Here is a 71,663-nt window from a genome sequence, read left to right on the forward strand (position 1 = left end):
TTTATGATGGATGGATGCACTTTTATTATTGATAGATGCACTTTTATTATTTTTTTTAATATAACTCCGATTGTATTCGTCTGAAAGATGAATGTCATATACACATAGAATGACTTGAGATTGTAAATCATGGGCTAATTTTCATTTTTTAGTGAACTATCCCTTTTAAAAATGCTGAAACTAGGCCTTCAGAACATACAGGTGTGGATAAAAACCGAGGGACAGAAATATGTTTTTATCTTTCCCTTTCTATATATATATATATAAATAAACTACCAGACCATCTCTTTCTCCTGCAACTTCCAGCCTATAGCCCTGTTAATGGAGTCCGTAGCAGCGAAAGACCTGTCCTGTCTCCTGGCCGGATACTGCAAACTGCTAGTGGACCCAAACATCAATGTTTTTCGCTGGGGACCCAGACCTAAAATGCGACGCATTCCTGCAGAAGAAGGTAGGAGATTTGGGAAGGATTAGTCATTAAATGATATGACATGACCTTTTTTTTTTTGGTTGATAATTTTTATATAATTTTTGAGAGCCTGATTACAAAAATAAAAGTCTCACCATGTCCCAAGCACACAATCATTATAAGTTTATATCGCCTATACGACAGACTTGCACATGCTGCACTTTACCTTATTTTCCTTTTCAAAGTGATTCCAATCATATTTCAAGCAATTCAAAAGCATCATGGCGAACCTGAAGTGTCTCAGCTGAAGGAAATAATCATTATTTATTGGCTTTAATATATTGGCCAAATTTTCTAATCTGGCCGATAACGATAACATTAAAAATGAACATATATCGTCCGATACCCATATGGTAGCAGATATATCGTGCATCCCTAGCTTTTATGTGTGTATACCATAGTACTACCATGGTTATATGTTAGTACTACCATGAATCTTGACATACACATTGTAACACAGTGTAGCCAATAAGCTGTATGTCAATATTCACAAATTTTAAGTGTCTTTTTCCAAGATTCTTCCAATCAGTTGTATTTTTTAAATGCATTAAATTGGTTATAAAACAGATTCACTTCACAGATTCGATCATACTAAATACTATATAAATTGTTTAATATGTTGGTTTAGGGTATGTTTCTCGATGTGGGAGCGATTCAGAAGACAGTACAGAGGATGACTATGTCATGGAGGGACTGCTGGACACTGAAGATACTATATCCACCAATACAAATGATGGAACGGAGGAAGGAGAGGAAGCCGAGGGGAAAAGCGAAGCGGAAGCAGAAAGAGTCAGAGTGATTGTAACACATCCCTTTTTAGAGGATGAAGAAGACGAGGCGAGCAAGATAGAGTCTGTTGGAGATGAGGATTACGCCATGAGAATGGACGCCCTTTTGGAGACTGGATGGTACACGGACCCTCGGGTCAACAGCAGCTTTTCCAGTTTGTCCAGTAACTCGCTGAATGCACTAGAGGAGAGTATCAAGGCAGCCATTGGTGGGCTTGGCCATATGGATGCCTCTCTGGAAGAAAAGCCCAGTTCCGGTCTTGTTTCTGGGGCCTCGAGTCTAGATGTCCATCACCCTTACCTCTTAGAGGTGTCAGAGCGTTTGCATGAAAGGGGCAGTTCAAACAAACCCGGACGGCCTTCTGACCTGACCTACGATAATCACTCAGGTCTGTGCTTCTCTGAACTCTCCCAAATGTCAGACAGCTTACCAAGTCCGCCTGCGGCCAGCGACGATGCATTGAGCGAGGAGGACGATGACGATGACGGTCACATTTCCACCATGTCAGCAGAATTTGAGGCAGTGTTAGCCTCCTGTACCGCTAACAGCATAAATGCTAAGTTAGCAGGAGTGAACTTTCAGGCTCTTTTCACCAGGATTCACAACAATCCAGCATGTATACAAGAGGGAAACAGCTTCCCAAAGAACCAGGCAAATGAAGCTAAACCACAGGGAGCATCTTCAAAAATAATAGCACAATCTGTGCTGAAGAGAACTGTGCCCTCAGATGTCCCTGAAAAAACAAAGGACTCTAGAGACAGTTATTCATCTGAGGATGAATTTTATGATGCCCAAGATCGAATTACCCCTCCCATCACAGAGCAAGACCTTACAGGTCAGTGAACTTAGTGAAATCTTTGTTTTTATCAGAAAACATGTGCATTATGTAGAGGAATGTTCCAGGTTCAATACAAGTTAAGCTCCATCAACAACAGATGAACGTACTAGAGAAAGCCGTTTTGACTGGTCCCTCCCAAAAACGAGCTAAAATTACTGTTATGGTAAAGCACTTTAAATTAAACGTGGCTATACACTTGGAGGGTTTAAAAGCAGAAATGTAAAGCTTAGTATTTTTGCAAAGGCACTTCTCATTTAAAATATCTCATTATTTTATCTGTAAATTTGTCTAAATAATTATTTTTGCATTTATTTTACATAAAGTAATATTTCTTGTATATTGCATGTCAAAGTAGCAGGGTTTACTGCCTTCAGATGGTTTATGTCCATAATAAATATTAGATATTAATTTACACAGACAAGGTTAGTAAGATATTATTCCGAACATGTATAATGTTTAAATCTTATGGCTTTACTTTTAGAACGTTATGTTCATCTTGTAAGCACATTACTTAGATTTTTGCTGAGTAATCAGTCAAAATTATATTTTGAAGGTAATCAATATTGCAACAAATACTTAATATATATTGAATCTGGAATTCTCCTTTAAAATGTAAGATATCTAGGTTTGTATTGATGTTTTTTCTTCAAACGTACAAGTCACTCATACCTCTTATTCTTTTGCAGAGAAAAGCTCAGATTCTGAGAACATGCATCCTTCTCCTAGCATTTATGACATCAAGGTTATTGTGGACAAGACAAAAGCTCCTGAATCCAGAGATATCAAGGAGGAGGACAGTGCTGAAGCAGAGGACCTCAAAGAAAAACCTTTGCTTGCCAACCATTTCACCCCTCTGATCCCTGAGTCTAAAAACCCTGAATTAAAGGTCCATCAACCCTCAATGATTTCGTCCCCTAAACCTACACCTGTGGAGCCTAAACCTCTCTCTGCTAACCACTCCACGGGTCAGAAAGCTCAGCACTGCAATGGGGACATCCCTGGCCGAAATGCTCACCTTCTGGAGATGGAGCCAGAAACCATGGAGTTTAAACCAGTCACAGGGCCTGGACCACCAATGTCTTCCTCACTAATTACTGCTGTACGCCAATCTTCCCTTCCCCAGCAGAACTTAGTAGACCCGGAGACTCTTCAAAATGGACCCAGACCTCAAAATATAATATCAGACCATATCCCGGCCTGTCTAAAAAAGAATACTCCTCCAAATCTTGTGGATCTTGAAGGACTTGATAGTCAAGACATTAAGCCAAGTCAGAAAGAGCCAACAAATGCCAAAGGAACAACTGAATTTGGGATAATAACAGCAGACAAAAAGGGTCCTCTACAACAACGATCATCAGACTCCCTTGAAACTATAAAAACAGAAAATAAAGTCCTCCAGATGAACACAAAGCCCCCAATTCCTCCCAAGCCATCATTCATTGTTTTACAGCCACCCTCAAAGGCAGTTGATGCCCAGTTACAAAAACCTGAGGAAAAGGTAAAAGTTCCCCCTAATGGTCTTTCTCTACACCCCTGGTCTCAGAGAAATGGTACCAGTACCTCTCCACCCTCTACACTGAGTAAGGGTGTTTCTCTTAGTCATGAGAACCTCAGATCTGAACTAAAGGCTAAAAGCTCTACAGTCAAACCGACAAGTGCTTCAACCACTCCTACCCCATCTCCATCTCCCTTACCTTCTCCCTCAGTTCAGTCTGTAAATATTGTTCCTGAAGATCCAGCTCAAACCGGGACTAGTTTCCCCAGCAGAACAGGCTCATCCGGACGTCTGTCTGCCACAGCCTTGCGTGGAAAAATTCAAGATATGCCCTGGTACCTCACCCGTTCCCAAGAGATCTTGGGGACAGTGGCACTCAGCAACACTATTTCATCAACAGGTAATAAAGCAACCAATGGGACAGGTGTGAATCACGAATTAAAGGTGTCCCCCAAGGCCACTTCAGTGCCATCTTTGATTGACTGGAAAGAGAAAGATGCTGAAGTAGTCATTGTGAAGCTCAAAGACGGACCAAAGGAAGTGTCCACAACTCCTGTGAAGGACACCAATGGGAAACCTCAGATGTCGTCAAGCCATTCTAACCTGAGGCAGAAATTGTCCACTGAAGCCCCAGAGTTGCACCGGCATTTTGGGACCTGCAAATCCGAACAACCTCAGTCACACAAAGGCAACCCTTCAGAGATTCGACTTGACAACGCTTCCCCTCTGTCCTCCACAAGCCGTGACGCATGTGGCTGCCCTACAGTCTACGCCAACTGTTTCAGCGGAGATACAGAGGACAACTGCGGCTTTGACGATGATCTGACCATCTATGAATTCTCCCGTCGAAACCAGATCAGTAAACCGCCTCAACCCACCCCAGGTGCCTCCCCTGCAACCCTCTCTGGTCCCTCTCCAAATGTCCTATCCCTACTCAGAGATTCCCCTCGTCCCTTATCCACATCTTCAGAACTCAGTCCACTCCTGATCCCGCCCAGACCTCTGGAATCTCTGACTCTAGACCACTATGGACCAATAGATAATCCCCTCAGCTTTCTGCAAGGCCGCCATTATGTTACTGGTCAGAAAGGTGCAGGGCTTAAAGATGGCTATGCCTGTTTGCAGAGAGATATTAATGAACTTCTTTTAGTGTTGAAGAAAGGACCCTCTACTGTACACCCTCCAACCCACAAGGGGGAATGCAAAAATGGCAACGTGAATAGGCATTCGCTTTCAGAAACCGAGAGGTGCCTGGTCCAGACGGAGGCACGAAGGTTGGCATCGGGATGCCAGAGAGCCACACGGGTAGGATGGGCACCTGACGATGCTCTTCTGTCGCTCGGAAACAGCTTTGGAGCTCTAGTGCAACTTGCCTCAACCTGCATGCGAGTTCCCTGTTCGGACTGCGGAGGATGTCATGGGGATATTGATGCAGACGAGGCGCTTGGGAAGCTTGAGGAGATCGTGGACCTGTATAAGGAGTTTGTAGGTGCTGTAGAAACAGCAAGAGAGGGCGAGGGTGTCAGACTCTTGGCCAAGCAGTGTACGGTTCTCATCTCAACAGTCTTCTCTCTCACACAACTGTTTCGGACACGGACACCAGACATAGACAATGGAAATGTACCTCTGAACTTTTAAACTGTACCTTCCGGGACCCTCTTAAGCGATCGTAGAGTGCGAGCAGAGAATTGTACTTAAAGTAGCGATGCCTTTTTGGCATCTAAAAACTGATTGTGTGCTGGCACACAAGAATAATGGTAAGTGCCGTGAACACACACACACAGTTAGCGAACTAACAATTGAGAACTGTTACATGTTAACCTGTTTGTCTTGCCAATTCTCCCTATAAACATACTGGAATTATGCATTCGGACATAGCTATTTTCTAACAGTTCTTTAATTCCTGATGTATGTACAGTCTGTAGTATGTATTTATTTTTTACATACAGTATATGTGCACCGTGGTTTCTAACTTGCCATACCTGCATTTTGTTTGTTTTGGGTGTATGTGAATCCCTACCTCTTGCTCTAACTGAGATAAACAGTGTTATGAAGCTTCACTCGTTTTCACTTTTAGTTTAGTTTAATTTAATTTAGTTTAGTTTAGTTGTGCTGCTCTTTACAGATTGAAAGAACAAAGTGAACAGACACCCCAGACAGCAACATAGTGCCCAAATCTAAGTCGTGTGGAATCCATGTGTACCAGATGTTGGCCGGATCTGGGCCGTGTGGAATCCATGTGTTCCAGATGAGGGCCGTGTGGAATCCATGTGTACTAGATCCGGCCTACATCTGGCCGTGTGGAATCCATGTGTCTAATCTATGTGTATCAGATGTGGGCCGGATCTGGGCTGTGTGGAATCCATGTGTACCAGATATGGGCCGTGTGGAATCCATGTGGATCAGATGTTGGCCGGATCTGGGACATGTGGAATCCATGTGTACTAGATACGGCCTACATCTGGGCCATGTGGAATCCATGTGAATCGGATGTGGGCCGGATCTGGGCCGTGTGGAATCCATGTGTACTAGATCCACCCTACATCTGGGCCGTGTGGAATCCATGTGTGTCAGATGTGGGCCGGATCTGGGCCGTGTGGAATCCATGTTTATCAGATGTGGGCCGGATCTGGGCCGTGTGGAATCCATGTGTACTAGATCTGCCCTACATCTGGGCCGTGTGGAATCCATGTGTATCAGATGTGGGCTGGACTGGGCCGTGTGGAATCCATGTGTACCAGATGTGGGCCGTGTGGAATCCATGTGTATCAGATGTGGGCCGGATCTGGGCCATGTGGAATCCATGTGTACCAGATGTGGCCCGGATCTGGGCCGTGTGGAATCCATGTGTACCAGATGTGGGCCGGATCTGGGCCGACACTATGTTGCTGTCTGGGACTCCACTAATCCCAAACAGTAGATGCTGGGACAAAACACTAAACCCAAATTCTAATGCAGTAGCATCTTACCAGACTATCCAAAGGACTTTCATTTCATTCAGTCTACAATAGGTTTTCTTACTGTAGAATGATAGTTGATGGCAATAGAAGCGTGGCCGTTTGGAATTTTTGTAATTATGTCGGCGTGTCAGGTTTGGTTTTTGATGTTCGTTTTTATATTGGCTTATCAGCTGACTGTTAACCACAGAGATCGGTGTGGTCCAAAGACATAATAGCACAATTGGGTCGTGTTTACACAACAACGTTGTCAAGTCACCATTATTTATATAGCGCTTTTTACAATGCAGATTGTTTCAAAGCAGCTTTACAGAGATAACAAGTTGTCACCACGTTACTGTAGCACCCGTAAGCAATCCCACCGATAGCCAAACCACACAATTTCTCACTCTTCCCCCATTTTTGACTATGCAAGCTTCACGATTTGTATCCGAAATTTTCCACATATTATACTTTCTTACATTTTATACATATCAAAATAATTTTCAATTTGTTGTAAATCACTAATGTTTTCACTTTAGAGGACTTCCCTGGCAAACCTAGGCCTTATATTTAATCTTGGAGGATCGTTGTGAAGGTTTTTTCGATTGCATCATTATGTATATATTTATTTTGCCTTCTGTTTAATTTAAACAAAAAGGTTTAGGAAATGTTTTTCCTTACACTTTTGTAAGTGGTGAACAGCACCATATTTAGTATACATTAAATATTTTTTCTCATCAGTGTAAATCTTCTTTGAAGAAGGCCAGAAACACTCCATACAAATATGTGAATGCAATTGCTTTGAACTACACCAGCTCAATTTCATAGCGTAATGCATATCACAGTGCAAGTTGCTTTGCCTTTTTAGCATCATTGCAGGAGGTGCCCTAGCGAACACTAGCGTAAGCGGCCTACTATCAAGACTGAACAATCGTTTGAAGAGAATCTTGCTGAGCAAGTTATTACAGCCAGCAACCAGAACAACAACAAATTTGACATCTGAAGGAAACTCTATCACTCCCTGGGTTTGTTTATGCAACAGAACACGTTAAGTATGTTAGTTAGAAGCGCATACTTGCAGTGCATTGCTCAATCATTCATGTGTGCATTTCTGTTCTTGCAAAGAGTATGTTTCAGGTCTAAGAATCCTTATTTTGGATTTGGCTGTAATAATTCACAAAAATATGATTGGGGAATTCATCAAATATCTATACTCTAAATTTTGAGTACTTGAGCCTTCACTTGAGCATATTCAGTTGCCCTGATCTGATCTCAGACCAGTATTATGTGGTATAACCGTCAAGGGTTAAAATTCTGTCTGTTTCCAGATCAGGTTTAAAAGTGCAATTTCCGTCCAGAATACATAATTAAATCACCCAGATCACATGACCAACTTGAGGTCAATATGACATCATCCTGGTTTAGTTCTAACTAAGTTACTTGCCATCTGGAAGCAATTCTCTAATGTCAAGAATATCACCCATATTAGATACTGCACACCCATTAAGCAAACAAACACACACACACACACACACACACACACACTGCCAGATTGTGGTTATCAAGTCAGATGACGCAAAGCTAGTTTGCATCGAGAGAAAAGTCATGAGAAGGAAAGAGACAAATATGTAATGTTATTATTGATTCTTTTTCACAGAAATTACTTTCATATCGAACATCAGAGAGCAAAGATGTTTCCGTATAAAATCTTCCTGTAATATGAAGGTCCTATGAACTGCCATTGCATTTGTAGCAAATATGAAGCAAAAAAAACCTGCTTGTAAGGACCATATGTATTGAGACATGCTGTATGCAGTCGATTGCCTTTCAAAAGTGCACAAAACTAAAATCTGAAATGTGTCTATATGTGAATATGAAAGCAAACATCTGGATGAAATCGAGAATATGTTTTGCATTCCCTCTACTGTGTTCATGTTAATAAAGGTTTGATTTTGAATGACAATTACTATGGAACTAATGCATTATTTTTTCTTGTTTTGATTTTTAATTTTCTTCAGGCAACATCATTTCTGTTATCTTTCTTTTGATTTTGGGGTGAAATATTACCAGTTATCGACCAGTTTTGTGAGGTTTGCATGTAAATAAATCGCTGCGTGATTTTAGATGTTTATTTGGTTTTATTCCCAAAGGCTGTATTACAATATTTATTCTTTATGTCTAGTTTTAACCACTTACTGGAACAGTGAATTGTCACACTGTATTTGCTTTTGAGTTCGCAGGAGGAGATTACAGATTAGGCCTTGGATTAAACTCAGTCGAAGACTTTCACAGTTCACACTGAGGGAATGATGGGATTGAGATGTTTACTGGCGGACACACTCGCTGTAATCTGTGGCTTTGGAACCGAGGGATTTACTAAATGTAGTAACACTGAAAGATGTTTTTGTAGCTTTTCTATTGTAAATGCGTCGTATATAGGAAACTGTGCTTTAAGGTAATTTTACACTCAGTTAAAATGTTTTCAACTCAAAAACATCATCCAAAAATATTAGACATAGATGTACGGTTTAGTCATTCTCGATGAAAATTCAGATTGTCATGAGAAGGCCGTTGTCATGTATAAAACAGCTTCACAGTCTTTTCATCCACACAGTGTCATTATAGTCTTACAATAATTCAGATTATCACAGGAGAACTGAGATAAAAGTAGCAGTAGTGATCAAAATAGAGCAAATCCCCTTTTGAAAGTAACTTGACACTTCAAATAAAGACTGATTCAATTGTAGTCAATAGATTCACTCAAAAGATTCGCTCAAAAACGCAGATTCATCCTGGAATGAAACAAGTCTTTATAAGTGAGTCATTGAATCATTCACTCAAGAGATTTGCTGAAACACTGATTAATTCAGCAATGAGACAGGTGTCTTTATATCTTCATACATGTCTTCAGATTCTTAAATACACTGCAATGTCAGAACCTCTGGTAAATTAAATGTTATTTGGTGTCGTTGTCTATTCCTAATCGTGATCTCTATTTTAAACGAACAAAAAGCTGTAATCCTCTTGAAATTCAATAACATTCAATATGGCGACTGTAGCTGGTAGCCTCCGAGATTTATTTTAATGTAACCGTTTGAATATTTCAACCATCTGTCATCCTGTATATTCTATCCTCGATATTAATGTTTTTAAATCAAATTAAATGTCGGTCCACTGCCTCCATCAACCTGTAATCTTCTAGGACACTTTTCCAAACCACGGCTCTTAAAGCATCAGTCCTTAAATGCATTTTTACCCTGTAAAGCTGATGTTTGTGTGTTTTCAGCAGAACCGAGGGACGAGCACAGATTCAGCTTCACATTGAGTCAACAACAGCAGTTAAAGAAAGTGTGTGAATGCTGAAAGGATTGAAGAAAAAGGTAAATTACATTCAAAATGGAAAATATATGCAAAATGGAGAGTTTTTTAAATATTGGTAACACTTTACAATAAGGCTCATTAGTTAACATTAACTAGCTTAGTTAACATGAACTGAGAACTAGGGATGGCCCGATACCGATACTGGCATCGGGGATCGGGTAGATACGGTCCTCATATACTCGTACTTCGAGTATAATTCGCCGATACCAAGCCCCACTACCACGTACATTTTGCGAAACGAAACTGGCCGCCGCGAGTGCTTTGTCGAGGTGAACTGAGGCATAGAGACGTGCACGTGCAACGCAATAGAGTGCGGCGCGGCACTAGATCTGATGGCCGAGCGCGAGCGCGTGCGTGAGCGGTAATGCACTCACTATGTGTGTGCGGGTGAATAAAACGATTCGCGGGACTCCCGCAAACTAAAAATGCCTATGAATAAAACATTAAAACTAATATCTCTTTATTAATCTGTTCCAGAAAAGCAAGAACAACTAAAACAAAAAAGAAACGATTTACAGGCCAGAGTTTCTATTCATAACATGTTTGCAGCGTTGAGCGATGTAGCCAATCACAGTCATATGTGTGGATTTCTTGAACGCAATGGCCAATCAGAAGCATTTAAGATAGACTCCCCTCACCGCTCAAAACTTTTTTGTTCAGTGCTGAATTCTGTATGCTGGCAAATCCTCTGATTATAACAAACAAAGTGTGGATATTATGAAAGATTCATTGTGCAGTCAGCTTCATTGATAATAACAGATGTGTGAGATCGCGATGAACTGTCAGCTTTTTAGGAATTAGACTATTAAGGGAGCGCACTTTGCATTCCGTCATGTCAGACCATGCACGCAGTAACTGCTTGCTTTTATGTTAAATTAACAGTGGTTTGTGTGTTAATACATTTATTATTTTACTCATTATTATTTATTTTTAGACTTGTTAAAACAAGCAGAGAAGAAAATAAAAACAGTCTTCTAACCTGTGTTCTAAAATAGTCTTCTGTCTTCTTTTCTGGGAGTTACTTTTGCGGTAGAAATATCGGTATCGGTACTCTGTATCGGCAAGCACACAAATGTAAATACTCGTACTCGTATCGGTTTGAAAAAAATGGTATCGGGCCATCCCTACTAAGAACGAACAATACTTCTACATCATTTATTATTCTTCGTTAATATTAATTTCAACATTTACTGATACATTAATGCACTGTGAACTAACATGAACAGCTGGATTTTATTAACTAACATTAACACAGATTAATAAATACTGTAACAAATGTATTGTTCATGGTTAGTAAATGTTAGCTAATACATTCACTAATGAACCTTATTGTAAAGTGTTACCAAAATATTTTATCTGTCTTGTTCGATTACTTGAATTGTATCGGTGTAAGTCCTCTTGTTTAATTGAATCCAGCTCTAATAGAATTACACTCTTATAAAAAATGGGCTTCTGTATAGAACTCTAGGGTTCTTGACTCAATTTTTGACTACAGGTGAAACTCGAAAAATTAGAATATCGTCCAAAAGTTCATGTATTTCAGTAATTCAAATTAAAAGGTTAAACTAATATATTTAGTATATATAACTATGTACATATGCATGATTATACCCAATATAACCCTAATTCTTTTTTTTTATTGATTTCATGTAATATTCAAATTTTCTGAGATTTTGAATTCGGGGTTTTCATAAACTGTAAGCCATAATCATCAAAATTATAACTTTTGCACGATATTCTAATTTTTCGAGTTTCACCCGTATATATAACCTTTTCTTTAAGAGTTTAGGAGCTGTTCCAAAATGTAGTTCACCTCCCTTGCTGTCTACATAGGCAACTTCCTTTTAATAATCTTTCATACTTTTAATAACCTTAACCTCACAAATAAAGAAATATTCAATAACTTTCCAGCAGAAAGGAGTGAGATTGAAAATGAAATCATGTACAAGATAGGTCATATTGGGGACATTTAATTTTAATTTTAACAATATTATTACAACATTATTTTCCTGTTATTTCTGTAAAGCTGCTTTGAAACAATCTGTATTGTAATAAGAGCTATATAAATAAAGGTGACTTGTCTTGATATATAACAGCACAACATACTGTAGTAATCCAGTCTGTAAAGCTGCTTTGAAGTGGATGTATATTGTGAAAAGCACTATATAAAGACCTGAAGAATACGTGTCCTCGAATCACATGCATGGTGTTAGTATGTAGAAGCTAAAAGCACAGTACATACCATTTATACCCATAATATACCTGATATTTGTGTCAAAATAAAATACGCACGACACAAATATTAGGCAAAAGAGTCTATTTTATTAGACTGAAATTAGATATACACCATCTTGCATTGATTGTTTCTCACTGCGCTTGTAATGCATTATGGGATTGCCACCAATGTGAAGGATTCATCTTGCATTTATGGCATTTGATTTTACTGTAAAAATAAAAATAAGTCAAATGATGAATGAATTTTTTACTTTTGATGACTTAATTTTTAAGTCATCAAAAAAAAAGCATCATAATAACGTAACATTTTCAGCTGAAACAGGATATTCGGCAAGAACAAAAAAGCTTGATTGTATCAATTGAGAACTGATTAATGAAAAGTGATCTCTATGACAGGCGGAAAAACAAAAAATCAAAATAACATGCACCAAATTGTTTGCTATAAGACAAGGAACGGATAAAAAAGAAATAAATATGGCTTGTTTTGACTTTAAACCATAATAATGACACCCAGAATGCATTTAGAGTAATTGTTTACTTTCCACCCACAACAACGTGAACATTTAATTTATGTCGCAGAAACACTTGTTACATAAAAATGGCATTTCATGAAAATCTTTGGAATAAATCTGGATGTTTTCTGATTGATTGGCAAAGACAATATCATGATGGGCTTTGTACAGACGTGTGTCTCTCTGTGTGTGTGTGTGTGTGTGTGTGTGTGTGTGTGTGTGTGTGTGTGTGGGGTCCACAAATCACACGCATGAACGAACGCTCAGTCAAACTGCGCGTAACACGTAGTAGAAATGTACTGTAAGTAGTGCAACTCTGTGCTTTCTCCATCGGTGTCCCACAGACCCCCAAAAAGTGAGTAAAAGAGCCAATACAAAAACATACGACATTTCACAACACTTATAGTAGCCGAGGAACATGGGCGGACTTTATCAGCATCGGCAGATCATTAAGTGCAGATGTTACACCTAAAAATAAAAATACGATCATTTAATCATTCCAAACCCGTATCAATTTCTCTCTACTAGCAAAAACAAACAAACAAGATATTCTGAAAGATGTTTGTCCAATTGTCCATTCAATTGAAGTCAATGGGGTCCCAAACGTTCTTCTTCAAAAAAATCTTCTTTTCCGTTCCACAGAAGAAATAAAGCTTGGAACAATAATAATAGCATTTCAAGTGGATTTAAGTGCAGCTGGCCTCTTTTAAAGAGGGAAAACACACATTTTGGCTTGTTTTGGGAAAAAGTGCACAATCAGAAAACTTTGAGGAGAAGCTCGTACGTGGCATTGATGATCCCCCAGGACAGAAGAGAGCGGTGATAGTTGAGCGTAGCTCCGCGGAAGAGCATCGTGACGCTCCCGCCTCGTTCCCGCCACACCGTCATCAGAACCTGCCGACAGGGAACGAACTCGCCGCCGACTTGGGCCTGCGCTCGGGATTTAACCACGTTTAGCGGATAGAACATGATTCCCAGCGCCGCGCCTAGCAGCCCGCCACACACAAAGTCATTAGCTATGTGACCCGCGCGGGTTCGGGTGTCGGGAAGCCGTTGCTTAATCGGCCCACGCAACCCGAAAAACAGTACGTTACTCGGCCCGTTACGCAATAAAACCGGGACTAGGCCGCGGTAGCACTCCCTCACGCCGTAATCCCGCAAGAGAGTCCTAAAGGTGTGTGCGGTGTTGTTAAAGCGCCCGTTGTGCCGGTGATCCTGAAGAAGCGTTTGCACACGTTCGAACGGCGTTAGCGTAGCCTCAGCTGTGCCGGCTAGCGCCGCGGCGGTGCTACGCGTAACAATCTCAGGCGTTCCGCTACTCCGGGCGTGATGCAAAAGCAGCCGGGAAAAATCCTCATACAAGCCGAACATTATGGCTACGGTTGTGGTTTTCTGCAGGAGAGGCGGAAGAAGCCCTCGGTACAAACGACCCAATCCGTCGCGCTGCAGCTGTCGGACGGCTTCGGTCACGCGGACGCCGTGAAGCTGTTGCCGGAACAAAACCTTCTGGATAGGGAAGGTCACGATGATGTTGGTGAACGCGGCGAACGAGCCGCACAGATAGTGCTTTCCTCGAGGGCCCACGTTAGCTTCGATCACAGCGTGGCTAGCTTTACCTAACTTGCCCTGCGGTTGCCGGGCAGAATCTGGGTCCATGGTAGTAACGACCCCCATGGGAAACTAAGCATCTGATTGGTCAGCAGAAAAGATGCAGGTAAACGCCCATTTTAACCTGTGAAAGAGAGAAAAAAGCAGTCAAGACACCTTATTTTATATAGCGCTTTTAACAATATACAGAAGGTTGAAATGGATAAAAAAAAGTTCATCAAAGTTGTTAATCAAAGACAAGAACGGGTATTGTTCAAAATTCTTGTATAACTTTGATGAAAGGTTTTGATTCAAATGTTGATAGCTGTTTCAAAGCAGCTTTACAGTGATAACAGGAGATTACAATAACAGATTGTTTAGGCTTTACAGCAGATCTAGAATAAAGTTATTGGCCAGATAAAGTTAGTTTTGATGACTGATTCACTTCCGTTGCGAAGATCATTAGTTATTAGCTTAGCGGCCGCTAACACACACCGTTCTAACAGAAAACCTTTAATGTGTTCTGGCCGTTCACGACAACAGCGTCTGGAGCTAGAGAACACAAACCTTGAAACAGGTTTTAAGGTGCAAGTCTTGAAATCTTTTGAAAAATGTTTTCACCTCCGTGTAAACTTCAAAAACGCGAATCTTTGAAAACGCAGACAGCGTGCACATGCGTATTACGTCTTCAAGTCTATAGATATGCGCGTTGGAAATAAATATATATTATATATATTAGGACTGGGCGATAAATCAATTTTATGGATTAACTCGAATGTGTAGTTTACGCCGATTTTTTTGAATGAAAATCGGTTTTCTCTTTAACAACCGCCGACGCTCCCCTCTTGGCTCCCGTAGTTCCGACCGGGCTCAGCGCTTGCCATGATAGAGATACACAAACAACATGGCAAATGAGCAAGACCGCGGCAGCAGAAGCACACCCGCCGAAAACATTTAGGCTACAAGCTGAATCTGCAGGGCCGCCAACTCTCACGAGTTCACTGTTAGCCCTTTTCCACCAAAGCGTTTTGAGAGCCGGTTCGGAGCCGGTGCCTGCGCGCGAACCAGTTCTTTGTGTTTCGACAGCCAAAGAACCGGTTCTCGGCCAGGAAAACTGGTTCCAAAGCGGCACCAACTCTTTGCTGGACTAGAACCAGAGAACCGTTCTTTTACCACCGTGTCATGCTTACGTCGGGGGCTGGGGGCGGGTTTAGATGTGTTCTAAACATCTTTTCTGACCGCAAAGCCAGGAGAAACATTTGCAGAAACACGATGTAGTCCGCCATTGTACTTGTTATGCTTGAAGTTGGCGCAAGCGTTTCTAGCTTTTTAAAAAAAAAAATTATTGAAAACATTATGTAAGCAAAGAAGAAAACAGTCACAAAATAGAACAAATAAACGGAGAGAAAAAAAGACAAGACAGGTGTACATAACTAATCAGAAAAGATTACATATCAAAGGAAAAGATTAAAAGACTTACTTATTTCAATTGTTTTTAAAGCCTTCTTGGTTCACGAGTTAGAGATAATCCCAAAGTAATGTTGTACTTGCAAGCGTTTCTAGCTGAGACGTAAAGCGACGTACACAGTGACGTAACGACGTCGTTCGCTGGGCGCTCTAGAAGTGGAAAAACAAACAGGTTCTGAGGAGGTTCGCAAGTTGAACCAACTCCGAACCAACTTTGAACCAGCACCAGTTCCGAACCCGTTCTTTTTTGGTGGAAAAGGGGTATGTGAGAGACGCAATTCTGTCACTTTTTACACGCTCTCACGCCACGCATCCATTTTCGCACGCAGAGAAAAATCGCGAAGCAAAGAGACTGACACCGACAGACAAGACAGAGCAGGTTACTATCGATATGAAACAGATTCTCAGCTCACAGATTCTGTCAATTTTATTACAAAATTCAAACAATAAACACCGTTTTGGCGCTTGTAAATGTGACGTGAAAGAACGCTGGCCGATCTCAGTTCAAGCGGCACGTGAACCGATCATCTGTTACTCTTTACTACAAACTTACCGAAATCTAATAAAATCGATCGATCAGTGTTTTTCAACCGCGGAAAGATGTCCATAAAACAGCTGGAGAACAACATATGTCACGTAACGTTACATTTACCTCAGGATGGCTTTTAACCCGTTTAATGCATCTTTTTTCTTATTTCTGGAAGCTCTGAAAACGTTGTTATTGACTTTGGGCAAGAAATTCAACTTTTAAATGACAAAATAGATTGTCTTGATTAAAATCTATTAATGTCATGTGACTAGTGTGAAAGGTCACATGACCAGATCAGTTACTTCCTGCTTGCACATCTAGAAGAAGATGTCTTCCTCAAACTACTACAAAAAGTAGTATGTAAAACATCTTAATTAACAGATAGAACTATCATATTTTGTACATATATTCTTTAAAGGATCTACTGCTGATATATTTTGAAAATTATACTCCTGCATATATATTTTGCTCGTAAGACTTGTAAATTTGTTTACGGTCACAATTGTGACCGGTAGTATAACACAGTACTTCAATTGAAAAAAAGGTATTGGCTGGTATTGGCAATCCTACACTGAACATATGCAACACCTGTGAGGGGGATGGATGATCTTGACAAAGGAGAAGTGCTCACTAACACAGATTTAGACAGGTTTGCGAACAATATTTGAGAGAAATAGGCCTTTTGTGTAAATAGAAAAGGTCTTAGATCTTTGAGTTCAGCTCATGAAAAATGGGGGCAAAAACAAATGTGCTGCGTTTATAATTTTGTTCAGTGTAGTTATCAGTATTCCAGAAACTTTCAATGTGTTGGACCTTCTAGACGTACGTGACACCACCCCCTCCCCCTCCCCCCAATTGAAAGTGACTGAGATAGTGATGGCTCAGATAGGGAGTACCATGGGTGAAACGGCCCATTTGCCAAGTAGACTATCGAATGGCGATGCAGAGGTGAACTATCTGGAGGATTAGGCAGATGTTCATGAGAACCAATTGGTGTGCCCCACACATGACCACAAACAACCCTTTCTAGAATTTACGGCCCATCTTCAGTGCACTGAATGAGTGCACACACATCTCCCTGAAACTGGCCTAGGACAGGGCCCAAGTGAAGTCATGGTCTAGCCTATAGTGGTCTAGCCGAACAACCAGAAGTTCCTCCAGGGTGTAACTTTGTACATGACAACCTTTTCACCTCACTAAGCCTCCTTCATGAAAAGACAAAACGAGGTATTGGATGTCTTGGAATGAATTGTGTCAATAGGTCTAATTGAAGAATTTGTATGAATTCTGACTATGGTGTTTCCCACCGGTCACTATTGTGACCGAGTATAAAACCTAATAATTCACTAACTTAACCAACATAAAATCAAAAAAGGCATAATGTTTGAGTGTTAGGGAGGTCTAAGTAGTAAAAATAATGTACTCAAGTTGCAAGAAAAAATTTGGGATTAAACGGGTTAATGACCCATAGACGCATGTTAGTTAGACGCATTATAAAATAAAAAACGCATTATATTTAATTTGAGTTAGTTTTAACCTTTAATAATACCAGCTGACAGGGCTCTCTGTGTGTTTACAGCATTCGGTGATTTTTTTTTTTTTGGGAGAACAATTAACACATTAACGTATCTACTGTACCTATTTATCCAAAGGAATTTATATTGAATCAAGATCAGAATCAAATCACAAGAATTTAATTAAAATTATGAAATTTGTGTTACGCAATAATAAAAACAGTAGCATACCAGTAAACTTAATAAAATTATGTTTAGTTACCAAATAATTTGACAATCACAATACACTTATTGTGATGCAAGTTTTTTTTTTTTTTTACACATCCCCCCAATCCCAATCCCCCCAGTTTATTTTATGTTACATTTCCACTGTTTTCACAGACAGGGCCTGTCCTCTTGTCTTTTTGGCTTGTTGTTTCTGATTGTACTTTAATGGAGATCAAATCCCAGAAGGGAATATTAAAACAAAATAAAGTTAAAACTTGTTTTGAACAATTTATTTGTCATCTGCAGATTGATTTTAAGTAGGGAGAGAAAAAAAATCGATTTAAATCGTAAATCGGATTTTTTTTTTTTTTAATTTTTAGGCCATATCGCCCAGCCCTATATATGTGCGCAGACGTGTCTTTCTTTACAAATTGACCTCAAAAAATGACTTGTCTGGCCTTAAAAATTCATAATACAGAATTTTAGTCACAAACTGGAATCATTTTGATAACGTTTTATCAGAGGTAAAGGGAAGGTTCATCAGTTACAAGCTTCATCTCGGAGAGTTTTGCGAGTCCAGATCCAGACGTGTTTTATTATATATACCAGTGGTTGCAGGTAAGAGTTAAATCTTTTGAAACCATTTTGCGTCACTAACTGCTGAGATAACACACGTTACCTAACCAAAGATCAAGCGTCCCAGACAGAACGAGGGCAGGAGGACATCTGCTTATCTGGGCCATTTCAGCCTCAAATTACCTTTATATTAGCTAGTTGTCACATGGCAGGATAAGTGGCATTTAATGAATCAAACACGAGTATATCAGGGTGTCTACAGATATAAACAAGTTAAATTTAAGACTTATCTTTTTAATGCCACTTTGAATGAAATTTAAGACCAAACCTGTGATGGAAATACACACATATATGCATTATTTAATGTTTAACCTAAGTAATTTAATATTAACTACTGGTTTATTGAAATAAAATCAATGAAACATTTGCAATCGAGAGAATATTCAGCAAAATAGCTCCCGTCATGTTATGTTACTTAATCATATCATATGTTATAAACAAAAAACTCAACATTTTGGATTTTTACCTCAGTATGTTTCTTCTGTGAGATTTTTTATGTGCTGTTATGCTCATTAGTTTTGATTTCTCACTATAAAAACTCTCAGAGAGTCAGGCAGCGCTACCAAAAACACATTATCAGTCGCTGTTTATGTAACGAAATCAGAATCATTCACGCGATTCGATGCTTCACTGGTTATTTGACGTCGGACTGGAGAAATTTTTGCGGTAATGCGACCAGAAATATTTAAGACCCATCGAATCTGAATTTTAGACATTTTAATACTTTTTAACGCCTTTTAATAGGAAAACTTTATTTAAGACATTAAGACTTTAAAGACCCGCGGCCACACGAGTATATGAGTGCGTTATCATCTCAAGGCAAAAAAACAAAGGCAAATCCTTTTTTTTTTCATGCACTGGTCAATTTTGAGATTTTGCATTTTCCAAAATACACATGTAAGTGTTTATTTAATTGCACTTTATCTGTGTATTTTTAATCACAACATGCATCTTTAAGGCAGTGAGTTTTTTCTCCACTTCAGCAACTTTACAGTCTTACTATTTTACTTTTACCTATATATAATCAGAAAGGTTTGTTCATATACAGTAACGTTAGTCAACATTTGAAGTGGATCAAAAAAAAGTTCAGAGTATTGTTCAAAATTCAAAAAAGTTTTGATCCACTTCAAATGTTGATTACTGTATATCATTCGTCTGGTTTGTATATAACATTTACGCTCATTTCGATCCAAAACTATGTGACTTTATGTGGATTACAAAAGGAGATGTTTTGAATAATGTTCAAACTGATCTTTTCAAGCTTGTATTAAACTTGGCACAAGATATGCAGGGCAAGCGTTTCTGTTAATAATGTTAAACTTAAATGTGTCTTAAAAATGCAGAAGATAGCCTATTTACTGTATTTTTAATGATGAAATTTGCAAGTTGTTTGAATTGAAATATGTATTCATTACAACGAGACTTGAGAGCAACAGTGAAGAGGAAGATTTTCAGTAGAAATAAGTTATGTGGACTATTTATAAGTGCTGTCAAATCAATTAATCACATTTAACATAAAGTATGTGTTTGTATAATACAGGCTAAGTGTGTGCGTACACCACAAATACACGCACATATATTATAAACAAATTTAAAACAAATGTAAAACCTCACATATATGGTAAAGAAATATAATTATAAAAAGCTAATTTTATTTATTTAAATTATGCATTAAAGCAATACAAATATTATTGTAAAAAGATTGTTTTTTTAGTAAAACGAATGAATAAAGCGATCATTCATTTATTTCTTCCTCTTACCAACACATTTGAATTTTATATACATTACATTTAGGCCCTATTTTATGTTTTTTTGTTAATAGTGTATGTAAATATAGGCCTATATATACAGACACTAACATATAAACATGCATTTTTATGTTAGATGCGATTAATCGATTTGACAGCACTACTTTTCATAAGACGCTTTATTGCGATTGTGCTTTTTGCATGTGTGAAAGAGCCGGGTTCACTTTATAATCTTCTTCTCCAGTGTTTCAGTAAGTTGTGCAGGTCTGAAATGACATGAGGGTGTAAATAAGTCTCATTTTGACTTGAACTCGCTCCTCAAAGTTGCTCAAATGAAATCCAGTAGCGTGAATGAACTACAACCCATGTGCAAAACCTCTCCAAAAATAAAACCACACATGTGGAAGATCCTATGGGGACTTTTGAAGGTCATGGAGAGGATTGGGTCGTGCAATAATCTGCTGCCATGATGACAAGACACATGCATAAAACTCAACCTCTACAACCTCATTAATCAGAGCAAAATACTGTATGATCATAAGCTCACGGTGATGATTGACAGGTCAGTGTTCGCCTCCTCATTTACACACTTAACTCTAACATATGTGACTTTAAAGAATGACGCACCACTTATAAAGGACTTTAAGCATTGCTGTGATCAGCAAATGTCCTTGATATGATCTGACTTAATAAAAATCACCTAATTCCAGAGTATGAGAAAGCCAGAGCTCTTAGAATACATATAAAAAATGGTGTCAGGTGTGCAGATGACAGATTAAATAGCATTACATTATAATATTCATCAATACATGTGCTTTATAAACACAGCTAACATGCTACTTGTAACACTGCAATGTCAAAACAGTGGATAGACAAAAACAAACACCATTATATCAGATAAATATTAAAATGATAACACCTGTGGGACTCATAAAAGAGTAAATACATTAAACATGCTTAATTTTTCCTCTATTTGGACTAACAGTTACGTTTTGTTGCTCTTTTTGACTACAGCACGTCCTCGCAGTGTCAATAACTCAGATATCACTTAAATCCACATGAATTAACTCTGTATTTAGGGTTGAAAGCTAAAATATGTTTCCGGTCACTTATTGAAGCTGCAAAAACACACCTACTTCGAAGCTAATGCTAATTCTGTGACAGGACAAGTTAGGGTGTTTCCAACGCGATTTCCTCAGTAAAAGTGTTTATATTGGTAAGTATTTAATTCTGAGTATTTCGTAGCGCTGATTTTCTGTAGTTAAGTACCTTCTGGTTGTGGTCCGGGGGAAAGTGACGGTTCTGTTGGGCTGGTTTGGTTTCAGTCAGTGAAGCGGAACCGCCCGCGTCCTTGGTTTATAACTTAGTGTTTCCACTTCGGATGGAAAGAGCGAGAGACCGGAAGTAGATACTAAAGAATAGCTTCTAGTGTTTCCACTCTGCGTGGAGATCGTAAGGTAAATATATAACCACTGGACGGCGCTATTACAAACTTGTTTTTTTAACGTATTTATTAATTCCTTCATGTATTTATTTTCACCTGACCCTAACCCTTTATTTATTTATTTTAATATTTTTATTTAAATTTTTAAAAATAGAATACATATATAAAATCTAAATGTTTTCAGATTCACAAACCTGACTGCAAATAGACCGAGAATAACTATAAAACACCTAATTTTTCATTATGCATAATTGAATCAAATCATGCATAAAATTAGCATAACATCTTTTTTTGCAATACCAATTTGTGGTAATGAAACGAGTATTTTCGAAAAAATGAAATTGCGCCAGAACAGCAGAGGGCAGTAGAGACGGAAATGACGCGTTGCCTCGCCTTGTGCGCATTACACAAAACAGAGAGAGAACCTACTAAGTCTGGGGAGGTAATTCGAAAAAATATTTTAAGCTTTAAAAAAAATGATGTATGAAAAGTACATTTCATGTACATTTTATGAATACTATATTCAAATAAATAGTAAAATATCATTCCTACTTTATATAAACCAAATACACACCCTAACGTTCTTCAGTCGCCCCCCCGTTACTGAGATGGTTTGATCCAAGCGTTCAAACATTCGCGGTAAAATACTTCCTTTGGGCGACTTTGCACCGCAGTTGTTAACTTCCTTTCTGATTGTTGTTGTTGTTTATGCAGATAATTATATGTAATTAAATTAATGTAAAGATGAGTAGGATGACGAAGACACTGAAAGCTGTTCAGCGGGAGCTACAGGTGAGTGTTAGTTTTGCTTTTTTGTTAGCTGCTTTCTCATGTAACTTACGTGTTTTGAATCCTAATTACATTCTATTTTGACATGCAATTCCTGAAACATAATATTAATAACATTTATATTATGTAATAACAAATATTTTTGTTATTTTTGTTTGAGAAAAAATATTCTAATACTAATATTTTTTATATGTAATTCCCGAAACATGTAGTTTTAAAACCAGCAATATTTGTATTTTTTTTAATCCAGTAATATTATTGATATTTTATATGATATATAATGTAGTAATTAATATTATTAATATGACATGTTTGATATTACATACATTGTATAATATTGTATTGTAGAGTGTTTTATTTTTAGTCGTGTAATTCCTGAAACATAATATTAATACAATCAATATTTATATTAGGTAATAACAAATATTGTATTGTTGTTTGAGATATAATCGCATTTTATATTACTAATTATAATATTTTAATTTTATTTCCTGAAACATGTAGTTTAATACCATCAATATTTAAAAAAAAATTTTTTTTTAAATCCATCAATATTATTGTTATTGTGTATGAAAATATCTTTTTTTAATACCACCAATATTTATATTATGGAATTATTATTGATTATTGCGCACAGTACATACATAATTATTTTTAATACAGTATATAGTATTTACTACTACTACTACTAATAATAATAATAATAAAAGGACATATGTAATATTATACAATTGATTGCCCTGAAATAAATAATATCACCGATTTTTATGTTATGTAATGGCAAATATTGTATTGTTGTTTATAATATTAATATTAGTGATATTAAGTATTATTATACATGTAATTTGCATATAGTATTGTCTTGTGGACTGAAGTTCATAATATGTTTATTGTATTATAGTTATTATACCGTACGTGCAATAATGTGCACTTAAAGTTTGGACACAGCTGACAGAATTAGTTGTTTATTTCTGTCTTTTCCAGAGTGTGAGAGAGTCTCCTCGAGCCCTGGACATCTCATCCATAGAGAAAGCCAGTTTCTTCCAGGGAGACCAGTATTCTCCTCATGGTGTGTAGCACGTCTACAGTAAATCACTTTATATGCCGTCAATGTAAGGAGGGGTGTAACAATATATCGCAAAACAAAAATGCAACAATATGTATTGTGTATATTTCACCCCAAATAAAAATTACTGTGCTTGAAGTTTTCAGAGTTTTAGTGTCAGTACAACATTAAATTATTACATATAATGTTGTATATAATGTATTTAACCTTTTATCATGTCTTAGAGTCTTGAATTAATATCGTATCGTGACATTAGGGTGTCGTTACACCCCTAAAAAGCAACTCTTCTGTATAAATCCCAGAAGTGACTGTAGTGTGTGTCTGTTGTTGTCTCCTGCAGGGAACCCGCTTCACAGCACCGCTTTAGAGGAAGATCTGAGTCCTCAAACTCATAAAACTAAGGCTAATGAAAAGGCCCGAGATGTTTCGAAGGAGAACCAGGAACCGTCTCAGACACCAGATCCAGTCGTCAGGTAGAGTGTGATCCGGCCAGATCAACGGCTTTCTGCATCAGCGTAATAATAATAACGTGAAGGCTTTCTGTGTCGTAGGAAAGCTAAAGGCAGGACTTTACCAACCATATCAGAAGACAGAGAGAATACAGACAAGAACAGAACGGCAGGGTCCGAGGTGAGCCTTTACACTTTAACTTTAAACACTAAAGTTTTTAAAGTTAAACAGCTTCTACATTTACATTTAAAGTCCCCCTGTAGTCAATCATTTTACCCCTTAAAACTCATCTTTGATATTACTGATTTTACTGTTTGTAAGTGTTAGAGTTGTGTGAGCTACTGGATGCTTGAGTTTCCTGAAAGTGATGAATAAAGTCTTCATCATCATCGTCATCTTCACTGTGTGTCTGTGATCACGATGATCTGATTATGGTTTATCAGATCACAGCAGCGACTGGACTGACTTATGGATGTGGAGATTGCCAGATTTGTGTGTTATGCATCAGAGAGTGTTTCTAAGGCTGGGCATGGACACAGTTCACAATTCAATTCCAGTGTTAAAATGAACATTAATATTATCACACAAACATTTAAATTCGACATACAGACGTTTTTATAATAATAACCTAAAGTCCCTCTGTAGTCAATCATTTTATCCCTTAAAACTCATCTTTGATCACCAAAATGACATTTTTTCCTTTTTTTTCCCCCCTTAAAATATCTTGAATGTAACTCGACACCCTTGCCTCATTTAGTATGCGCGGTTCTATGAATATGCAAATGAGCCCCGCCTCCACTCACTCACTCACTCAGAGATCCACTCGTTGACGATCACACGTTGATCTGATTGGTTACAAGGTAGTTTGTGACGTCAGAAACACCAGCGATTTCAAAGCGTGTTTTTGAGACTGTCTTTGGTTCACTGCAGTTTTAAGGAGAAAATACTCAGCAATGCTGTCGACTTATGAATTTACACATGGTTTGTCTTAAAGCATATTAAAAACACCACATAGACATATAAACAACATTAAAAGCTTGATTTTCACCACAGGGAGACTTTAATCATTTAGCGTACGCTTTTATCCCAATCTTCTGGAACAAGATGAAATGTATGTAAATTTTTTCTTCAATAGTCTAGACTATCTAGCTGTCACCATCAAATCAAAATTGCCAATTTTTGGTTTTATGGAGTATTGCAGTGTTTATTAGCAATGATTTTAACCGCTTCTCTTCTCTGATGATGTGGGAGGAGCAACCTGTCACTCACATGAGATCAGCCAATAGCAAACCACAACATCCAATCAATTCCACGCAGACAAAATCAAGCCCCGCCCACATTTGTTCTCGTTCCAGAAGCGTTTCACTCGGATATACGACTCAATACTAAAGAAAAGACGTTTCATGCTGACTTTAATGTATGGCAGATATGGAGTTTAATTGGAATGCATTTTTTTTATTTTTCTAGAAAGCAGGAAAAGGTCAGAGGTCATCAAAAGGAACCTTTCCGACCCCAGGAGTGTCTCAGAGACGGAGGTCACCGGTGTCCTCAGAGGAGCTCACGGATGAGGATGAAAGTTTTGTACGTTTAGCCATCAGTATCTACATATATGTCATGTGCAGGGGTTGAAATTAACTTTTTCACTCACCGGCCAATTTGGCCTCTCAATTTTTAAGTTACCGGCCATTTACAAGTTCTACTAGCAAAACAACAACAAAAAAACAAATAAACTGCGTCACAGCTTTTTTATATATATATATATATACAATTAGATTTTCATACATTCATTTTCATTAAAAAAAATCCTGTAATCTCCTCATTCCTCTTTCATCCTTTTCACTAAAAATGTGTTTTAGGTGGACAGATCAATACAGTACTAGTAATAATAGTAATATTATAGTAATAATAGTAGCCAATTTGGCTACAAAATATTGAAGTTACCGGCCATTCAGAACTTCTACCAGCCAGAAAAGAAAAGATATAGGCTACAGCCTATTATAAAATTTGGATTTCATACATTTCTTATTCAAACAAAATCCTGTCATCTCCTCTATTCCTCTTTCATCCTTTTCATAAATGTGTTTTAGGTGGACAGATCAATACAGGACAAAGAACATTTAATAAATGTATGATGCAGAAAAATAACAGTGTTTTCTGTTCACCAAATGCTTTTTAATCTTCACTATAATTGCTTCAATGCAAATTAACACACACACCGTTATTTGTTGTGTAGTGACGTGTGTGTGTGTTCAAGTAAGCCAGATATGAGCAGATTCTGCGCAATACGCTGTATTTAATATCATGATGACTCACGAGTATTTGCGCTAAATCTGCGCAGATTTGATTTACATGAACTTCCCAGCCAAGTGAGTAAACAGAGGATGTGTCATGGTGCAGTCTGTCATGATGTTTTACCTGTAAAATTGTATGTGAAATGTTTCTTTTTTGGATGACCGAATTCTTTTTTTTATCTGCTAAACAAATTTACCTGCGGGTATAAAAATAAATATACATTACCTTAAACATGAGTAACTCTTAAAATTGGCTCGTGATTTGACAGCATTACCCGCCACAGATGATTGTTTAAACCCTGGATATGTGAAATATGGGTCTTAAATTATTATTTTTTTGTCCTTTTCAGCACCCAAGCATGGAGAAATCTAAAGGGGCGAAGAGGAGATCGTCCAGTCGACGGCGGAGCGGCCACAAGCAGAAAAGGAAGTCTTTATCTTCATCAGGTACTGAACAAGTCCGTTGTAAGATTATTTTAAATGCAATGATTTTTTTTAGCTGCTGAGAACAATGTTTTCAGACATAATTACTTACTTTTATTAGAGTTTTTATTAGGTATTTAAATATTTCCAAATGTATTATTATCACCGTAGTATTTTCATACATTATTATATTAGTATTTGCATTATATTATTATTAATTTCCTTTGGTGGTCACATGGTGTGTTCACATAGCCAGTGCCACAAGAGTCACAGTTTCATTCCATTCTGGTGAAATTACAATAAAAATAAAATAAATTATAAACAAATTATTTTCCGGTCAAAAAGACTGAAGAGAACTAGATGGTTAATATTATTATGACATGTAATATTTTATATTGTAGAATATTGTATTGCATTCCTGAAACATAATATTAATAGCATCAATATTATTCTTTATAATATTAATATTGAAGTAAGTATTGCATCGTGCTCTTGTTGTAATTTACATATTGATCAAAGTAACATTCATTTTATATATATATATATATATATATATATATATATATATATATATATATATAAATGTGTATGTCTGTATTATATTGTATGAGCAATTGTGCAATAACATGGACATTGTTTATTAATTACATTTATTTGAAATGTGAGGTGTTTCTTTAATATCAGACCTGCCAACCTTGAAAATATTTTTGGCGTAGCATGGGGGGGGGGGGTTGTCGTCGTCATATTTTTGGCCATTTTCTATTCATGATTAATAACTAGTCTAAAATTAAGAAACCCCTAGAAAACAGTAAAAAACAACAACAAATAGATGTGTACATTTAAGATAGGCTACTTAATTTATTATTCCGATATCCAAATATGATACTAAATCACACAGGAAAAAGGACTTTTATTTGTGACGTGCTGTCTTTGCATTTCAACATTGCACATTTTAAACAGGACACGCATTAGCTGAATAAACGTTAGCCAATACAAACATATAGAAAATAGTTGACAATGAATAGACAGGAGTCCAATAATAACAAACGAATCACTTATTCTAAAAAGATTATCAAGTATAAGTTTAGATGAATCCGAAATATGGGGCTGTGTTAACAGTAAAACGTCTGTCTTTTAACGAATTTTAAAAACACGGAGGATAATACAAAATGCTTTGACATTTTGACAGAAAAAAACACAACCTAAAAACAATATTTAAACTTAGCCCGTCAATTTACAATTATCTTCTCTCTCTGTGCGCGCGTCAGTGTTTGTGAGAGAGCTCGCGCAGCACTGATACAACGGTACTTTTTAATCCATAAGTAACTAATACGCGAGTATTCATACAAAATAATTATGTAAACTTAATTAGGTACTTTAGTTATTATTAACAATAACATAACACATGCAGACTACGTTCCTCAACACTGAGAATGAATAAATAAATGCCTGTTTCTCCAGACTCGTGCTTATCAGTAATCCACAAATTACAAAACTTTCATAATCACTAAGCCATAGCGATTTTAATATTATTTAGATTTCTTGTTCATTTAGATTTAAAATGCATACTTAAACATTTTATAATTTGCATGGCTGATTGATGTTTTCCTCTTATCTGAGTGACCAGTGCTCGAAGTGGGGCGGTACTCACCGGTACGCAGTGCCGGCACTTCTACATTTTACTCTTAAGCGTACCTGCACTTTTTCTTGCGTACCGCTACTTCTCGCATGTAGCCGGTACTCGACCACTGACAGAAAAGGCGCCAGTGTCACGCTCGTTGATATACTTCGTTTGCAGTGCGTATGAAGTGCGTATTTTTCCCGCACCCATGTTAACAGGTTCGAGCTTTCACACTGCACGCGCATGCGGTCCGTCAATGCGCTCCTGGTGCTGAGATCGTTCCCAGTCTATTTTTGCTGTTCTGCACGCGGTGAATTAAAGTGACAGCTCATGGTTCGTGGTCAAAACACAGATTGACATGAAAATATAATAATCTCACCATAAATTCATTTAATTAAATAAAATGTAGTAATCTAAATGTATTTTTGGACTTGCAGACTTGGAGGAGTTCCGTTTTCGCACGCACGTACACACGCATGTGTTGTTTTAATACATTTATGTTGTTAATAAATAACAATAAGTTTTGTTTTTCACTGTAGAAATCTCAAATGTCATGATTTGCCAATGCAAGAGAGTGCCGGCACCTTTCTTTTCCCACTTCAAGCACTGTGAGTGACCATGAATGAAAGAGTATTTTAATCCATGCGATCACTCCCGTATGATCATCGAATCCAGATTAAGTTAACTAAAAACAATATTTCAACTTTCCACATCCACCCCAGCCCGTTTACCTTCAGGAGTCAGAAGTGCTGTGACTACTACTGTCCTCGCTTATGAACGAGGACGTCGCTTATCAGACGTCGGGCCGCGGGAGTGGAAGAGGATCGGTCTTGCTGCCGATTTTCACTCTTTTTAAGGATAGGCCTTACGCATCTGTCAATCATCCCCACTTGCTATTTGGGGAATGAACCCAGCGCTATGATTGGTCGAGCTCCGCTACATTTGCTGTTGCTTGATTTGAGGACTGCGCGTGCACAGAAGAGTCACCAGGTTTTTGCGTAGTTTAGAGTGACAAATCGTACCACCGTACTTTGAGGTCAAAATGCGTACCCACTTCGCAAAATGCGTACAGGTTGGCAGGTCTGTAATATACATGCATCAAATGCTTCAATAGTGTGCAAATTTGTACGTGTTTCGGTTCTGGAAGTGTTCTTCACAATGGTTTTCTGTACATGCACTTCAAAAAATCTTCTAAAATATAGGTTGCCAAACGGTACAAAGATGAATCGCAACAATACCAAACTTTGTAATGCATCATCTGATAAACTGTGTTCCTCGAATGCAATGCAAATCGTTTTAGATAAAAGCATCTGCCAAATGCATAAATATAAACCGTCCTTCTCCAGAGTCAGCAGGACCCGCTAAAAAACCCCGAGATCTGAGGAGTCCGACTGATCTTGACGTGATGCTCGACACTTTCCAGGAGTTTGTCACTCAGTATAAGTGAGTACATGATGTCAATCCAGCAAATCAACTCCAGTGTTTTTCTAATTAATAGACGCAAACATTTCCGGTTCTCTGCAGGCAGACCATAAACTCTGAGGCGGTCAAGCGCTCCATCGATGCTGTCAGCCGCTCGTTCGAGGAGCAGATCTCCGAGATAGTGAGATTGTTTTACGCGTCTTTCATAGAAAATAAATGGAAGTGTTGCCGCTGTCATAATAATGATAAAAATGTGCCACTCATTCATAGATCACAGCGACAAAGGAACTCAAGAATGTGAAAAGAGCAAATAACAAGGTGATTCTCATCTGGGAAAATATACGTAGCCAATATTTTAATTTGAATAAATATTTTATTTATTTTTTTGAAGGTGTATTGTAACTATATTGTTCTGTATTGTATAGATCAATAGAGATGTTAATCAGAAGAGGACCAGGCTTGTGGAAGCTAGTTATGAACTCATTAAGTAAGTAAAACTAGATTTTATTTGCTCTTTTATACTATGATGTCACAACTGTTCTGGAAAAACTGTGTGTTCACTTCCTGGTAATGCAATCATAACAGTTATATGTAGTAAGCAGGGTTACACTTTAGTTTAGGGTTTAATTCTCTCTATTAACTAGTTGCTTATTAGCATGTATATTACTAGGAAATTGGCTGTTTATTAGTACTTATAAAGCACGTATTAATGCATTATTCTGCATGACCTTATTCTATGTCCTTTAATCCTACAATACTTAAACTTAACAAACTTACTAACTATTAATAAGCAGTAATTAGGAGTTTATCGAGGCAAAAGTTGTAGTTTATAGTGAGATTTGGACCCTAACCTAAACTGTGACCGAGTTAAAAACATTTATAATACAATTTAAAAAAAACTTTTTGTTGCATTAAATATCATAAAATTTTAAGTCAAATAAAATATATATAAAAAACTAAACTTGTTTTATTTCAGCTAGTTTCTCATTTTCATATAGTGTAACTTAATGCACTAAAATAACGAAAACTTTAATAAAAAAAATATATATATTTATACAGTATGGACAAAAAAAAGCAAAAACTTATAAAAAATTACAAAAACACAACAAATTAAAGCTGCAAGCGGCGATGAAGAGGGCCGTCACACCCGTGCCGCCGCAACCCTGCGGTTTTAGGAAGACAGAGCACGGTGGGCAGTGTGTAATGATAATAAATATAGGAGGAGTATGTCAAAGGATTTGTATTTGCACACTTCCTGCTACCAGCAGGTGGCGCTATTGCTATAACCAAATATGAGCATGGTTATGTGTTCAGGACAGGACTCTTACTGTACGTTCACACACGCCGCCCTGCCAGCGACGCCGTGGAAAGATTCGTGGACGCTCTGATGCTCTGACGTAGATCGAACGCGTGACGTAGTCTTTTTTAAAACTGTATTTAAAGGGGCCACAAAGCAAACAAGCATGTCGATCGTTATTTTTGCAGAAAATTGATCGATGGAAAAAACTTAACAATTATAGTGACATGTTTGCTAATGAAATAAACAAATTAAAAGCCATTTGTGTGGTGTGGCTTTTGTGTTCATGGTTAAGTGCTATTATAATCTGCATTCCCGCTGAAAAACAAGCGTTCTAGCGCGAAAATATTGCCGATAAATACTAGTGTTGCGCGCCTTATCAAATTCAAATGATCAACCTCCTCAATTTTGCTTGGGAACTAATGTGGTCGGAACCAAAGTTTACAGGACTGCGTTCTCTGGACTCCTCTCAAACGGAGCACTTCTATATTCCGATTGGTTGCCACCGAACCGCATCATAGCTCATTACCATAAAGTTGACCTGAGTTCAACTCGCCTCCAACAAGTTTTATCGTAGTTTTTGGAAGAATATCCGGTTGTGAGGCGTTTGGAAAAATAGGTCCACAGTTTTACAACGAATGGTAAAACACATGTTGGAAAGCATCTTTTGCAGCGATTTTTGCGTGAGCATATCAGTGAACACCCCAGACCACTCGGCGAGTTTCACGTCTTTGTAAACTAAAGTTTAATGCGTTTATATGAATAATTGTTCCAGTGCCCCTATGAAACCATTGTATAGGTGGGGGGGTGCTAACACAAAAACCCAAAATTCTCGGGACAGCAGCATGTGTCCAAATTTCAATCTTAACCGTTCGATTTCATCAGAAACGATCTTAAAACAGGGCTTTACTTGTAAAACCAAGCGTTTATGCGAATACTCAACAAGACGGGTATTTTTTACATGGTTGTTTTGAACGTTACGTTTGGGCTTTTTGGAAGGAATGAGAGATTATCTTGTGTTCACAATCATTGGAAGTAGGGATGCTCATTACGGTAATTTTTCCAACCGACAACCGCCGCTCGTTATCCGAGTGTTAACCGTTAACTGATAAGATTATAACATTGAATTGGCATTAAATAAAAATGAAATTGACGAGTGTCTGTGACCCGACAAAAATACCACCCAAAAAAAATGTCACGGGGTCATATTAACGTGCAAACAGCAGCATACAGAACCTGGATTCACATCACATGTTCACTCACTGCAGCATTTCTGACAGTGACAACAGAGAAAAACATAAAATAGGCCTACACTAAATATTTTTTTTAGCTTAATTAAAAAAATTAAGATGACAAAAAGAAAACACTGAATCCGTTTGAAGCTTTGAAAAAACTGCTTTTTTTCATCAGACTACGTTTTTTTTTCGTCAAATAAAAAGAGCAGGCATACCTCAATCCACAGCTTGTCTAGTTTTTACTGTTAAAAAAGTAACATGTCTACATGATGTGGGGTTAGTCTGGGTCTCCGATGGCACAGAAATCCCGGGAACACAGAGATAACGTCTCGCTAGAGTGGCCAGCCTTTCATTTGCTCGAGGATGTTTGCTTCGCCAATGATATTGCATTATGCTTGCACTACTGCTGTATTTTAATACCGCGTAGCATATTTTGCAAGTAACTTCGTCGCCCTTTCGTTCGAAATGGTCCCTCACAGTAGCTACTTCTTTACATTCGCTTCATTGTGCTTGCTCAGCGATATATGTCTGACGGCACGTGTGGTTGCGTGTGTAAGTTAACAAATATAGGCTATATAGTATTTTTTTAACCATTCAGCAAACTAAAAAAACAACAACTTAAAAATAAAATAAAATAAAAACGTTTAACTGGTAGTATTAATCGGTCAAAATGTTTACTTTCCGTTAATGGTCAATATGAGCATCCCTAATTGGGAGCCATATTCGATGAATCGCACAGCTGTATTGTGAAAGTCACTGATCTGTGTTTCTGGTCTCAGGGGAAAGACGAAGTTGAGTGAGCTTCAGAAAGATCATGATGAGATGGAGCTGAGACTCAGATCTCTGAGAGAAGGATCTTCTTTGCTCACTAGCCTTCAGGAGCTCAACATGAAGTACCTGAAGCATCGCACCGATCATCCGAATGAAGTGGAAACGGTAAAGAAGTCTTCACTCTTTTTGGTTACTCGCCAGACTGATATACTTATATATGTATGTGTGTGTACAGGTGAAACTCGTAAAATTAGAATATCGTCCAACAGTTCATGTATTTCAGTAATTCAAATTAAAAGGTGAAACTAATATATTTAGTATATATAACTATATAAATATGCATGATTATACTTTTCAGAGAAAATCTTGCCTCTAAATAGTGTTGTGTGCCTTCTTATCAAATTCGAATGATCAAACTTCTCCTCTATTTTGTTTGGGAACGAATGTGGTCGGAACCAAAGTTTACAGGACTGCGTTCTCTGGAATCCTCTCTAACGGAGCACTTCTACATTCCGATTGGTTGCCGCCGAACCGCATCATAGCTCATTACCATAAAGTTGACCTGATTTCAACTCTCCTCGCCGTCCAAGCCATTGAAAATAAATGAGTTCCGGCCACTCGGTGTGAACGCACAGTCAGTGTTCAGCGAGTGAAAATATATCTATGCTAAACCTACACTTATAGTCTCTAACACATACACTAGCCTGTAAAATCTAAGAATTTATTGACATTATTTAGTCGCCCAGAGTGGAGATTTAGTCACATATGCGAGTGATTTACTTAGAGGGCTGCTTCAGATGTTCAGTTTGGTGTTGAACCCTCATTCCTATTGAATTGTGTCCATGAAATTACTGTACAAGCAAACCATCTTGTCATTTTGTATATGATTTGTGGGGTTTGTTGTGCTTCTGTTATTTTCTCATTTAATTTCTTTTGCCTGACAGTATGGTCCATCTTGTATGCCTGCCATGTTGATGGAAGCCAGGGGCATCATGGGAACAGAACATCAGCTAAAGACCGTCAATGACAATCTACAGCAGGTTTTAGATGAAACAGAAAATCAATAATCAACACACACTGTACAGCTCAGCAAATAAACAATTTAATGGAATGGCAGTTTGTCAGACTATTTATTAGTTTAGGGAATTTATTGTAACTGAAGTATTGTATGTATACTTAAATTAGTTGAATTAAAATGAAAGGTTGAATTTATTTCACTTTAATCCTATTATGTGTTGTTTTAAGTCTATTTTAAAGCATTGTTTTTGAGATCTCAACCTTAAATTTGGAACACAATTTATATTTCTCACAGTTTTAGAGTAAAATAATGTTTGGAAAATATGCATTTAAAAATAAAAATACATTTTTGTGCATTTGTCATAATAGTAAACTTCAACTTTTTATAACTTTTTTTTTTTAGTTTCACTTTTTAAGAGACCCAAAAGCATTCAATATTTACGCCAGTTTAAATGCCCTCTGAAACAGGAAGACAGGGCGGGACATATTGAGATCATATCATAACGCCTCCTCTTTTTAAAATAGCTAATAGCATTTAATTTACATCTCAGTTTGGCCAACCAGAGCCATTGAGTTCAGAGCTCCTAAACTCCTAAACCTTATGCAAATATTGAAAATTTCAGTTCCACTGTGAATTTAAAATTTCAGAATTTAATAAGAAAAATGCAATTAATTTTGCAAAAAATTGTTTTTTACTGATATTCTGTTATATTATGACCTTAACTAAAAATTTAACAATTACAACCAACGTTTTTCATGTATGTAATTGACATAAGATTGCAAAAAAAATAAAAGAAAACTGGATGCTCTATAAAGTCTGGGAAAAGCCCCGCCTCTCAGGATTGGCTTAACCAATGGGAGACGTGCAATTTTTCAGAGGGAACAGTTCCTTTGTTTGGAAGCGGACTCATTTGCATGTGTAGCTGGATTGGGTGTTGATGCAGAAAAAAAGATTCTTGTAATACTAATATGTTGCATAGGTATCGACAAATAATATACACGATCATTTTAGATCATCAAAATACAAATGCGTTGATATCAAACATTGTATAGGTCAGGTTACATTAACTGGTGGTTCTATCAGAAAGTATGCATAAAACGGTATACGATACAAAAGACACGTAATGTTTTGGAGATAAGCATGTTCCTTCATAAAACAGTTTGCCTATAACTTAATGAAGAAAGGTCTGTTTTACTGGCTTTATGTGTCTTTCCTATGGCTTTTGCTTTTCCATGTGGCCACATTTATTTATCAATAAACAGGACAGTTAGTTAAATAATACAAATAATTGTGTCCGATTGATCCAGCTGTTACACTGCCATTCTTTAAAAAAAAAATTAAAAACTATGTATTTATCATCCATGGTGTAAACGGCCTTTGTTCTTGATGCATTTGTATTTAGGGTAAAGTTTGTGATGGAGCTCAGTCATTTGAACCCTTTGTCCCAGAATGCCCCACCCGAGCTCGTCTGATAAGGGGCTCATATATAGACACTGTGCGTTAGGCTAAAAGGTGCTGTTTTTGGGCCCCGTGTGTTATCACTGAGTGAATGAACGTGCAAAAATGTGGATAGATATGCTTGTCAACATGCTTGTCATGTGACGAGCAGCGTTGAACATCAAAGACAGATTCGTGCACAACCTCAGCATTAGTGCAGCTTTTTGTTGGAATTTTTTTTTTTGAAACAAACATTTCCCATTTATGTTTAGTAAAAGTACAATGTAACTTCATGAACAAAAAAGATAATAATAAGATTCCAGATCTTAAAATGAAAGATTCCAAAAGTGTGTTTTCGCAGCAATGCCTTAAAGCCTTTTGGTTCCCCTGAGAACCTTTCAGTCAACAGTTCTTAATAGAACCACTTTTATTCTTGGAGTGAAGATTCTAAAGAACCTTTTTACACTTTAAAGAACCTTTTGTGGAACGGAAAGTTTCCATGGATGTTAAAGGTTCTTCGTGGAACTATTAAAGGAACTTAACCTTTATTTTTAAGAGGTACACGCAATAAAACAATTAAAACTAAACATAAAAATTAATTTAGATATACATACATATATATATATACACACACATATATAATATAAATAAAATAAATTATATAATATAAATAAAAATATACCTTGGGTGATCTATGTCTATATATTTATATATATATACTGTATATGTATATACTGTATGTGTATATATATATATATATACTGTGTGTATGTGTGTGTATGTGTATATATATACATACATACATATATATATTAGACGTAGATCACCCAAGGTATATTTTTAATTAATTTTTAATGTGTGAATATGAAGGAGGATTGGGCAACATCAAAGGAGAAATGATGCCCTTCTTTCGCTCATACCATTGACCTCTGACTTATAATACATTTTTCTTGGGCTAAAATTATGCACATGCTTGTTTGTAGTTCAATAAGTACTAGTAGTTCAAGTTCCCTGAAAATGCAGAAAAACTTCCATGTCACTGCCGACATTTGATCCGAATGTTGAGTGGGCTTTCAGACTAATCTAATCTTGTTCTCTACACCTTGCCTGTCCAGATTAAAGGAAACAAATGCTTACTTGTTTTTGGTCTTGTATGATTGGATAGTTTAATGGTGCATTTTTTTTTGTATGCAATGAAATGATACCAAATTCAGAACTAACAGATTTTTTTTCTCAGCTGTATTTATCAGCCAGTAATCAGTACAGAAAGGAGAAGCTATGGCATTTTGTTCTGTGCAGAAAATGTTTCCTAAACAACATTTTAAACACAACTTTATTACCCACAATAATTGTATAACTTTTTTTTTTTTTTTGCTGGGTTTTCTTCTTCTTCTGAAGTTGTTGTTTGAAAGGCAATGACACTTCTTCCTCAACAAATTACAAGATAGATAAGTTTACAAATTTCTTTATTTTTTTAAACAAATACAGTACAAAAACATTCAGATTGTTGAATGCGTGACGTGGTAATAACAAACAGCCGACTCAGAGTTTCCCAGGCGTACTTGACAACAGCCTTAAACCTTTATAACATATAATGCATTAAAACGCATGGCAAACATCCAATTACCGGTGTAACAAGGATTCTGCCAATATTATAATGTGTTTTAACTTTGGTTACAATTATTTATGAAAACACCATTCATTTAACATACATTATGAATACCTTTATAATGCATTAGACATAACAGCTTTAATTAAAGTGTTTCCTAATTGGATTCTGAACAGTGAACCCAAATAACAACATCTGAATTCAAAATGGCTTATTTATGCATGGTATCACAACTAAATTAGAAACAAACCTTGAAAGTTGTGTAATTAAAACCATTCGCTTCAGACTTGCTTATAGATTATAGATATAAGATATTATATATTATTATTATTATTGTTACTATAGATATGTGTTTTTGCCATGTTTCAAATCGAAATGTCGATTCCAAACTCGTGGATCATCTAAAATTCAGAGTTCCGAAAAATACATTATTTTTTACTACAAAAATACATTATAATTAATTATAATTATAATATACTATAATTTTATAATAATAATAATAATAGTGATTTCTAACAGTATATAATGCTATTATATTATTGATCATTGTTTCCGCCATGTTTTAAATCGACACGCTCCTCCACTTTCCCTCTTGTAAATTACTTTTAAAAAGCCTTCATGTCCTCGTGGAACTCAAAATAACTCTTAATTTTCAGAGAGCTGTTACTTATTCCACATGATTGCTGTACCATTGCAGATTCATTCTGACATTCATATTGTTTCCATAGATATGCATATTTCTGAGTCTGAGGAAGTGAAGTGCTCGGAGTTGAACATCATGGGTTGCTATCTTGTAATTACGGTAATTACGACATGCATAAATATGACTTCGCTCCATCATTCGTGTGCTTGGAACTCGTCATTACGCTATACTTGTTGCGGTCATTTTGTACAGAAAGACTATACTAGCGCACATAGACGCACATACCTATAGACTAAACACGTAATACGCATGTGCACGCCGTCAGCGTTTTCACAGGGTTGCGTTTTTGAACTTTGTGCAGAGAACTTTTTCCCCCCAAAATTTTCAAGATTTGCACCTTGGATCCTGTTTCAAGGTTTGCGTTCTGGAGCTCCAGACGCTGTTGTCGTGCGAGTGAACGGGTCCGAGCGCATTAAAGGTTTTCTGTTAGAACGGTGTGTGTTAGCGGCCGCTAAGTCAATAACTAATGATCTTTACAACGGAAGGGAATCAATCAAAACTAACTTTAGCTGGACAATAACTTTATTCTAGAGCTGCTGTAAAGCTTAAACAATCTGTTACTTTAATTTCCTATTATCACTGTAAAACTGCTTTGAAACAATCTATATTGTTAAAAGCGCTGTATAAATGAAGGTGACTTGACTATACGCCAAAAGAGAAATGGCAACAAAAAAAAATACTGTACAGTACATATTTCACAGCAAAAGTGTACAGTGGTGTCTGTGTATTCAAATCATGCCACATAACTTCTCACTGACGTCCCACAGTTTTTTGGCGATTCCATCATCTCTGGCCTCGGGTTTGACTTGCACCAGCTGACAGTCAGAGAAGTATCGTCCGCTCAGGTGTTCGATGTCCTCTTGCAGTGCGCAGTACAGCGTCGTCTGAGCACCCGACACCGGGTCTGTCGCACCAAACCTTCTAACAATGGCTTTGAGAATACGCGTTTTCCATTCATTGATGTCACGGCCGAGCTCTGAATTTACAGACCCTGAACCAGATCAAACATGGAAAACAAACTGTTAGAAGAAACTGGTACTGATCTATTAAGGCAAGACACACAAGGTGAATACAGATAAAAATAAAGGTTCTTTATCGGCATTGATGGTTCCATAAAGAATCTTTAACATCCATGAAATCTTTCCATTGCACAAAATCTTCTTTGTAGTGTAAAAAGGTTTATTAAGTATATACTTAATAAACCTTTTTACACTATAAAGAAGATTTTGTGCAATGGAAAGATTCCATGGATGTTAAAATCCATGTTTTTTTAGTTTAAAAATAAACTACATTTATATATATATATGTATATATATATATATATATATAATTTAGTTTATTTTAAAAAGCTATTCTTATAAGATGGTAAAAAAAACGGTTCACTGAAAGGTTCTTTGGGGAACCAAAATTATATGACATTTGCTGAAAAAAAACAACCTTTTGTAACTTTATTTTTAAGAGTGCAAGGAAAAGATGGTAACTAATAGATATCACCATAGTTATTTGATTCCATTTAATAACTGCTAAAAAGTTTTTGTATTACAAGTTTTCTAAAATATTTAAATATGAAATTAAATAGGCATAATTGTCTACATTTACACGGCAGAAATCTGAACGATAACAACTGAACAGTTTGATTTTGTTGACATATTAGAGTTAAAGGTTTTTACTGAGGGAATTTTGGATTTCTCTTTTTATCTCTCCATAAATCAGAAAATACTGTCAACAGGCAGGAAAAAATACATTTTACCATGTTTTTTAGGATTGAAATGTTATATAAAATCAGACAAATAATATATTAACAAACCCTTCTATAAAAACCTTCAGAATATATATAGGAATAAAACTGTAAAATTTGGTGCATGTAAGTGCTGCTGAAGTGGAGAAAAAACTCATAGACTATATGTATTATAATTTAAAGCTAGACACAAAAAGAGAAAAATAGATTTCTTTCCACTAGTCTGAAAAACAACACATTATGAAAAGCCAAGTATCTGAAAATCAACCAGTGCACAGAAATATAATGTTTGTGCCTGTAGTTTCTTGCCTTTGTATAATGTTTATTAGTAAATGAATGAGACTTATTCAAAATTGTTGACAAATAATACTGGCATATTGCACATTCTTATTTTCTAAATGTCATAATCATTTGTTAAATAACAAGTATTCATTACTTCAATGAGCTCATTATATCTGCATTAAATTACTATATTGTTTAAATTAATAAAATTTTAGCTAACTGTGATTTTGTATATGTTCATTTCTGAAATACTTAACTTAGACAGTCTCCTCTGATCAGAGATGGACATAAATAAATAAAGTAAAAATACAAAATACTGTGTGGAAAAATGTATTTAAATACAAATATAGTATTTTGTATTTTTAAAATGCACAAAATACATGTGAAATTGGCCATCCAGTGCAGGTATAGGTGAATGAAGAAACTACATAGGCTTACTGACTTTTAATTCCTAACCTTATCTCTGCCCTCTCCGTCATTCAATCTTTTTTCTTTCTTGCTGGCAAATACAAATAAACTTGTGCAAAATTGCAGCCATTTATATACTTATTTCTAACCAGGTTAGTCTATTACTTATGGTGAACACTATTAAAAAAAGCATACTGTATGTAAAACTGTGGGAACCTTTTCTGCTATTTGGCAAAGAATATGGATGGGCGATAAATCTTAATTTTATTAATTGGGTGGGGTGGGGGCGTGTCTGAACTTGTTGATGCATGAAACCAGTACCCTGATAAACAGGTTGACTGGCAAAAAGTATATTACGTATTTTGAAAATACAAAAATACTCATCTTAAATGTATTTTTCCAAAGGGTTTAAAATACAAAATAGTATTTTGTATTTCAAATACGTATTTTAAATGCATGTATCTGAAATACTGCCAATCCCTGCCTCTGATAACAGATTACTCTAAATTGTATTGAGGACTCATGCATTTTCTGTAAATCTGCGTTGAAACGATGTGTATTGTGAAAAAAGCGATATATATACAATAAACGTGAATTGAATTATTGATCACTAACCTGGATGAAGGCTGTAGCATGTGACGTTGGTTCCCTCCAGTCTCTTGGCCAGTTGATGGGTGAAGAGCACATTACAGAGCTTGCTGTGTGTGTAGGCTCTGAATAAATCAGCGTCGGATGATCCCAGAGTGAGCTTCTTGTGTGTGTTGATGCAGTCGAAATCAATAGTGCCCAGAACGTGACCACAAGACGACACGTTGACCACCCTACTCGGCGCACACTCCTTGAGACGCTCCAGCAGAAGATTGGTCAGCAGGAACGGGCCGATGTGATTGACACCGAGGATCATCCCAAGGCCATCTTCAGTGCGTCCTGGAGCGGCCAATGCTGGACACACACACACACACACAACAGGTATCGTTCATGATGTTGATGGTCAAAAGTTTGGAACAAAAAACTTTGTTCTGCTCACCAAGGCTGCATTTATGTGATCAAAAATACAGTAAAAACAGTGAAACATTATTATAAATGCAAAACAGCTGTTTTCTATGTGAATATATATATATAGTGATTAAAACTGAATTTTCAGCATCATTATTACTCCAGTCTTCAGTGTCACATGACCCTTCAGAAATCATTCTAATATGATTTGCTGTTCAAGAAACATTTATGATTATTATCAGTGCTGAAAAGACAATTAATGAAAAGTATCAAATTAATCAAATTTAAAAACCAGCATATTATAATTATTTCGTAGGATCATGTGACAATGAAGATTTGTCAAAGTTTTATACTTGGGTTTAAGACTTAATTATATGATTGTTTTCTATACACTTTGTGTGCAGATAGTTTACCTGCGTTATTAATAAGCAGGTCCAGTCTGCGCTCGGCCTTCAGGAAGTTCTCAGCAAAAAGGCAGATTGATTTCTGACTTGCAAGATCCAGTTGCATGAAGATCACATTCTCATTTCCAGTTTCCTATAAGGAAATTATTATAATGTTCTATCATTTACAATGTTTGTGCAATAGATAGTAAGTAAAGCAGTTAAAAATGATTACTAATAGATATCAACATAGGTATTTGATAACTCTTTAGCAGTTATTAATGTATTTGTATTGCAAGTTTTCTGAAAAATTTACTATGCAATAGGCACAATTCGCATTTACACAGCAGAAATCTGAACGATAACAACTGAACAGTTTGATTTTGTTGACATATTAGAGTTAAAGGTTTTTACTGAGGGAATTTTGGATTTCTCTTTTTATCTCTCCATAAATCAGAAAATACTGTCAACAGGCAGGGAAAAAAATACATTTGACCATGTTTTTAGGGATGAAATGTTATATAATATATAATATTATATATATATATTAACAAACCCTTCTATAAAATTTTCAGAATATATATAGGAATATATATATATGTGGAGAAAAAACGATACTCGGTTACTAACGCAACCTCGGTTCTCTCTAGAGAGGGAACGAGTATTGCATAAGTTTAGCCTACGCTGCGGGAAAGATTCATCTTCTCGAGATACTGAAGCCAAAAAATTATCCTTAATTTTGTATTCATTGTCAACGCAGTGCAGCAGCTAGCAGACCTAGAGCAGGCCATCTCGCATGCTCATTGGCTGCCCTGCGGGCAACTGCTGCAGCCTACCAGTGAGCCCGGCGTGACGTCACGCCCAATGAAGGGCGCCCGCGCCTTTATAGCTCCACAGCCCGCCAGAATGGGCGTGGCTTAGCGTATAAAAGTAGGGGCTGTAGGCTGTCTTCCCTGGTTTTTCGTCGACTGAGGCGAAGTCGCTTGTGGCGCGAGCACGGCCGGTTACGCAATACTCGTTCCCTCTCTAGAGAGAACCGAGGTTACGTTAGTAACCGTGTATCATTCTCTTACGAGAGGTTCTCTTGTATTGCGTAAGTTTAGCTTACGCTACGGGAACACTTTGTCAACGCCGTGCACGCCAAGCATCCACCATGAGACCCCGAACTTTCAGGGGAACCCCATAAGTGGAAAAATAAGGTGGCCAGCCACGCGGGCCATCACTTGTACATAAGCACACATAGGGAAATACAGAGCAGCGCCGGTCTGTATAGGCACTTGGCACATACCCTACTTAGTGCAGCTCAACCAGGAGAGCTGAGTCATGTGAGAGTGATCTGAGCAGGAGATCTGGGCAGAATACACCTCTCCTTCAAACTGACAACAGTTTAGCCTGCAAGGCAGGAACTTCTAGGTTATAAAACCTGACAAAGGTAGACGGGGAGCTCCAGCCCTGCGCTACACATATGTCATGGATAGAAATTCCACTGGACCATGCCCACGAAGAGGCCACGCCTCTCGTGGAATGAGCCCTGATGCCCAGAGGGCATTGCAGACCTTTGGACGCGTAAGCGGCTGCTATAGCGTCCACTATCCATCTGGACAGGCTCTGTTTCGAGGAGGCGAGACCCTTGGTGCACCCACCAATCGAAACAAAAAGCTGTTCCGAACGCCTGAAGGAGGCGGAGTGCGTAATGTAAAACTTCAGCGCTCTGACAGGGCAGAGGAGATTCACATCACTTTCGCTGTCAGATGCTGGGAGAGCTGACAACGAAATAACTTGCGCTCTGAATGGAGTGCCCATCACTTTAGGAACATAGCCATGTCTAGGTCTGCGGATGACTTTAGAGTCATTCGGCCCGAACTCAAGACACGGCGCGCTGACAGACAGCGCATGCAGGTCCCCCACACGTTTTACTGACGACAGTGCAGTCAGAAAGACGGTTTTCAGTGATAGATATTTCAACCCCACGGAGTCTAGTGGTTCAAAAGGAAAAGCTTTCAGGGCCTCGAGGACCAATGAAAGATCCCACATGGGAACCGACGGGGGGCGCGGCGGATTCATCCTTCTAGCTCCTCTAAGGAAGCGGATGACCAACTCATGTTTTCCCAGTGACTGGCCGTGCGTCGATTCTGCGCACACTGCCACGGTCGCCACGTATACTTTGAGCGTGGATGGGGACCTTCCCTTATCCAACAGCTCTTGTAGGAAGGTGAGCAGATGCGCCACCCCTCATGTCCGCGGGTCCAGACCTCTGTCGGTGCACCATCCAGAGAACACTGACTATTTAGACGCGTAGAGCCTTCTCGTGGAAGGGGCTCTAGACTGCGTGATTGTGTTCATCACTCCTTCTGGCAGGGCAACGAGTACCCGTTGATCAACCATGCATGCAGAGACCAGCGCTCTGGATGGGGATGCCAGATCGTGCCGCGAGCCTGAGAGAGGAGATCTGCCCTCACCGGAATCGGCCACGGAGCTGTATGTGACAGCCGTGCTAGTTCCGGGAACCAAATCTGATTCTCCCAACGCGGGGCTATGTGGAGCACCGAGTGGCGCATTTCCCTGATTCTCTTGATCACCTGTGGTAACAGAGAGATCAGAAGGAAAGCATATAGCGGGAGGCTGGGCCAAACCTGGGCCAGCGCGTCCTCGTCCTTCGAGAAGAACGTCGGGCATTGAGCGTTGTCTTTTGACGCAAATAGGTCGACTTCCGCTCTGCCGAATAGGCGCCACAGTTTCCGGACCGTTTGGGGGTGCAGGGACCATTCCCCTGGGGGAACATTGTCCCTGGACAGTTTGTCTGGGCCGTCGTTCAAATGGCCAGGCACATGCGCCCTCCTCAGCGAGCGCAGGTGCATCTGAGACCAAATAAGGAGGCGTTCCGTCAGATTGCAGAGATTTCTGGATCTGACACCGCCCTGACGGTTACATAGGATTACATAGGATACCACAGACATGTTGTCCGAGCGGACCAGAACATGCTGGTCCTGTATGAATGGGAGGAAGCACTTCAGCGCGTTCTCGACCGCTATCATCTCCAGACAGTTAATGTGAAAACCCTTCTCCTGGTCTGACCACTGGCCAAAGACCTGTCTGCCCTCGAACAGCGCGCCCCGAACCGAGTTGGACGCGTCTGTCGAGATGACTTTCCGATAAGAGATGGTTCCAATCCTTACTCCCTGCTGGTACCAGTCGGCCACTAACCAGGGCTGCAGAGACGCTATGCAGTTCTGAGTCACTCTGATTTTCTGGCCGCCAGACAGCCAGGCTCAGCGGGACACGCGAGTATTCAACCAGCGTTGGAGCGGGCGCATGCGCGGTAGGCCAAGCTGAAGCACCGCTGCAGCTGATGCCATACAGCCCAACATCCTTTGAAATGTTTTCAAAGGGAGAAAGCTGCCCGTCTGGAAAGATTGGGTTTGGTGGCGAACATGGCGCGCGCGCTGTGTCGATAAACGAGCCGTCATGGTCACCGAGTCCAGTTCTACTGGGCAGTAACGAGCTCTTGGTCCAGTTGACCGTGAGACCCAAGCTTTCCTAATGACTGAGAAGAACTGTCCTGTGAGATAGCAGTTCTGTCTCTGACTGTGCCAATATCAGCCAATCGTCCAGATAGTTCATTATTCCCAGCCCCTGACTTCTCAGGGGGGCCAGCGCCACGTCCATGCACTTCGTAAATGTACGGGGTGCTAGGGACAGGCCGAACGGCAGGGCGGTGTATTGATATACCTGACATAAAAATTGCCTGTGACGGGGTATTATCTGAATCTGAAAATAGGCATCCTTCAGATCTAGAGAAATAAACCAGTCCCTCGGGCGAACATGCGCGAGGATTTTCCTGGTCGTAAGCATTTTGAACGGTCTTTTCGCAAGCACTTTGTTCAAATGTCTCAGATCTAGGATAGGTCTGAAGGCTCCGTCCTTCTTGGGTACGAGAAAATATCGGCTGTAAAAGCCTGACTCGCTCAGAGAAGGCGGTACCTTTTCTATAGCCCCTTTGCACAGCAGCTTTGCTATTTCTGCGTGAAGTAGGTGTGCTACTTCCGCATTCACTATCGCCGCGGTCCGGGCTTGAAAGCGTGGGGGACGGCGAATGAATTGAAGTGTATAGCCCTGCTTTATTGTGCTCAGCACCCATTCTGAAATCCCTGGGATAGTTACCCACGCAGCTATGTGAGCCTCTAGGGGGCGAATGGCCTCCGGGTTCAGATCGCCGCCATTTGCCATTTGCTTATGAAACTGAACCGGAGCCGAAAGTGCGGCGCGCGCACTCTCGGTTCTGGGCAATGGCAGCTCGCTTAAAGACGAAACCGGCTGATTAATGTGAGATGTCCCAATCATAAGGGATGGGGAACATTCTTTTTTCACTTTTTGACGCGCGAGCAGCGCTCCAGGCGGAAAAGCTTTCTGTAAGCGTGAGCACGTGTGTGCGGGCATGAGACTTACAACTGTATCTGACGGCCCGATCATAATGGATGGGGACTGTTTTATTAACGCCCTGCGTTTTGTGATAACAATTAAACGCGCGGGCGGAGCCCGGGGGGAGGTTTGTGTTAGCAGGCGTGAGCGCTCTCTGGCGGGCACGAGACTTACATTCATAACCTGCTTCTTTGGTCGTCTAACAGAGCGGGCAGATAGTGGGCACAGACCTGTGGGCAGATTTCTTACATTCAACATTCGAGCGGCTTTTCTGCGCTTTATGAGAGTGTGCTCTGTGAGTGACAGGGGATTTGGAGTGCTTATGTGTAGGGGTGAACACTGGGGCGTGGGCAATTTCACTACACTTAAAACACCGACGGCGTGAGCTGGACTAGACATTATACTCTTTTTGAGATTTCTCTGGGTCGCCGTGAAAACAGCGTTTGTGTGCAGGCGAGAGGGTGAATAAACCGGCTCGTTGGCTGCTAATTGAACCACTGCAGTAGCCTGTTTGAAGGGGACTGACAGGGAAATTAACTTTGACGGCGGTCCGGCCGTAGCGGGACACGCGCGTCTTTTCTCTCTCTCTGTTAGGAGGGCTTCGCGTGCTCAGACTTCAGTGTAATTCTTTGCCGAGGCCCTCTGGGGGGCGGCGGTCTGTGACGGCTGTCTGATCGCGACCTAGGGCGGCCGCCCTGACGTCGCTGCGAAGGCTGAGGCTGTGCTGGACGCTGGGTTCTGGTTCGCACAGGAGGCTGGCTTTGTCTCTCGCGAGAGCGGCCTGTGGCGGAACTCGAGCGTCGTGGCAGGAAGAGGTTCATGGCCTGCGTGGTCTTCTGCACCTCAGAGAAGCGGTCAACGATCCCGTTCACCGCTGGGCCGAAGAGACCAGTGGGGGGGAGCGGCGCGTTAAGGAAGGTGGCTCGCTCAGTTTCCCTCATATCCGCGAGCGTTAACCAGAGGAGCCTCTCTGTCACAGTTAACGCGGCCATGGCTCGTCTGATGGTTTGGGCTGCGGCTTTGGTGGCGTGGAGAGAGAGATCCGTCGCACTTCTCAGGTCCGTAACCGCAGCTGGATCCCAGCCCTTCTCATCCCATTCACGGAGGAGGTCGGCTTGCAGGATCTGTAGCACAGCCATTGAGTGTAGAGCAGACGCGGCCTGGCCGGAGGCGGCATAAGCGCGGCCGACCAAGGCGGACGTGGCTCTGCAGGCTTTAGACAGGAGGGCTGACCGTGACCGCCATCTCGCAGAGGGCGGGCAAAGGTGCGCTGCGACTGCCTCTTCAACAGGGGAATAGCCGTGTACCCTTTCTCGGCGGCGCCGTCCACTTGGGAGAGCGACGCGGAGGCCTGTGACTGAAGTCTCGAGGAAAATGGTGTATTCCACGAATTCGTCTGCTCCGAATGAAGTTCCGGCAGGAATGGAGCGGGCCTAGTTGCTGAAGCTGCGTGGCGGCGACTCTGAAGAAAAACAACAGTCGACAACAGTTCCTGGATCGACGTGGTGGCGGAATGAAGCGACCATTCCTCGCTGTCCGATGCCAGGATAGAGCAGCAGTCTTTCGTGGCGTGTTCCTCGGCCTCATCCTCCGATGCGACGGCAGTGAGGCTCGTAAGCGGCAGCTGCGCCGGTGAGGAGAGGCGGGGAAGGCGAAAGCGAGGCTCGAGGGAGGTTCTCCGGCGAGCGCGTCGCTGTGGCCACAGGTTCCGGCTGTCTCAGGGAACGGCGCTTCTTCCTGCGCGGTTCCACAGAGGGCGGAGTGACTGCTGCGGTGTTGAAGGCCTCGAGTCGAGCCCGCAGAGTCGACAGCGGAATCTCCTCACAGAGCTCGCAGCCCACGAACGCGAGGGCGAGCTCTGCGTGTTCCAGGCCCAGGCAGGGAGCGCAGATAAGGTGGCGGTCTCCGGCGCTGAGCGGGGCTCTACACGAGCCGCAGGAAGTGCGAGGCATCTTTAAAAAGACGCTCGCTGCTCTTTTAGAATATATATAGCAGGCAAAACGATACGTCGCCGGATAGCGTAGTTCGCACGGATGGCTGAAGGTGGCGAAGACGGCCGCTTCCTCAGCGCTGTCCTAAGCTGGCTGTTCGCTGTTCGACGGCGGCGGTGGCTTCTCTCAGATCCAGCGATGCGAAGAGCTCGCTGAAGAGACGAAAAATCAGGGAAGACAGCCTACAGCCCCTACTTTTATACGCTAAGCCACGCCCATTCTGGCGGGCTGTGACGCTATGAAGGCACGGGCGCCCTTCATTGGGCGTGACGTCATGCCGGGCTCACTGGTAGGCTGCAGCAGTTGCCCGCAGGGCAGCCAATGAGCACGCGAGATGGCCTGCTCTAGGTCTGCTAGCTGCTGCACTGCGTTGAGAAGATGAATCTTTCCCGTAGCGTAAGCTAAACTTACGCAATACGAGAGAACCTCTCGTAAGAGAACTAGCTGACTATATATATTATAATTTAAATAGACGCAAATAGAGGAATTTTTTTTTTTTCTAGTCTGAAATAACATATTATGAAAAGTCAAATATCTGAAAATCAACCTGTGCATGGAAAAACATTGTGCCTGTAGTATCTGTCCATGGTATGATGTTTATTAGTAAATTAATGAGTTATTCAAAAATGTTGACAGATAGTATTCACATATTGCACAAGTGTTACAATGTGGAAAAAAAAACCCGCAAAAAGTTTAATACTTTTTGTAGGGTGTTTTTCACATTGTAACACATTGTAAAAATGGGAAGTTTTTAGACTCTGCGTCAGTAAAGTCAATAAATTTTTGTCCAATGCAATAACATCATTAACAAGCATTTTTGGGTACGGGAAAATCCTCTCGGGGTCTAAATGACCTGAACACAATTTAAGGATACATATGACAAAAGAATTGTTTTGAGATTCATTATACTTGTTTTACTGTTCAAGGTTCGCTTTTATTCGGGACAGTGCACATTAATGAACAATCTTACACTCCTGTAGAGACTGTAAATGAGCCAGATTATAGCATAAATGCTAATTTTCAACATGACAACATGCTCCACTATTGGGTCAATACGAACACATATAAACCTTCCCTGTGACAACATGCCCCACTATTGGGTCAATACGAACATATATAAACCTTTCCTGTGACAACATGCCCCACTATTGGGTCAATACGAACACATATAATCCTTTCCTGTGACAACATGCCCCACTATTGGGTCAATACGAACATATATAAACCTTTCCTGTGACAACATGCCCCACTATTGGGTCAATACGAACACATATAAACCTTCCCTGTGACAACATGCCCCACTATTGGGTCTATACGAACACATATAAACCTTCCCTGTGACAACATGCCCCGGTCGTCCTCACACTCACCATCCTGATCTCTCGAGCTGCTTCTTCTCCTCTCTGTTTGCTTCGACAGGCCAGAATCACTCGACCTCCTCTCGCTGCCATCGCAGACGCAGTCGCTTTCCCAATCCCAGTGTTCCCACCTGTCGGACACAACAGATACAGGTATTATTATTATGGCACATGGAATATGTGTTCTGTATGATTCAGCGTAGACCGGCACAGAATGGCTTCATGTGAAGTATATTTGCACTTGCTGAACCTCAGTTAGATCAGTGGTTCACAACCTTTTGACCTCAATCATCCACAGAAATATTTGAAGCACAACTATATAATCATTATTAAAATGCCCATGGTTTCTTATAACTTTCCCAGGTCAATAAATCACACTTTTTTTCCACAAAATTCAAGTCATTAGTCATTTTGAGGCCCATTTCTCCATATAAATATATTTTGTATTATATGTCATGCAATGCGTATTAATTGCAGTGTTAATTTAGTACTGTTGCAACAATTTTTTTTTTTTTTTTGAAAAACGTTTTCAGTTTTTTTTATTTTCATAAAATAAAAATGTCATATATATATTTATATATATATAATATTACTATTTAGGTTTAATTTTTTTTATTAATTTTTTTAGTTCAGTTTTAGTTTTTATTTATTTCCAGTTACCGGTAGTCATTTTAGTAATTTATTTTAAAATTTTCATCTGATATTTATAATTTATTACAGCTTTAAATATGTTAATGATTGTAATGATCTCTTTAAAATCACAGTTAAATGGAGATTTTCTCCTAGTCCTAGCTCTGTATTTTCCTGAATATCACAGTGTCTGTTTCGCCCGAGGGATAAACATCTAAGTTGAACAACCTCTGAGAAATCATGCAGACTAAACTTTTGCACAAAAGTCTGTTTCACCTACCGGTTACAATGACTGTCTTCCCATAAAGTTTGGCAGTGCCTGTGAAGGTCTTCCTATGAACAAAAATCCTATGAAAAATAAAATATACAACTAATAAAGCCAGAATAACCAGAAAGAGAAGCATGTTTGCGTCCGTGAGCGCAGAAGTCTGAAGCTGAATGAACTTGCAGATCTCGAGTCACACCCGTTTTAAACACTGCCTGATATTATCTGTGTCTGTGTGTGTGTGTGTGTGTGTGTGTGTGTGTTATATATACAATGACACCCGGGTGATAAACTACATTTACTCAGACCCCGTACAACACAATAAAGTTGAAGAATCAATGCAAAGTCACTGTGTTTCAGGACAGACGCCAGACGGCACACTCACCTTTCCTCCAGTCCGTATCTCACATGACTTACAATGCAAGTAATTCAAGAACTTGCTGGACTGAATTCCATAAAGATGATAACTTTATGAATGACTTTGATTTAGTGAAATCTCATACATTTACTCTTTGTTTTGTTAGTGCTGTTTGCTAAGGTAAGCATAAAAAGCAAATACCTCCAAGTTGTTTTTCAAAATGAAATTTTATTTCCTTTAAAGTGTTTGCTAGACCCTCAAATTTGTTAAATGCATAATTTCTTATAAGACATTTGTCAGTGAACTCGATCAGCATGCTGTAAATGTATGTCATTTTAGATTTGTTTGAAATAATAAAGCTCTCGAACATTACTTTTTTTCCCTTTCTAATAATGACGTTGCACATTTCGGTGAGAGGGTTCCTCCAGTTGTGAGCATTCATAATGTTGAACAATTATCTCCATAAATCAGAGACGCTAATGACTTTACTTTGTTGGGCCACTCATGCAGTCGTATAAATACTGAGTGTATATATACAGCCTTTCCAACACTGCATTGTGTGTGTGTGCGTGTGCTTGTGTGTGAGAGAGAGAGTGTGTGAGTGTGTGTGTGTGTGTGTGTGTGTGTGTGTGTAAAAACACAGAATGTTCCATAGTTCCCATTTGGTTATTTTTTGGGAACCAATTCGACCACTTAAAGGGAACCTTCAGGACGTTCCCTACAGGTTATTTTTTAGGTTTTATTTTTATAATATAGGCCAATGTTATTATGCTAAAATGTGTCTAAATTTTTTTTTTTTGCAGACACAGTTTATTAAAACCTGGATTCGATCGCGTTAAAATGCATTATAATTTTCTGATAAATCCAATTTTACAGCTAAAAATATTTAGCCAAGGTTAAGCGAAATATAAAAAAGGCATTCAAATCATAAAAACGTGGTTTTGTAACTTTCTTTACTGCGCGCCCTTGATCTGATTGTGCGCGCGCTCCTCCAGAACGCGCCTACCTCAGTCTTTAACAGAAAGCCGCGCGCATTTCGTTTTGCTGACTGACTAACATTCGTTTATCGACCTCTTTATTGAATAATTGATTATAATTTATAATTATACGAGAGTAAATAGGGTGATTTCAGAGAGATTTGACACGTATAATTGAAGTTTTTGTTTACGGACCAAAAGTGTCCCGCTAATTCAGTGGTAAGAAATGAATGTAATGTTTACTGAACCATTTTTTTTAATGTTTGAATAAAACTTATATTAAAAAAAAACGTACTGTTGAATATATATCTTAAATCACATTTATGGCCAGACATCACTTCTGACAACTACTGTATAAATACGTACACTTAAAAGATTATTTAGTGTGTGTTTATTTATGTAATGACTCACGGTAGTGATCCTAGTGTGTGATGTTATGTTACTGCGCATGCGTAAAATCTCGTTTGTTGTAGATGCCATGTGGGTGGAGCGACGGTCTCACGCAACTCTTTAAGATTACGATATTTGGTCATATTCATAAATCGCAACATATGTGGAATTTATATATTATGTATGCGTAGGCTTTCGTTATTGAGAGATAAAAAAATGCTTAAATTATAGCCTATTGATTTAACCGTAAACTGCGCGCTTCCTCACTGTTAAAAAAAAAAACACAACCCCCTCATTATAAAAACTACCTGTATTTCAGTTTCTATTTCAAGGAAATTGAAGTATCTGACAACACACCTGTAAGTTCTTTACGTTATTCCCATTAATTAATGCAAATTAATTGCATCTTTACCTTTGCTTTTTAGTTGATCTTTTAAAAAAGTTCTGAATGTTTTGGAGTGTTTTTAATGACGAATGGATTTAGATAACAAGACGTGACTGTGTTAAACGCAACTTAAGAGAATCAATGAAGAGTCTGTGTGTTTTTGAAAACTCTGAGACGGTCTAATACTAAAACTTATCGTATTATAGAAAAAAAGAGTAACATTTAACTTCTTTCATAATGTTTTATGGGCAATGAAGAGAAACTGCCTGACCTACTTTCTGGGTTACTGCAATTTTCAAGTGACAATGACTAACAGCCTTCATTAATCATCATAAAGCTGTTAAATGTTCGTATATCTTATGATAATGATATTTGTGATCATTGTGATTTATCAATCATCTAAATATAGAAAGAAGCAAACAAGTTGTCTCTTAGCATTTTAAGGGAACTTGACACACCTTTAGTTTTTTTTAAGGCAATGACGTTGAAACCAGTTTTTGTTTTTGACACAACAAAAACTCAAGTTTGACATAAACAGAATATATAATTATATAATTGCTGTGTAACCTAAAAACGTCCTTGTGATTTTTATGACAAAATCATGGCGGAAGGAAATAAAGCAGGATGCGAATTACCATGACACAACATTTACAGATAAACAATTACAGTGTCTATCATAAGTGAACACACCCATGCTAAAGTTGACTAAAAAGAGGAACGAAAAAAATAATCTTTTGGAAATTGATCTTAATGCCGTAATTTAAAAAATGAGGAAAAATCCAACCTTTAAGGCTGTGAATGAATAATGTATCGTAAATAAATAAACATCGGCATGGTGTTATTTCAGTTAGCCTAATAGCTGGTTTGATTAGCATTGAGAGATGATCTTTATGGAAAGTTCCCCATGCCGATCTCTAGGTATGGTGAAGGGAATGTGATGATGTGGGATATTTTAATTCCAAAGGCCAAAGAACTTTATCAGGATGCATATTATCCCGGATCCATGAAATAACTGGCCTTTAAAAATAAAAATCTGCTGTCTCTATGGGAATTTAACATAGGGGTGTCCTGACTTACGCACCCTGTATTTTAAAGAAGAACATTTATTTATTTACGACACATTATTCATTCACAAAGAAAATTGGTGTCCTTAAAGGTTGTATTTTTCCTCATTTTTTAAATTAAGGCATTAAGATTAATTTCAAAAAAGATGATTTTTTATTCCTCTTTTTAGTCAGCTTTAGCCTGGGTGTGTTCACTTATGCATAGCACTGTACTTTAACTCCCCCATGCTACATTTCTTGGAATTGCAAGAATACAGAATGCTTAATAAACAATACCTATATATTATTTTTTTAAATTGCTTGAAATGTATAGCATTATTAATCAGTAGATCTGTTTCTTTTGTGTTCTTTTAGTGACAATGTCAGACAGAAAACCCAAGGGTGAAGACACTGTGGACGCCAGAAAAGGGAAGACAGGAAAGTATGTGTTTGATTTTGATGGAAATTTATTCATTACAAACATATAATTACAAGAAACGTCGATGGATATGTAGGTCAGAATTAGAATGACCCATTGCTGATTGAAGAAGATCATCTAAAATGTTAAAGTCCGCCTGTAGTCGATCATTTTATTCCTTAAAACTCATCTTTGATCACTAAAATGACATATTTAAATGTTTTTTCCTTGAAAAAAAATCTTCATGCCTTAAAATATCTTGAATGTAACTCGACACCCTTGCCTCATTTAGTATGCGCGGTTCTATGAATATGCAAATGAGCCCCGCCTCCACTCACTCACTCACTCACTCAGAGATCCACTCGCTGACGATCACACGTTGATCTGATTGGTTACAAGGTAGTTTGTGACGTCAGAAACACCAGCGATTTCAAAGCGTGTTTTTGAGACTGTCTTTGGTTCACTGCAGTTTTAAGCAGAAAATACTCAGCAATGCTGTCGACTTATGAATTTACACATGTTTTGTCTTAAAGCGTATTAAAAACACCACATAGACACATAAACAACATTAAAAACTGGATTTTCAACACAGGGAGACTTTTTATAGTATGATTAATCATTTGAGTAGTGTGTAACCAGCAAAACGGAGAGGAACAAAATGAGTAAATGTGGAAAATATTACTGGAGGAAATGAAGTGGAAACACATCCATAGAACTGCAAAACAGGTTTGTCAGTTTTCAAGCCACATATATTTAGATCACGTCTCATAAGAAGACAAAAACGTGAACAAACTGCAATCATATGCTGCAGTATTTCAATAAACAGCGGGATATTCTAAAACGCTTAAACACTTAATGTACTAAAACAGTGATATTAAAAGATTAAATTCTGTATACTATATTTAATATGCGTCATCATAACGCTTAACAAGAAACGGTGTGTTGCGTTCATATCCTCGGTTCATCTGCTCGCCTGTTGGATGCATTATTAATAAGATGTTTATTGAATTTGGTCTTTTAATATCACTGTCTTTCTACATTAGTACTTAATACAAACCTGGTAAAAATGACTGGCGTTCAATGGAGAAAAGTCTTGTTTTGCGTGACGTAACATGAAAACTGTGAATTCTGTTTAAGTTTAAGTCTTGACTTTAGCAGAAGAGCTGCTGTGTGACTGGGGAAACTGTGTAGACACGAGTAAAACAAATGATTATTAGTTTTAACTAAAGATTGGTGTCGATATAGTGTTCCTTACAAATTACCAAAGATCCAGTGATCATGGATATATTGACATGCAGCAGGAATCGTGTTTCCTGACATTTATATGAGCCTGATTTCAACGCCATGGAAATACATAAAGCAAATTTGCCTTGAAACGCTTTATATAGGTCTAAATCCATGTGATCACTTATATCATTGTTATATATATCATCAAATCGTCCAGCCCTAAAACTTGTATAGTTTTTGACAGTATTTATTTAAAAACCTTGAATTAGGCAGAATTCATATAATGGGAAATATTTAATTGATGAGTTGTCAATACAATATATAACAATGCTATATATAGCTTATGATTTTACCTCTAAATTCAGCGTATTGACACAAAATGCTAACTGCAAATCCAGCTTTCTCTGCCTGGATTCAGTTGTTCTGTGAATCACAGTGATCATTTGCTTCTCTGTATCTGAATCTTTCAGCAGTCTGTAAAAATATACCTCAGATTTCTTGCCAAATCTATTCTTACAGTTAATCTCAAAACTCTTTCCCGTTTTAGGTGTGTTTTGTGTGTTTTTCAAGGCATTCACGCTCAAAATAGTCTCCATTGACTTTGTATTGCGAGAAGCTGCCTCCTTTGTCATTTATGAGCTTTAACAAAAAACAAAACCATGTCTAAAAGCTGCTGTGTGACAAGGTGTACAGCAAACAAGCTAAAAACCCCAGCAATACATTTTTATAAGCTGTCGACCCCAAAAAACGAGCGTTTAAGGACACAACTGTAAAAACGAACAAGTTCATTCAACTTAAAATAATTTGTAACCCGGCTGCCTTACAATGTTGTGTTAAGTAAGCTAAGAAACTTCAGTTGTTTGAACATATATTGGAGTTCCTTAAACCGAGAAGGAATCGTTGGGGTAATAAAGGTGAAGCTGACAAAATAGTCTGATCAAATTTTATTTAAGTTTAATGAATTAAATTTTTAGTTACTCCAACAAGACATTACAAGTTGTGAAGTAACTTATTTTTCTAAGGCAGCCAGGTTATCAGGCAATCGCAACGTGTCTCATTACTCTGAGAACTAACTTAATTAGTCGATTAATTAGTTAATATATAAAACTGACATTTGGATATTTGACTTACCAGTGCCAAAATGTTAACTGCACATGTAGTGTATTTTTAGTGAATACTGATCCCACAATTCAGCCATTCGTTCCAGCCTGTATCCACTTTTGTGACCTTAAACGCCCATTTTTTGATGGTCGACAGCTTATAAAAAATGTACTTCAGATTTTTTTAGTTTGTTTGCTGTACATCTTGTCACATAGCAGCTTTTCGACATTGTTTTGTTTTTTGTAATAAGTCAGAAATGACAAGGAGGCAGCTTCACACAATACAAAGTCAATGGAGACCTGGTGTGGGCGTGGTTTCAGATTATGATGCGTGTCGCTCTGTCTCCATTGGTGGATTTTGTGTGAGTGACAGGTTGCCCTGTGACTCCAGAAGTGTTTCACTCTGATATACGTCACAATAGGTGAAGAAAAGACGAGCAAAACGTTTCTGTTTCATGCCGCTTGTGAAGTTCACATTGTGAATTTAATGAAAGTATCTGCTACCTAACCACTTGCAGAAGTGACTGTCTATCATTTCCTCTTTAATCAGAAATGACTCATAAAAGTTTTTGCTCTCGCAGGTCTTGGTTTCGCACGGATGCCGGAGTCGATCAAACGGATGCTAAACCAGTTTCTGATGATTTCCAGTACAACATGAACTTTGGCAGTCTGGGAAAATGTGTGATCATCAACAACAAGAACTTCCACAGTAAAACAGGTGAGAGTTGGGAAGCACACAGTTTCACGGTTCAGTTCAGGCGTTTGTTTGTCCTCATATTAATCTCTTTTAAACAGCAATGTCAGTTCGTAATGGGACGGACGAGGATGCAAAGATTGTGATGACGACCTTCTCACAGCTAGGCTTCAGAGTCAGTACTTTAAATGATCTAACTGTCTCAGAGATGAAGGATTTGTTAACTAGAGGTACGTTTTGTAATTGATTGATTAGAATAATAATTGAATGGCTCGTAAACTCACGACGTCTTCCATCCTCAGTGTCTCAGGAGGATCACAGTAAGTCGGCCATGTTTGTGTGTGTGTTGTTGAGTCATGGAGACGAAGAGGTGATTTATGGCACGGATGGTGTTGTACCACTGAAGACACTGTTTGAGCTCTTCAGAGGAGATCACTGCTCTTCACTGGTGGGAAAACCCAAGCTTTTCTTCATTCAGGTGAGATTAATGATAGTACATGCTCAAAATGCTCATCTTGCCGACGGTGTTATTTTTGGTATAACTGGTATTATAACGTGTCATCTGAGGATGAAGAAGATGTACACTGCTGTTCAAAAGTTTGGGAAGCTCTTCTGCTCACCAAGGCGGCATTTATTTGATTAAAAATAGAAGAAAAAAACAATTCTCAGCTGATCAAAATACCATCATATGTAGCTACGCACATACAACGAGCGCATTTAGTCAAGAACACATTTAGCCATCATAAAAGCCAACCAATCAGGTTTTCAACGGACCCCTATGCCTTTAGGTTCGGTGATAAAAATGTCTGAACGCATAGCGGATCAGGAGTACATTATTTTTTTTTGTTTTTGGTCCGGACCAAGTGGTTATGGGAAGGGGCGGGACATTTCCCAAACACACTAGAAGCGCTCGACCAATCACAACACACTGATCCAGCCGACCAATCAGAGCACAGTGTGCTTTTCAGAAGGAGGGGCTTCATAGAGAAAGGAAGTAAACAGAGCGTTACTGACAGACTGGGAAGAGAGGAGCCGCAACAATGGAGAATATGAGGAAAATAATCAACATTCAAGCAGGAAAACATGTTCTAGTAGAGCCTGAAAACAACATCAAGACTCTGTAAAAGGGTATAAGAGGTCCTCTTTAAAGTCCCCCTGTAGTCAATAATTTTATCTCTTAAAACTCATCTTTGATCTCCAAAATGACATTTAAATGTTTTTTCTTTGAAAAACATTTCTTTGTGTCTTAAAACATCTTGAATGTAGCTCGACACCCTTGCCTCATTTAGTATAGTTCTATGGATATGCAAATGAGCCCCGCCTCCACTCACTCACTCACTCAGAGATCCACTCGTTGACGATCACACGTTGATCTGATTGGTTACAAGGTAGTTTGTGTCGTCAGAAACACCAGCGATTTCAAACCGTGTTTTTGAGGTTCACTGCATACTCAGCGATGCTGTCGACTTCTGACTTTACACATGATTTGTCTAAAAACACCACATTAAAAGCTGGATTTTTACTTAAGAGTGTTGCTTTAGTTGCTCTTTCACAGATGTGTTGATCCTGTGTGTGTCTCCAGGCTTGTCGAGGCACAGAACTGGACTCTGGCATTGAAATAGATGGTGAGAGTGACACGGAATCGAAGAGAATTCCTGTGGAGGCTGATTTTCTGTATGCGTACTCCACGGCACCAGGTATCTAATGTCTCGCTCAATGCAGTTTCCTCACAGAACCAAATGCACTCGCCTTCAAACGTGTGTTTTCTGCCTCTCCTCAGGGTATTACTCCTGGAGGAACGTCGCTCAGGGTTCCTGGTTCATCTCCTCACTCTGTGAGATGCTGTCAAGATACGGCAAGCAACTGGAGATCATGCAGATCATGACACGTGTCAACCACAAGGTGGCGCTCAACTTCGAATCCAACTGCAATATGCCAGGGTTCGGTGGCAAGAAACAGATGCCTTGCGTTGTATCTATGCTCACCAAAGAACTCCACTTCCCTAAATAATTCATCTTTGTTTTACTGATTGAGTTGCAATGGGATAAGAACACTTTTTAATTCATTTTTATTGTATGTACAGTCAAAAAATGTATTCAGACACCATCAACATTTCACACATTATCACAGTTTATTCACTATCGTTTAGAAAATGGTAATGAAATATAACAATAACTCAGAGTTATTAAATCAGTTGATATTTCACTGGTTTTGTCCGTCCTTCTGTTAGACTCTCACACATGAATTATGTTGAATATCTGTCAGCTGTTAAATTTAACCACACAATTACATAATACCAATTTAGCTCAACCAGTTACCAAACAACATAAAATATGTCACAGTTTACTTTATTTTGCTATCCTCACTTACATAAATGAACTATAGTGTCCTGCACACACTAGTAAAAAAAATGTATATCTGGTGTCTGAATAATTTTTGGTTTGACTGTAGTGGTTTAGTGACAGACTACAGTCAAACACTGGATTTTAATGTACTATTATCTGATCAGGAGTATTTGACATTAATATCTAGTCTTTTTAATTATGGTGTGGGAAATGTTTACAGTGTTGGTTTTGACAGAGCTCTTTTTTAATCTTTATATGCACATGTAGGAGGTCTGTCATTATTAAAGCCTCATCTGAATGTTTGCATTGTTTAATCTATGAAAGTTCACAGTTGTCAGGTTTCATGCAATAAAGATTATTTTACAGGAAGAAGATGTGAATATAAACAGCACAATTTTAATGGTGATAAATAAACATTTTACTTTGGTATTTAATTTGTGTGCGTTGTTTAATTAGCTTTGAGTTGAGCAAATACTGAAGACGAGAAGAGAAATTTGAAAAAGAAGATAAAGAGGTTGTGTGTGTGTGTGTGTGTGTGTGTGTGTGTGTGTGTGTGTGTGTGTGTGTGTGTGTGTGTGTGTGTGTGTGTGTGTGTGTGTGTGTAGGATCAAATCATCATATACTGATTTCTGAAGGATCATGTGACACTGAAGACTGGAGTAATGATGCTGAAAATTCAGTTTTAATCACAGGAATAAATTACACTTTACTATATATTCACATAGAAAACAGCTGATTTAAACTAACATTTCACAATATTACAGATTTGATCAAATGGAGCATTAGTCAGCAAAAGAGACTTCTTTTTTTAAAATATTTTAAAAAATAAAAAATCTATTTAATCTGGGAATTCTGATCTAAAAACCTAAATTAGGTTTAAATTAATACATAACACAACCAAAAACAAAACAAAAAAACTGACCACAGTGTTTCTTTCAAAAACAACTTTTGAAAGGTAGTGTATAAAGTCTACATATGAAACGACATAATTCTACACAGGAACTACAGGATCTCTAATCTGCTGAGAGTGAGTGGAGGCGGGGCTCATTTGCATATGTAGAAACTACAAAATTCAACAGTTAATGTTAAATTCTATTAAAAAAATATTCATGCCATTATTTTAGAAAACATTCTCACTTCACAGCATGCAGTTTGCAGTTTGTTGTTCCAAGCTGATTGACATAATCCCTCTGCAAACTGCTTGAGAACAATAGAAACAGTCTTTCTTCACCACTAGGTGGCGCGATGTTCTAGATCAGCTGAAAAACAAGGTTTATTCCTGAGAAATGCAACAGAAAGCAGAACTAGTCCCCGAAACCTTATTTCTGTTTCAGTCTTGTTTCAGGTCTCCGTCAAGCTGTTTCCTTTTCGTGTTGTTTGATTCAAAAGTACATATACAGAGGAAAACCTGGATGATTTAAGAAAGAAAGTGGGTTTTAGAAATGCTTTTTGGGCAATTATAGTACTATATATGCAACTATATACTCTAGTAAAGACTATATGAGTCCAATGCATTATTTAAATGGGGTTTGTGTGGCTAGAGTTTGTGTGTTGCATCATATGCTGGGAGTTGCTTGCAGGGCTTGGCAGCAGAGATAAGATATGAGACTGTGTGTGTGTGTGTGTGTGTGTGTGTGGATGAGGATAGTATTTCACGGCTATTCCTTTAAATAACAAATTGCATTGCCTCTCTCATCTCTAGAGCTCATGATTTTTTGGAAATGTCATTCCAGCTACAGTGATGAACTGAACTAATATGTGAACTTACACAAAAAAACATACAAAATGCGAATGCAATTTTGAATACAGCAATACGCAACATCTGCTGCACATACATATGTGATATATATTACAACTGAACTCTCAGGAACATGAAACTTTGGGCATTTTTTTATTCAGAAACAACCAGCACATCTGCACGTTGCAGCTTCGCCTTTAAGAAGCAATAACGAAACAACGAGGAAGTGAAAATGAAATCGACTTTCGCATTTCTGCCTGCAGCCAATAAGCAGACCAGCTCAAAAACTACTATGGCAAAGACTTAGCTCATGAATATTAAGTAGGCCCAAAGACGTTGCTTAGGTTAAACTCTCTGGAGCGTCCAGTAAATGTGAATTTCAAACTGCTTGATTCACTTATATGTAGTATTGTGATATAAACAATACATTCAGTTTTATGTGTGACAGGGAATATTTAATACAATAAGGTGTCAGTGATGTTAATGAAAAAATAATAGCAATATACACAATATATTTTTTCGCAATTTTTGTAATATTCATGAGCAATATAATATGTATTTTCCTTGTGTGGTGATACACAAATATTTATATTATTTGAACTATTAATTTTCCCAGTTTATTTTTGGTAAAAGAAACCAATTTACAAACAAATCCGCTTTTCAGCCAATCGGTGTGTGAACGTCTCGCTACGTAATGAATATTCATGTATCAAGCTTACCCCATGACATCATTCCCTCCCGCCCACTCCATATGCCATCCAATCAGCTCGCGAACGGCTCGCCATGTCGTTAATATTAATGAGGCACTTCTACACCATAGTAGGATTTGTAAACACGAAGTAAGCGCACAGCACACACTCACACACACGCACACTGGGGATTTCCACCCAAGCGCTTGTTTCCTTCACTTGTTTTGCTTTCGATCTGAAGAGCGAAATCAAACACATTTGACTTTTCGTTTTGTTATCGAGAACTACAAATTGTCAAGACTCCTCACAGACTATTTGCTTTTATTCCTGGAGTGATTTCCACGCGTCGCAGGTAATAAATCGCGTTTCCGCATGTATTTATGGGGGCTCGTATGAATATAAGTGCATGTTTATGTTGTAGGCCACGTAGAGTTGCTGGGTTGAGTGTAAAATCGAAAGTCAAAGGGTGTTTGGATCCAATGGGAAACAAGGAATGTTTATTTTCACTTTTGAGTTGACTTGACAACACTAACACACTTATTTAAGGAGGTTGAAGTCTTCTTGTTCAGGGTACTGTAAGAATGATTGGGCCACATTGGACGCCACAATGTCATTTTACAGTAAGTACAGTGCAGACCAAATGAATAACGTGTGTTTTATTATCAAATTATGTTGTTGAGAAGTTTGTATGGACTTGTGGATATTGTTATTGACTTACATGGGCAAGTACAGGGTGTAACATTGGCACTGCAATGGAAAGAGTCTGTCATGAACTGGTGCACCAATATCTGTATCCAAATTCTGCATGATAAGCTGGTAAATATAGCTTGATATTCACATAACGTTTTAAACACAGGTTTCTTTAAGAAATAATTCTCATAATCTAATGCTTTCCATGTATGTTGGCACTAGATGATGGCAAAAAATCTAAATATAGGCAGAAAGAGTGAAATATCTAATACAAGTGAGCTAAAAATCACTAACATCAGCTGATATGAGACCAATATTTCATCATGCTTCCCTAGTTATTGAGTTATGGTTTTGTGTGGTTTAATAGATTGTGTTTTAACAATGTTGCATCATTATTCTGTTTCTCATGTTAGTATGCAGTGAAATCCATGCATGTTGTTGTTCTATGCCTTTGTTCACTCTCACGTCTTAATGGGCCATAAAAGCTCAAAGTCTGAGCGACAAACGGATGATTTTAAAGAGTGAGTTTTCATTGTGATTAACTATAAACCTTTTTATGAGCTCAAATTGGCTAATCTGTAACTTGATTTGCACATTCAAGCATCAAGAAACATCAAGCAGTTCTGATGTCTGTCATCATGCATGATCAATATTACAGGTTTAGCCACATGCACTCGTTCTTAGATAAACTCTCTCTCTCTCTCTCTCTCTCTCTCTCTCTCTCTCTCACACACACACACAAGCACACACACACTTCAGCGTCCTCTGTTTGTGTTGTCATTCGGGGCCTGACTCATGGAGCAAAAACCAATAATCTCATAATCATTTTGTTTTCTGTAACTTTCAGTAAATTGTGATTCAGACTGTCTCCTCTGGTGGTTTGTTTTCAGAAATGGGGTTAAAGTTTGTCATCTTGCTTCCTGGAAAGTCATGAAGGAATGTACAACCTGTTGAAGGAGGAAAAGTTGCTGTCAAACTTAGACAAATACCAGATCTCTCTCTCTCTCTCTCTCTTTCTCTTTCTCTAGGACAGCATGCCAGTAGAGAGAATGCGTATGAGGCCGTGGTTGGAAGAGCAGATAAACTCGTGTAAAATACCTGGCCTCAAATGGGTCAACAAGGTACTGTGACTGTGCTAGTCTTTTTATAGCATTGATTTGCGAAACTACAATCGCCATGAGCATGATGCTATTATTTGTGAAGCGTTTTGTCATTTTAAAGTGCACATACGCAGGGTGTGTCTTGGTCCATGATATGTTTTGCATGTTCTTTGCCTGCAGGAGAAGAGAATATTCCAGATACCATGGATGCATGCTGCGCGACACGGCTGGGACGTGGAGAAAGATGCTCCTCTCTTCCGAAACTGGGCCATACATACAGGTGCAGTCAGCATGAAAATCTGCCACATATGCATGTAAACATAAACACGCTCATACAGACAGAACGTTTGTGTGACAATCTCATTCTCTGAACAAAATAGTGTGCTTACCTGTTTAAAACTCAGTCACAATGTGAGGATGCTGTTTTGCATTTGCCAAGACGAGCTGTTGTTGTTGGCATTTTGGTTGTTTGGGCGTTTTGATTGGTTGCTGGGGTTTCTAGTTGATTTCTAGGGTTTTCTGGGAGGATGCTAGAGTTTTACTAGTTGAGTTAGGGTTAAGGTTTTTGGTTTAACTAGATGGTTAATGAGGTGTTCTTGGAGGATGCTAGGGTTTTACTAGTTGGTTAATGGGGTGTACTGGGAGGATGCTAGGGTTTTACTAGTTGGTTGATGGGGTGTACTGGGAGGATGCTAGGGTTTTAATAGTTGAGTTAGGGTTAAGGTTTTTGGTTTAACTAGATGGTTAATGAGGTGTTCTTGGAGGATGCTAGGGTTTTACTAGTTGGTTAATGGGGTGTACTGGGGGGATGCTAGGGTTTTACTAGTTGGTTAATGGGGTGTACTGGGGGGATGCTAGGGTTTTACTAGTTGGTTGATGGGGTGTACTGGGAGGATGCTAGGGTTTTACTAGTTGGTTGATGGGGTGTACTGGGAGGATGCTAGGGTTTTACTAGTTGGTTAATGGGGTGTACTGGGGGGATGCTAGCGTTTTACTAGTTGGTTGATGGGGTGTACTGGGAGGATGCTAGGGTTTTACTAGTTGGTTGATGGGGTGTACTGGGAGGATGCTAGGGTTTTAATAGTTGAGTTAGGGTTAAGGTTTTTGGTTTAACTAGATGGTTAATGAGGTGTTCTTGGTGGATGCTAGGGTTTTACTAGTTGGTTGATGGGGTGTACTGGGAGGATGCTAGGGTTTTACTAGTTGGTTGATGGGGTGTACTGGGAGGATGCTAGGGTTTTACTAGTTGGTTGATGGGGTGTACTGGGGGGATGCTAGGGTTTTACTAGTTGGTTGATGGGGTGTACTGGGAGGATGCTAGGGTTTTACTAGTTTGTTGATGGGGTGTACTGGGAGGATGCTAGGGTTTTACTAGTTGAGTTAGGGTTAAGGTTTTTGGTTTAACTAGATGGTTAATGAGGTGTTCTTGGTGGATGCTAGGGTTTTACTAGTTGGTTGATGGGGTGTACTGGGAGGAAGCTAGGGTTTTACTAGTTGGTTAATGGGGTGTACTGGGGGGATGCTAGGGTTTTACTAGTTGAGTTGATGGGGTGTACTGGGAGGATGCTAGGGTTTTACTAGTTGGTTGATGGGGTGTACTGGGGGGATGCTAGGGTTTTACTAGTTGGTTAATGGGGTGTACTGGGAGGATGCTAGGGTTTTACTAGTTGGTTGATGGGGTGTACTGGGGGGATGCTAGGGTTTTACTAGTTGGTGGATGGGTAGTACTGGGAGGATGCTAGGGTTTTACTAGTTGGTTAATGAGGTGTTCTTGGTGGATGCTAGGGTTTTACTAGTTGGTTGATGGGGTGTACTGGGAGGATGCTAGGGTTTTACTAGTTGGTTGATGGGGTGTACTGGGGGGATGCTAGGGTTTTACTAGTTGGTTAATGGGGTGTACTGGGAGGATGCTATGGTTTTACTAGTTGGTTGATGGGGTGTACTGGGGGATGCTAGGGTTTTACTAGTTGGTGGATGGGTAGTACTGGGAGGATGCTAGGGTTTTACTAGTTGGTTAATGAGGTGTTCTTGGTGGATGCTAGGGTTTTACTAGTTGGTTGATGGGGTGTACTGGGAGGATGCTAGGGTTTTACTAGTTGGTTAATGGGGTGTACTGGGGGGGTGCTAGGGTTTTACTAGTTGGTTGATGGGGTGTACTGGGGGGATGCTAGGGTTTTACTAGTTGGTTGATGGGGTGTACTGGGAGGATGCTATGGTTTTACTAGTTGGTTAATGGGGTGTACTGGGGGGATGCTAGGGTTTTACTAGTTGGTGGATGGGGTGTACTGGGAGGATGCTAGGGTTTTACTAGTTGGTTAATGGGGTGTACTGGGAGGATGCTATGGTTTTACTAGTTGGTTAATGGGGTGTACTGGGGGGATGCTAGGGTTTTACTAGTTGGTGGATGGGGTGTACTGGGAGGATGCTAGGGTTTTACTAGTTGGTTAATGGGGTGTACTGGGGGGATGCTAGAGTTTTACTAGTTGGTTGATGGGGTGTACTGGGGGGATGCTAGAGTTTTACTTGTTGGTTGATCGGGTGTACTGGGGGGATGCTAGGGTTTTACTAGTTGGTTAATGGGGTGTACTGGGAGGATGCTATGGTTTTACTAGTTGGTTGATGGGGTGTACTGGGGGGATGCTAGGGTTTTACTAGTTGGTGGATGGGTAGTACTGGGAGGATGCTAGGGTTTTACTAGTTGGTTAATGGGGTGTACTGGGGGGATGCTAGAGTTTTACTAGTTGGTTGATGGGGTGTACTTGGGGGATGCTAGAGTTTTACTTGTTGGTTGATGGGGTGTACTGGGGGGGTGCTAGGGTTTTACTAGTTGGTTGATGGGGTGTACTGGGAGGATGCTAGGGTTTTACTAGTTGGTTGATGGGGTGTACTGGGAGGATGCTAGGGTTTTACTAGTTGGTTGATGGGGTGTACTGGGAGGATGCTAGGGTTTTACTAGTTGGTGGATGGGTAGTACTGGGAGGATGCTAGGGTTTTACTAGTTGGTTAATGGGGTGTACTGGGGGATGCTAGAGTTTTACTAGTTGGTTGATGGGGTGTACTGGGGGGATGCTAGAGTTTTACTTGTTGGTTGATGGGGTGTACTGGGGGATGCTAGAGTTTTACTAGTTGGTTGATGGGGTGTACTGGGGGGATGCTAGGGTTTTACTAGTTGGTTGATGGGGTGTACTGGGAGGATGCTAGGGTTTTACTAGTTGGTTGATGGGGTGCACTGGGAGGATGCTAGGGTTTTACTAGTTGGTTGATGGGGTGTACTGGGTGGATGCTAGGGTTTTACTAGTTGGTTGATGGGGTGTACTGGGAGGATGCTAGGGTTTTACTAGTTGGTTGATGGGGTGTACTGGGGAGATTCTAGGGTTTTACTAGTTGGTTGATGGGGTGTACTGGGGATGCTAGGGTTTTACTAGTTGGTTGATGGGGTGTACTGGGAGGAAGCTAGGGTTTTACTAATTGGTTGATTGGGTGTACTGGGAGGATGCTATGGTTTTACTATGTGGTTGATGGGGTGTACTGGGAGGATGCTAGGGTTTTACTAGTTGGTTGATGGGATGTACTGGGAGGATGCTATGGTTTTACTAGTTGGTTGATGGGGTGTACTGGGAGGATGCTATGGTTTTACTAGTTGGTTGATGGGGTGTACTGTGGGGATGCTAGGGTTTTACTAGTTGGTGGATGGGGTGTACTGGGAGGATGCTAGGGTTTTACTAGGTAGTTAATGGGGTGTACTGGGGGATGCTAGGGTTTTACTAGTTGGTTGATGGGGTGTACTGGGAGGATGCTAGGGTTTTACTAGTTGGTTGATGAGGTGTACTGGGGGGATGCTATGGTTTTACTAGTTGGTTAATGCGGTGTTCTTGGAGGATGCTAGGGTTTTACTATGTGGTTGATGGGGTGTACTGGGAGGATGCTAGGGTTTTACTAGTTGGTTGATGGGGTGTACTGGGAGGATGCTAGGGTTTTACTAGTTGGTTGATGGGGTGTACTGGGAGGATGCTATGGTTTTACTATGTGGTTGATGGGGTGTACTGGGAGGATGCTAGGGTTTTACTAGTTGGTTGATGGGGTGTACTGGGAGGATGCTAGGGTTTTACTAGTTGGTTGATGGGGTGTACTGGGAGGATGCTATGGTTTTACTAGTTGGTTGATGGGGTGTACTGTGGGGATGCTAGGGTTTTACTAGTTGGTGGATGGGGTGTACTGGGAGGATGCTAGGGTTTTACTAGTTGGGTTAGGGCAGGGGTAGGCAAGTTCGGTCCTAGAGAGCCGCTGTCCGGCAGAGTTTGGCTCCAACACTGAAAAAAACCTATTAGTAGTAATCCTGAAGACATTGATTAGCTTGTTCAGGTGTGATTGATTAGGGTTGGAACTAAATTCCACAGGACAGTGGCTCTCTAGGACCGAACTTGCCTACCCCTTGTTTAGGGTTAAGGTTTTTGGTTGTACTTGTTCGTTGATGGTGTGTACTGGGAGGACACTTATTTTCCAAATCCAAAAAGTCCAACACTATATGAGAAATATATATGATATTCCCATTCTTTTATATAGTTTGAGTTTCTTCTACATTGGTGTTTTCATAACTAATAAAGGCAATACAAATATAAAAAGCTGAAATGATCAAGAAATATCATTCTATATTATAAGTGTATCTGGTTTTCCACTGCCATTTCTTTAGGTAAATATCAACCAGGTGACAAACCGGACCCCAAAACATGGAAGGCAAACTTCCGCTGTGCTATGAACTCCCTGCCTGACATAGAAGAGGTGAAGGACAAAAGCATCAAAAAGGGAACAAACGCCTTCAGAGTTTACAAGATGCTCTCAGCGTCTGAGAGGCACTCAAAGAGAGGTCAGTCGATAACACACATCTAGCAACGTTTACATGGACACCTTTTGTTTCAATACGATTGATGAATCCGAATATAGTGTTTACATGACCGCTAAAGAAAGTGATCGGGTTTATATGTGCGTTTATGTGTCACAAGCTTCAAATCAGAATTGATTTTTTGACATGTGTTTCCTGTAGTTTGCATTAATTATTCGCCTACATTACTTATTTTCTTTGTTTTAAAGAGTAGACTTTATATTTATTTATTTCGGGTCCTGATTAGGAGATTATGAGCACAAGAACCGTTGTGCCGTGCTGCGGGACGAGAGTCCGAAACAAGGACTGTTGATTTGACCAATTCATTCCGATTTATGTGGTTACATGTATTTTTCAATTTTTTATTCTGACTGTGCTACTAGTCCGATTACAATGGGATTATTAGGGTCCATGTAAACACTGCTACTGACTTCATCACAGAGATGCACCTTCATTTTATTCTGACATGCCTGGACATGATGATGTGGAGTTTAAAGCATTCAAAGCATGATCTGTTTGTTTAATCAAACCCAAGAGTGGTATTTCACTGAGATACTATTGTTTTTATCAGTATGTTGCGTTATATTTATTTATATATTTTCTGTTTTAATTTTAGTTAAAGTTTTGGTATTTTTGTTGTGTGTTTTTTTAAAGATTTGTATTAGTTTGTTTTTAGACAATATTTAAAGTTTTTATTAATTATTATTTCAGTTTAGTTATTTTAGTAGAACTTAAACTACAAGAAAATAAGAAATGTTGCAACTATTTGAAGTTTTTTTTTTTTACATTTTAATTTATTTGTTAAAATTTAAAATTTAAATTTCAAGTGACACTTTTTTCATGGTTTTAGTGCTAGTTACCTATAATAATTCTGGTATGATCCCACTTAGTCAGCCCAAGTAACTGTAACTGATGTGTCTCACAAAAGCTGAGAAGAATATATATTCATGTAATGAATTTTTTTTTAGAAAGAAGTAAATGTATTTTTCTTGATGAATTTTTCTACATTATTTCCAGGACAATATAATACATTTTCCTTCAACTTATCACTACTGTAATGCAAACATTATATATATACACATATAGTAGCGGTCAAAAGTTTGGAAACATTACTATTTTTTATATTTGTGAAAGAAGTCTCTTATGCTTCAAGCCTGCATATATTTCATCGAAAATACAGAAAAACAGTACTATTGTGAAAAATGATTTCAACTTAAAATAATGGTTTTCTATTCTAATATACTTTAAAATATAATTTATTTCTGTGATCCAAAGCTGAATTTTCAGCATCGTTACTTCAGCCTTCAATGTTAGATAATCCTTCAGAAATAATTTTCATAACCTGATTTATTATCAATGTTGGAAACAGCAGCTTAATATTTTTTTAAAACCTGTGATACTTTTTCAGGGTTAATTGATGAATAAAAAGTTAAAAAGAACAGCATAACTTTTTACCTTAATTTGAGACTTTTTAACTCATTTAGGACTATGCTAACGAGGATACTCGCCAATAACAGACATTTTGACATTATTTTGCGTTTTTGTCCCATTTTGCGTGAAAAGTTCTCTTTCGCGTCTTATCTCGTTTGAATGGTTTAAAATAGGGCTGGGCGGATCGATCCTGAAGTATCGATACTTTCGATACTGACGTGGTATCGAAAAGGATCGATCCTCACATCAAAATATCGATCCAAATGTGTTTTTTTTGTGTTTTTTATTGTGTTTTTAATGTAATTTTTATTAATTTAGAACGCAATTCAGTGCGCAAAAAAAGCTTCTAAGTTGAAAAATAAGCGAATGTTAGCGAATAATTGTGTAGGGTAGAACTATTTCTCCTAGTCATCTGGATACAAGACGAAACTAATCAATCCCAGAGAGCGTTCGAAGCTGGTGCTTCTGTCTCAGTGCGTTTGGGAAACGAAGCCTTGATGACAGAGAAACAATCGAGTGTTATTTCGCAATAAACAAATTAAAAGTTTACATAACGGTTCAACATGTTGACGTAAGTAAGATTTGTATAATGAAATTAATATTTTTATTCAACAAGGACCGATGCATTAAATTGATCCAAAGTGACAGTCAAGGGTTTTACACTGTTTACTAAAAAAATCTATTTCATATAAATGCTGTTCTTTCAACTTTGTTCATCATGATACATTTTATGCAAAATGATTTGGTTTCCACAAAAACATAAAACTGTTTTCATTGATAATAATAAGAAATGTTTCTTGAGCAGTAAATCAGCATATTAAAATGAATTCTCATCATGAAGACTGGAGTAATGATGCTGAAAATTCAGCTTTGATCACAGGAATAAATGACAGAATAGCCCATGTTAAATTGTAATATTATTACAGTTTTTACTGTATTTTTGATCAAATAAATGCAGAAGAGAATTAAAAATCTTTCAGACCCCAAACTTTTGAACAGTAGGCTCGTGTACAATAGTGCATTTACTATAATTAGGGTAGTTTGGTAAAAGTCACTGATTAATTACAGGCGAGTTGAGGGCACAAATCACAAAATATTTAGTGGTCATGAAAACGTATTCAGATTTAGCATATTAATGATGCATTCACCTCATAACTCATGACACACTGCTCTAGCACAGGAAAGTGCATGTAAGTTCAATTTTAAAATTAAAAAGTATTGGTATCGATATCGGCGATACTGGCCCTGTATTTACTTGCTATCGGATCGATACCGAATTTTGCAGTATCGCCCACCTCTAGTTTAAAAGCATTTGAATTAATCATATAGTGTAACACCAAAAAAACTTAATCACAAGGTAATTAACTGTTTCATTTTGACAGCCCTAATTTATGTGTATATATTTGTTGTACCGCTTTATGTATATTTAAATCAAAACATCATTAATGAGAATCCAATGAGGATAATGAGAATTAAAGATAATGAAACGTTTGCATCGTAGTAATACTATATATCATTTACTACAATTTATATAGAATTTAGTTACTTAAACATCTTAATGGCCCTAAAATTGCTTAATTATCATATATTTATAATTTCAATAATATATGATATAATATATGAACATTTTTATGATTTCCTATTTGATTTTGGGGTGAAAAAGGACATAAAATGTTGAAATGTTCTTGACAGGTTTCATGATTTGCATGCATTGATGTAGCTGTGTGTGTCTGTGTTTCTCAAAGGAAAGAAGCGAGCAGTTGAAAAAGAAGAAAAGATAAAGGTATGGACTCTCACTTTAGTGTGT

At 38.7% G+C, this 71,663-nt stretch overlaps 6 protein-coding genes across 10 annotated transcripts in view; 4 read left to right on the forward strand and 2 right to left on the reverse strand.

The window, feature by feature from the left end:
- frmpd1b (FERM and PDZ domain containing 1b) overlaps positions 1-8,493 on the forward strand; it is a 60,511-nt gene extending 52,018 nt beyond the window's left edge. Inside the window, exons 15-18 of one of the 2 annotated variants that reach the window (XR_013201128.1) lie at positions 307-451; positions 1,098-2,093; positions 2,783-5,348; positions 7,399-8,493. Coding sequence is in view for 1 of the 2 variants with exons in the window: in XM_077223649.1 (XP_077079764.1) it covers positions 307-451; positions 1,098-2,093; positions 2,783-5,229 (3,588 nt within the window). In the remaining variant the exon portion in view is untranslated. Of the gene's footprint in view, positions 1-306; positions 452-1,097; positions 2,094-2,782 lie in introns of both variants that reach the window. The other variant, XM_077223649.1, reaches the window with a different exon arrangement.
- Positions 8,494-11,870: 3,377 nt separating this feature from the next.
- On the reverse strand, positions 11,871-21,776 carry slc25a51b (solute carrier family 25 member 51b). The gene is made up of 2 exons (XM_077223689.1): positions 21,616-21,776; positions 11,871-14,390 (listed from the first exon to the last, which is right to left on the reverse strand). Exon 2 carries the CDS (start codon positions 14,330-14,332, stop codon positions 13,415-13,417), a length of 918 nt encoding a protein of 305 aa, XP_077079804.1. The 5' UTR covers positions 14,333-14,390; positions 21,616-21,776; the 3' UTR covers positions 11,871-13,414.
- Positions 20,761-34,266, forward strand: cenpu (centromere protein U). 2 transcript variants are annotated; one of them, XM_077223676.1, is made up of 13 exons: positions 20,761-20,908; positions 22,505-22,582; positions 23,564-23,648; positions 23,986-24,118; positions 24,197-24,275; positions 25,563-25,676; positions 26,737-26,833; positions 29,777-29,873; positions 29,955-30,033; positions 30,123-30,170; positions 30,278-30,339; positions 33,164-33,320; positions 34,100-34,266. In XM_077223676.1, the coding sequence occupies exons 2-13, from the start codon at positions 22,535-22,537 to the stop codon at positions 34,220-34,222; spliced, it is 1,122 nt and encodes a 373-aa protein (XP_077079791.1). In that variant the 5' UTR covers positions 20,761-20,908; positions 22,505-22,534; the 3' UTR covers positions 34,223-34,266. The 2 variants fall into 2 exon arrangements, with proteins under 2 accessions (XP_077079791.1, XP_077079782.1); XM_077223667.1 differs by lacking the exon at positions 20,761-20,908 and having other exon boundaries at positions 22,470-22,605; positions 23,572-23,648.
- Positions 34,267-37,059: 2,793 nt separating this feature from the next.
- Positions 37,060-50,626, reverse strand: dhrs13l1 (dehydrogenase/reductase (SDR family) member 13 like 1). Its single transcript, XM_077223703.1, has 5 exons — positions 50,408-50,626; positions 49,510-49,628; positions 41,760-41,883; positions 40,966-41,292; positions 37,060-38,913 (listed from the first exon to the last, which is right to left on the reverse strand). The coding sequence occupies exons 1-5, from the start codon at positions 50,529-50,531 to the stop codon at positions 38,651-38,653; spliced, it is 957 nt and encodes a 318-aa protein (XP_077079818.1). The 5' UTR covers positions 50,532-50,626; the 3' UTR covers positions 37,060-38,650.
- A 1,570-nt stretch (positions 50,627-52,196) lies between these two features.
- casp3b (caspase 3, apoptosis-related cysteine peptidase b) lies at positions 52,197-59,763 on the forward strand. The gene is made up of 7 exons (XM_077223715.1): positions 52,197-52,476; positions 53,921-53,987; positions 56,872-57,008; positions 57,086-57,214; positions 57,287-57,462; positions 58,567-58,681; positions 58,765-59,763. Exons 2-7 carry the CDS (start codon positions 53,926-53,928, stop codon positions 58,992-58,994), a joined length of 849 nt encoding a protein of 282 aa, XP_077079830.1. The 5' UTR covers positions 52,197-52,476; positions 53,921-53,925; the 3' UTR covers positions 58,995-59,763.
- A 2,137-nt stretch (positions 59,764-61,900) lies between these two features.
- irf2b (interferon regulatory factor 2b) overlaps positions 61,901-71,663 on the forward strand; it is a 29,538-nt gene continuing 19,775 nt past the window's right edge. The window contains exons 1-5 of one of the 3 annotated variants that reach the window (XM_077223799.1): positions 61,901-62,376; positions 63,475-63,567; positions 63,727-63,826; positions 68,237-68,410; positions 71,602-71,639. In XM_077223799.1, coding sequence (XP_077079914.1) covers positions 62,338-62,376; positions 63,475-63,567; positions 63,727-63,826; positions 68,237-68,410; positions 71,602-71,639 — 444 coding nt within the window. In that variant the 5' untranslated portion in view covers positions 61,901-62,337. Of the gene's footprint in view, positions 62,377-63,472; positions 63,568-63,726; positions 63,827-68,236; positions 68,411-71,601; positions 71,640-71,663 lie in introns of all 3 variants that reach the window. The other 2 variants (XM_077223818.1, XM_077223810.1) reach the window with 2 other exon arrangements.

This window comes from Siphateles boraxobius, unplaced genomic scaffold (assembly GCF_051911475.1).
Source record: "Siphateles boraxobius isolate OS27281-9 unplaced genomic scaffold, OSU_SipBor_1 121, whole genome shotgun sequence".
NCBI lineage: Eukaryota > Metazoa > Chordata > Actinopteri > Cypriniformes > Leuciscidae > Siphateles > Siphateles boraxobius.

Coding starts and splice junctions, on each gene's coding strand:
- slc25a51b (XM_077223689.1), bottom strand. CDS start 14,332: ATGGGGGTCGTTACTACCATGGACCCAGATTCTGCCCGGCAACCGCAG.
- cenpu (XM_077223667.1), top strand. CDS start 22,535: ATGAGTAGGATGACGAAGACACTGAAAGCTGTTCAGCGGGAGCTACAG. Junction 24,119..24,196: donor ACACCAGATCCAGTCGTCAG/GTAGAGTGTGAT, acceptor TCTGTGTCGTAG/GAAAGCTAAAGGCAGGACTT. Junction 25,677..26,736: donor CGGATGAGGATGAAAGTTTT/GTACGTTTAGCC, acceptor TGTCCTTTTCAG/CACCCAAGCATGGAGAAATC.
- dhrs13l1 (XM_077223703.1), bottom strand. CDS start 50,531: ATGCTTCTCTTTCTGGTTATTCTGGCTTTATTAGTTGTATATTTTATT. Junction 49,629..50,407: donor GAAGACAGTCATTGTAACCG/GTAGGTGAAACA, acceptor TGTGTCCGACAG/GTGGGAACACTGGGATTGGG. Junction 41,884..49,509: donor CAGCTCGAGAGATCAGGATG/GTGAGTGTGAGG, acceptor ATTTCCTTATAG/GAAACTGGAAATGAGAATGT.
- casp3b (XM_077223715.1), top strand. CDS start 53,926: ATGTCAGACAGAAAACCCAAGGGTGAAGACACTGTGGACGCCAGAAAA. Junction 57,009..57,085: donor GAACTTCCACAGTAAAACAG/GTGAGAGTTGGG, acceptor TCTTTTAAACAG/CAATGTCAGTTCGTAATGGG. Junction 57,463..58,566: donor CCAAGCTTTTCTTCATTCAG/GTGAGATTAATG, acceptor GTGTGTCTCCAG/GCTTGTCGAGGCACAGAACT.